The 68,840-nt window shown below is 38.9% G+C and overlaps 9 protein-coding genes across 12 annotated transcripts in view; 4 read left to right on the top strand and 5 right to left on the bottom strand.

Moving 5' to 3' along the window:
* Nucleotides 1-14,267: 14,267 nt before the first annotated feature.
* Nucleotides 14,268-23,394, top strand: LOC148905271 (uncharacterized). Of its 3 annotated transcripts, XR_016121849.1 has the most exons (17): nt 14,269-15,438; nt 15,524-15,761; nt 15,983-16,091; nt 16,242-16,345; nt 16,428-16,543; nt 16,727-16,806; nt 17,358-17,638; nt 17,860-18,008; nt 18,374-18,455; nt 18,890-19,077; nt 19,237-19,329; nt 19,604-19,820; nt 19,908-19,994; nt 20,119-20,445; nt 20,692-20,985; nt 21,236-22,632; nt 23,070-23,394. XR_016121849.1 is itself a non-coding variant. In XM_089040876.1 (16 exons), the coding sequence occupies exons 1-16, from the start codon at nt 14,497-14,499 to the stop codon at nt 22,054-22,056; spliced, it is 4,125 nt and encodes a 1,374-aa protein (XP_088897002.1). In that variant the 5' UTR covers nt 14,268-14,496; the 3' UTR covers nt 22,057-23,394. The 3 variants fall into 3 exon arrangements, 2 of the variants coding, with proteins under 2 accessions (XP_088897002.1, XP_088897000.1); XM_089040876.1 differs by having other exon boundaries at nt 14,268-15,438; nt 20,119-20,442; nt 21,236-23,394; XM_089040874.1 differs by having other exon boundaries at nt 21,236-23,394.
* Nucleotides 22,544-23,975, bottom strand: LOC148905270 (uncharacterized). The gene is made up of 2 exons (XM_089040877.1): nt 23,723-23,975; nt 22,544-23,399 (listed from the first exon to the last, which is right to left on the bottom strand). The coding sequence occupies exons 1-2, from the start codon at nt 23,973-23,975 to the stop codon at nt 22,918-22,920; spliced, it is 735 nt and encodes a 244-aa protein (XP_088897003.1). The 3' UTR covers nt 22,544-22,917.
* A 2,537-nt stretch (nt 23,976-26,512) lies between these two features.
* LOC116301126 (uncharacterized) lies at nt 26,513-31,221 on the top strand. 2 transcript variants are annotated; one of them, XM_089024222.1, is made up of 6 exons: nt 26,513-27,926; nt 28,060-28,146; nt 28,955-29,049; nt 29,971-30,034; nt 30,275-30,334; nt 30,665-31,221. In XM_089024222.1, the coding sequence occupies exons 2-6, from the start codon at nt 28,071-28,073 to the stop codon at nt 30,712-30,714; spliced, it is 345 nt and encodes a 114-aa protein (XP_088880348.1). In that variant the 5' UTR covers nt 26,513-27,926; nt 28,060-28,070; the 3' UTR covers nt 30,715-31,221. The 2 variants fall into 2 exon arrangements, with proteins under 2 accessions (XP_088880348.1, XP_088880347.1); XM_089024221.1 differs by having other exon boundaries at nt 26,513-28,146.
* Nucleotides 31,060-33,710, bottom strand: LOC116301125 (radial spoke head protein 9 homolog). Its single transcript, XM_031710136.2, has 6 exons — nt 33,417-33,710; nt 33,118-33,295; nt 32,818-32,947; nt 32,381-32,469; nt 32,134-32,194; nt 31,060-31,485 (listed from the first exon to the last, which is right to left on the bottom strand). Exons 1-6 carry the CDS (start codon nt 33,641-33,643, stop codon nt 31,325-31,327), a joined length of 846 nt encoding a protein of 281 aa, XP_031565996.1. The 5' UTR covers nt 33,644-33,710; the 3' UTR covers nt 31,060-31,324.
* A 176-nt stretch (nt 33,711-33,886) lies between these two features.
* Nucleotides 33,887-38,572, top strand: LOC116301119 (uridine diphosphate glucose pyrophosphatase NUDT22). The gene is made up of 5 exons (XM_031710128.2): nt 33,887-34,459; nt 35,383-35,487; nt 35,797-35,894; nt 36,343-36,436; nt 36,792-38,572. The coding sequence occupies exons 1-5, from the start codon at nt 33,950-33,952 to the stop codon at nt 37,029-37,031; spliced, it is 1,047 nt and encodes a 348-aa protein (XP_031565988.1). The 5' UTR covers nt 33,887-33,949; the 3' UTR covers nt 37,032-38,572.
* Nucleotides 35,714-42,838, bottom strand: LOC116301118 (cation channel sperm-associated auxiliary subunit epsilon). Its single transcript, XM_031710127.2, has 14 exons — nt 42,720-42,838; nt 42,317-42,379; nt 42,188-42,235; nt 41,801-41,890; nt 41,451-41,500; nt 40,950-41,025; nt 40,794-40,846; nt 40,319-40,372; nt 40,193-40,220; nt 40,006-40,085; nt 39,432-39,531; nt 39,043-39,129; nt 38,408-38,568; nt 35,714-37,702 (listed from the first exon to the last, which is right to left on the bottom strand). The coding sequence occupies exons 1-14, from the start codon at nt 42,807-42,809 to the stop codon at nt 37,546-37,548; spliced, it is 1,137 nt and encodes a 378-aa protein (XP_031565987.2). The 5' UTR covers nt 42,810-42,838; the 3' UTR covers nt 35,714-37,545.
* A 165-nt stretch (nt 42,839-43,003) lies between these two features.
* On the bottom strand, nt 43,004-46,937 carry LOC116301113 (uncharacterized). The gene is made up of 4 exons (XM_089024219.1): nt 46,681-46,937; nt 45,855-46,198; nt 44,777-45,270; nt 43,004-44,034 (listed from the first exon to the last, which is right to left on the bottom strand). The coding sequence occupies exons 1-4, from the start codon at nt 46,796-46,798 to the stop codon at nt 43,722-43,724; spliced, it is 1,269 nt and encodes a 422-aa protein (XP_088880345.1). The 5' UTR covers nt 46,799-46,937; the 3' UTR covers nt 43,004-43,721.
* A 1,217-nt stretch (nt 46,938-48,154) lies between these two features.
* On the bottom strand, nt 48,155-57,899 carry LOC116301112 (uncharacterized). The gene is made up of 8 exons (XM_031710118.2): nt 55,053-57,899; nt 53,935-54,092; nt 53,345-53,462; nt 52,769-52,828; nt 52,498-52,611; nt 52,237-52,279; nt 51,670-51,768; nt 48,155-50,832 (listed from the first exon to the last, which is right to left on the bottom strand). The coding sequence occupies exons 1-8, from the start codon at nt 57,498-57,500 to the stop codon at nt 50,597-50,599; spliced, it is 3,276 nt and encodes a 1,091-aa protein (XP_031565978.1). The 5' UTR covers nt 57,501-57,899; the 3' UTR covers nt 48,155-50,596.
* A 7,766-nt stretch (nt 57,900-65,665) lies between these two features.
* The window catches only part of LOC116301122 (alpha-1B adrenergic receptor-like), a 3,711-nt gene continuing 536 nt past the window's right edge, over nt 65,666-68,840 (top strand). Inside the window, exon 1 of the mRNA XM_089040980.1 lies at nt 65,666-68,840. This exon is cut by the window's right edge and continues 536 nt beyond it. Within this exon, the coding sequence (XP_088897106.1) occupies nt 65,666-66,832 (1,167 nt within the window). The 3' untranslated portion in view covers nt 66,833-68,840.

Here is a 68,840-nt window from a genome sequence, read left to right as displayed (position 1 = left end):
GATCACTGCCACATCACGGGTAAATACAGAGGAGCGGCTCATTGGAAATGCAATATAAACTTCAAAGTAGATCCAGAAATGGAAATACCCGTATTCTTTCACAATTTAAGGGGTTACGACTCCCATTTGCTACTACAAGGAACAGACGGCTCCGAAGTAAAGTGCATACCCAACAACAAAGAGCGCTACATGTCCGTAACTGTGGGTAAGCTAAAGTTCTTAGATTCGCAGCAGTTTATGGCGGACTCCTTAGCAAACCTCGTAAAGTATAACACCAACTTTCCCATTTCCAGTCAATACGGCGCGGAAAGGAAAGGAGTCTACCCATACGAATACATGGACTCCTGGGATCGATTCAAAGAACCCCTACCACCCAAAGAGAGATTCTACAGCACCCTAAACGAGTCTGGTATAAAGGATGAGGAGTACCAGCATGCGTTAGACGTGTGGGAAAAGTACTCCTGTGAGAACATGGGTGACTACCACGACATCTACCTAAGGTCTGACGTAGTGCTGCTTGCAGATGTTTTCCAAAGCTTCAGAAAGATGGCTATGGAATATTACGGATTGGATCCCGCTAATTTCTACACGGCTCCTGGGCTCAGCTGGAGTGCTTTGTTAAAGAAGACAAATGCGCAGTTGGATCTCCTAACGGAGTACGACATGTACCGCTTTATGGAAGACGGTATCCGCGGCGGCGTATGCGGGCCCAGCCGACGTTACGCCCGCGCAAACAACCCCTTAGTAGAGCACGACCCAGAGAAACCAACCACATACATTTACTACCTGGATGCGAATAACCTTTATGGTTGGGCAATGTCACAGTACCTACCTGTGAGAGACTTCGAATGGGATCCAGTGAAGCCGATAGACTTCTACATGCAGGTAGGAAAGGAGGAAGACAAGGGTTACGTCTTAGAAGTGGATCTGGAGTACCCAGAGCACCTGCACGACGAACACAATGAGTTCCCCTTAGCACCAGAAGCGATAGAGATACCATTTAAGCAGCTAAGTCCGCTGCAAAAGCAAATGTGTCCTGGTTACAAACCGTACAGGAAACTAACTATGAACCTGATGGATAAGAAGAAGTATGTGGTACATTACCGCAACCTGCAGTTCTACGTGCGACACGGAATGCGCGTAGAGAAGATCCACAGAGTCCTAAAATTCACGCAGGAACCCTGGATGCGCCCCTACATTGACTTTAACACGCAAAAGCGTACCGCAGCGAAAAATGACTTCGAGAAAAACCTCTTCAAACTGATGAACAACAGCGTGTTCGGAAAGACAATGGAGAACATCCGCAAGCGCGTAAGCGTAAAAATAGTCAGCACCAAAGAGGAAGCAGAAGCATACGTGTCACAGCCAGGCTTCGTTAGATACGTAGAAATGCTGAACTTCTACGTGATTCACATGAAAAAGGCAAACCTCTTACTAAACAAGCCCGTTTACACAGGCTTTACGGTGCTGGATCTATCGAAGCTGCTTATGTACGAGTTCTACTACGATAAGCTTAAGCCAAAGTACGGAGACCGCTGTCGCCTTCTGTACACAGACACCGACTCCCTAATTCTAGAAGTGCAAACGGAAGACGTTTACAAAGACTGCCTCCCCGACATAGACGAGTACGACACCAGCGGTTACCCGAAGGAGCACTTCCTTTACTCTGCGAAGAATAAGAAGGTAATTGGGAAGATGAAAGACGAAATGTTAGGAAAACCCATAGTAGAGTACGTGGGTCTGAAACCAAAGATGTACAGCGTGCTAAAGTTAGACGGCGTAGAAAAGAAAGCTAAAGGCGTAAAAAAGTATGTGGTTAAGAAGGACATTACGCACGAGTCCTACCTCAACGTATTACGAACACGCAAGGAACGACGGCATAAGATGAACAGCCTGCGCAGCTATGGTCATCAGATACACAACGTCACGCAGGAGAAGGTGTCACTGTCTGCATTTGACGGTAAGCGATGGATGTGTGATGACGGAGTGCATACGATAGCATTCGGACATCACACGATAAGCAGTTCTTCTTTGACGAACCCACGCGTGGGACCATCATGAAGATAATACAAGATGGGCTGACCCTTCTTAGCTATCGCACTTCGGATCTGGTAAGTTTCCAAAGACCAATTAGGATCCGTAGCTCTTTTGGATCCTCCTTCTAATTCACCCGGTCCGTAGAGATATCGGACTGTGACATTACCTAATTTTTTTTTCATGGGGGAAGACCGCCCTCGAACTTCTGACGTAGGACTTATGTTCCACGTGTTTCTTTTTTATGGCATCCTTGGGTTTCATCCCCGTAGCCCTGGCCGCCTCGTTGTTCAAAGCCGCGACGACCTGGGGGAGCCTCTGAGTCCATTCCCTATTGCGTTTGGAGGGATCTTCCAGCTCTTTCCAATACTGGTACCCAAAGAGACGCTCGGCCAGGGTTTTATTGAATCTTTCGACGATGCTCTGACCCCTGTGGTACTCAGCTTCGGCTCTTCTAATCTTGGTGTCGTGGTCTTTCAGGGTCTTGGTAACCACGCCCATGAACTCTGTCCCCGCATCCACTTGCAGCAGCTTAGGCCATTTCAAGACGCGCTTATAAATCCTACCTAGGGCTTCTGCGACTTCCCCAGAATCCTTACTGGTTATGGGTTCGGCGTCCTTGTATCTGCTTGCGATATCGACTACGGTCAAAGCGTATCTATAGGTCTTCTTTCTCACCTTGTCGTGCGGTAAGAAAAGCAAATCCGCCTGATGAACTTCATTGGGGGTATTTACGGTGAAGCTGGGCCTGGGAATGTACTTAGGCACGGGAAGATAAACCTGCCAGAGGGTTTGTTTTTTCAACCAGTTCTTAGCCGTTTCGTCTGATACCCTGGCCGCGGTCGCGAGTTTCTTGATAGCTGACGCTCCTTTCCAATAGCCTTCAGGCCCATAGTAAATCCTTTTGAGTTTGTCCTCTACGCGGCCCATTATATGAATTCCAAAACAAGATTGATCTTACGTCCGTTGAAATCCACTGTCTTTCCGTCCACCTTAATGGTGATGTTTATGCTTTCTACCAAATGAGACAAGTCATAGCTCAAAGAAATGGGAGTGTATTCTACTGGGTCAAATGGATTACCTTTGGGCAGAAACTTGGACATAAGAGAAGACTTTTCTCCATTGTTGTAACTATGAACTAAATCGCAATAGACTTCGTAAGAGGATGCGACTTTCCATTTCACATCATATGTACTGCCGCTATTTATCGTGGTACTAGTAAGGCCCAGGAGTTCTACCAATGAACTGTCCTTTAAATTAGCGCTCCCATTATTTTTCTTGAATGTCATTTCATGGGGTAATCCTGTGGTAAGAGTATATCCATGCTTTGCTAGCTCCTTAGCCAGTGTTATGGGGGTGTAATGGGAATCTGGTATTTTTGGTTTGGTGCCGGAAGTTCCGATGACAAAGCCATTAATTAAATTATACCAAGAATTGTACAAAGAGCAACTAACCAACCGAACCTTACAGGCTTTGATGGGAGGATTCAAATACGTGGTAAAGTCATTCTTGTCGCTTTCCAAAAAGACGATCATTATATTAGATACGCCAAAGCCACGCCTCCGGCCAGCCCTGCGACTCCTACAAAGACCAATTCATTGTCTTTTTGTTTCTTAGAAGGCTGGTAGTAATTCTTGAACTGAGGCTTTTTCATTCTAAAGTCGGGGTGTGCTTGCGCATAAAGTTTGAAGGCGTAGTCTGTGTTTTCGAAGTTCTTATCCGCCTGCATTTTGTCTTGGTAATTCTTATCCAACCAATCCCTGTAGGCTTGTCTTTTTTTATTCCAAGCCGCCACGTCCCGCTGATATTTCTCCAGCGCTAAGTCGTGTCTCTTTCTTTCGGCGGCACCGCTTTTGTCGCCTCTAACTAATCTATCCAAATATTGACCACCATAATTAGCCCCTGTAAATGCTAAAGCTGCAATGACTCCACCTGCGACTAAGCTAACCATTATACATTAGGTAGGTACTTTTCCTTCCGTAGGTAATCCTTTACCATGATAGCCCCGCCAACGGCAGCGGTCATCTTAGCAAAGTTAGCGAAGCTCTTGCTTGGGTCTTCAGTAAAGTCTTCTTTGAGCACTTTCTTACCTACCCAACCAATACCCGCAACAATAGAAGTAATAATAGCTGCTTCTTCAACAGTTTTCAACAACGCGGTCGACATTATATTACAAAGCGAGAAGGAAAATCTAGGTCGCCACGGGCGATAAATCTACTCCATTTCAGGGATCTTACTCTTTTTCGTCTCTACAGGTGCGTGATATGTTGGCGGCACATGCACGGCCTCCCACTTTACTTCTGGTTTCATATTCCACCATTGTAAGTAAAGGCTGCCCGCTGCTATAGCAATTCCTAACGCACCAATGACGTACCCAGGATTAATGGAGGATTCCTTTTCGTCCTCCACCTTTTCCACCTTCTTTGCTTTGTTCTTCTTATTCATCTCCGCGAGCTTCTTTCCCGCGGCAACTCTGCCTGCAGATTTAGGCTTGGTAATCTTCTGCTCCTCCTGAGGTTGTTCTTCGGTACCACTCATCTTATACTAAGGGACTTGAAGGACTTGACAAGTAACTTGATGACGACTTGACTAAGTACTTGAGGCGACTTGACAACGACTTGACTAAGTACTTGAGGCGACTTGATTAAGTACTTGAGAATGACTTAAGGACGACTTGACTAAGTACTTGAGGCGACTTGACAACGACTTGACTAAGTACTTGAGGCGACTTGATTAAGTACTTGAGAATGACTTAAGGACGACTTGACTAAGTACTTGAGGCGACTTGACAACGACTTGACTAAGTACTTGAGGCGACTTGACAACGACTTGACTAAGTACTTGAGGCGACTTGATCATCAGCAAGTGCTACCTGAAAGACCTTTTCAACTTCTCTGTCCTTCTTGAAGTCCTTCCAAGATGTTCCAAAGGAACCTAGTACCTCCTTCAAGTCGACGTGCTGAGCTACGTGAAGTGCCGCAGAGGCGACTGCCATTAACTTACCGCACTTCAAAGACAACCACCCGCAGGTTATCTTAAGTTCTTGGGATATGACATAGTCATCTCTTATGTCCTTCTGTAGTCGCTCCACGTCGTCTATGGGCAGCGCAAGTCCGAGGAGCTTGGTGGCTAGCTTAATGGCCGAGTCTGCTACGGCGTCCGTGGTCTTACTTGCAAGGGCGGCCTCGTACCTCTTATGGAACTTCTTAACCTCCTCTTCTGACAGCTTATTAACCTGCTCATGGGTAAGTTCCTTACCTATCATTTCTTTACACTTCCCAGATGACACCAGGATGTTAAGTTGTTCCTTAAGGCTGCTTTCATCTAGCTGCGTGGGGGCTTCATCTATGAGCTGCTCAATGTCCATATACATTAGGAATCATAGATTCCAACCTCGTACGGAAACCTCAAAGAGAAGATCATTTTGGAATGTTGGTGCGCCTTTAAATGCCGCATGTATTCGTGCAGCTGTTCCTTGCTTATCTCGCCGCCGTAGTCGCTTAAGATGGTTTCCAGGTCAGACTTACTTGGAGTATAAAATACTACGAGAGAGCCTATGTTTTCCCTAAAGGGCTTAGAGACACTGGTAAGCTGCTGGGAAAGCAACCAAACGCTGATATTGTCATGCCTACCGCTAAAGGCGAGTTTAACGAGCTCGGAGGTGCGCTTTTTTACGTCGTCCCCGCAGGCAATGTCATCCAATATGAGGAGCGTCTGTGTATCTTTAGGGAATTGCTTGTGCCAGAACTTCAAATGGCCGGATAACTCGTTAGGATCTAAGATATCTACGAAGAAGTCGTCATCATTCCTGCCTATGCCTTCCCAGGTGCGGTTATTCACGTAGGTGGGGCATAATAGTACTATGTAGTCGAAGCGGTATCTAAAGGGTCCTAATAGCTGCTCCACGATGAACTGGGTCTTTCCGCAGCCGGTGGGTCCTACTATCAGAGCGTTACAAGGAATATGGTTCGGATCCATTATATATACGATGGAGCCAGTGGAAGCAGTAAGAAGGATTGCCACCGACGCAAAGGATAAAAGAGACACCATAGAAATGCAAAGGGAAGAGATAGACCGGTTAAAAGAGCGCGTGCAGGAATTGTACGATGAAATGTGCGGTCTGAAGCGTGCAGAACGGTTTGGCGCGCTTTTGACAATGGCGGGCTGGGCTAAGGAGTCCATTAAGGACTTCATTCGATATCCCCCATAGATATATGGACTGCATTACGTGCGAACTACCTGCTGACTGCATAATCCCCCCCAAAACACCGATACCCAAACCGTGTAAAAAATACACCTGCCGTCACTGTAATAAGGTATTCTCTGAAGAAGACTTCGTTGGACATTGGTGTCCCGCGGATACTAAAGCACAAAGGACTTTAGACGACGCTCGAGAAGAGTAAGAGGTCGCAAAGAAGACCTTACTAAGCCCCAGCAAGAGGAATTAGCATAGGTCTTTCTTTTTTATTGTTATTTTGTTAAATGCTGCAAAGAGGTCTCAAGCAAGGGTCTATTTTTTATTGTTATTTTGTTAAGCTCCCATTTAAAGACGAGGTATCATTCTTTCTCATTGTTGAAACCAGCAAAGAGATAATCATATTAACCATTCTTCGATTTAACAATTTAACAATAAAAAATAGACCTATCCTAAAACCCTCTTACAGGGTTTAACAAAATAACAATAAAAAATAAGGTATATATAATGAAGTGCGTGCAATGTGATAGAGCTTTTAGTAGCAAGCAGCGGCTGCAATACCATCTTTCCAAGAAAGTCTGCCAAAAGACCATCAGCACTGTTTGCGGTGACTGCGGTAAGGAACTGTCCACTGTACAGGCCCTACGATATCACCGCGAGAACAGAGTCTGCCTTAAAGGCCATTGCCACCGATGCGATGAACCCCTCTTCGAAGAAAACTGGCATAAGTACCGCTGCCGACGTTACCACCTCGAAGAAGTCGTCTGTGAAACCCACGGCGATTTAGCAGAGCGATGTTGCCCCCTTGAAACCAGCCGGGCTTTAGTGCTGCGTAAAAAAGAAATAGACCAAGATTTCGTATGCTTTGACGACTACGAAGGAGTAAGATGGGAGAATAGGGAACACTGGGACGGCATCTGCGATAAATGTGGTTGTCAACGCAGCGGTCAACATATTTGGTGTTGCCTGTACGAAGGTCCCAAGCCTTTAGACCATTACCTTGCAATACGAAAAGAATGGTCTAATATATGATGTTACCTTACATCGCAGCGTTCGCAGGAGGAGCCTTGATTACGATATCGATTGATTTCATGTCGGAAAAAATGAGGTCCGACGTAGCAGACCAATACCTAGAAGCCCATGAGGACGACTAATCACACAATGGATTAGCCTCCGCCTTTCTTTCAACGTCGAACTTCCATCGGCCGTTGACTTTACCATAGCTACGTATGTGAGTGTACTCTTCGCCTTGCAGTACGTACCGTACGCAGTCAGGAGCCCATAAACTGTACTCTTGGCTGCCGTCTAAGAGGACTAACCTTAAACGGTTAATGTCCTCGAAGACGACGTAATTTTTTATTTTGTATGAAATGCCTTGTATTAATTCGCGCCAGTAAGTTTGTTCAACTATCATTATATTTATGAAATATCTTTCGGTGCGTTTGTAGCGTCTCCTGCGACTTGAAAGCCTTAACGCAGCCAGGACAAGGTATGCGAATGCCGTCGACGTAACGGTCGATTTCCCTGCAGATCAGATCGTAATCGTTGCAAACCATCGTTAAGTATCCATTCATTTCATATTGCGTCAATACCGCTTTTTGTTTGTCGGACAATACGCCGTTACCCTTTGGCGTCTTCAGTTCCAGACAGAACCCCTCGTATTTCTTATGGGAGTTAAGAATTAGGATGTCGGGTTGACCTGCCTGGTAGCCCTTTTGCCAGCACGTTATCCTTTTACTGGTGGTATCTTGCAATTCCCCGAGTCCAGGTGCTAATAACAGCGTAGGGTGAAACCGACGCATGTAATCTACGACTTTCTTGTGCAGGTCGAACTCGTTCTCGATCTTGAAGACTAACTTGTTTGGACCATCCAGAGAGTACTTTCCTGTCTTCCTTAACGTTGGTAGGACATCCTCGAAGACCCAATCTTGAAATGCCTCTGCTGTCGGTAGCTTGGAGCTAAATATTAACTGATACAAACCAGATTCCGTCACGTACAGGGATTGTGGGTGTGAACCAGAAGGGAGGCGATTCACCTCTATTCTAAATTCGCTAAGCCTCTTCTTATGCTTATCCCGCACGTGGACTTTAATAGCATCTTTGGTGTCTGCGTAACCTAATGCCTTTGCTACCTCTTTCGCCTTAAAGTACAGCTTGTCGCTTTGCACTAGGCATTGCAGTTTAGTTTCGTTGTTTTCGAATACGCGGAGCATATTATACGTAAGGGATATTTTTATCCTCAGTCATCCTAGTACGCGACGCTTTTTAGCTGATTCATTTCCACGCTTAGCTGCGCGTCTGAGACTACGAAGATATATGCGTTGATCTTAGTAGTGTCGCTGGCATGTTTGGTGCGCTTGATCTCCAACGTAATGCCGTCCTGGGTATTTACCAGCCGCAATCCCTGTCCATGTAGGTCTTCGTCGTTCGTCGTGCGCATGTCGATCCACAGCGCATACTTATCCTTAAAGAATTCCTTTGGGCTAATTTGGTCGCCAAACTTACGTGCGACTTCCCGGTACATATCCGCGGGCTTTATCCCTTGTGAGTAAACCTTATTAGGCACTCCGTTGATGCTAACACCTACGTTGGTAATGTTAGGATTAAAGAACACCTCAGAGTCACGCACTCCTGCCGTGTATGTCTTTGCGAACAGCAACATTATCCCTGTAAGGCTGCGCCTGGGAAGGTTAATGCTTTGGTTGATGACCTCTTCGACGTTATTTGTAAAGCTGAACGTCTTGTACATCACGACGTGATCGTAAAGGAAAGCCTTCCCGGAGCTGTATTCCATACCGGCGCTACGTGCTAAGTCTTCGCTGTATACCGTTTCATACTGCAGCTCTAAGTTAGTAACGGAGTATGGGTGGACGGCTGAGGAACTTACGTCCTTTCCCTGTAGGATGTTCGTAGTGTCTGCTAGGGTTACTTCGAACTGTAGTTCGCTTAGCTGCCTTGGGTAGTATGCACCGTGGTTCGTGATAACTTCGAAATCTAATGGAACGACATATTTAGTGCCATAAGCCGTCTTTATTTCGTCTTCTCCTGAGGCGCCAGAGGTTGCGCTTCTTACCTTGCGTATGGCATCACTGGCGATTCCCTGCTCTATCCTTTGCGCGCGGTCAAATGCAGTCAACCATAAGTCTTTGTACGTGGTATACAGATCGTACCTATTTAAGTCCAAGAGGGATTCCCCTGCGAACTTCACCCGCATCTTTGAGACAATGTTGCGGCCAAGGTCGTTGACAACGTGACGCGCGTCCGCAGTGCTTGGTTGTATTGCTAGGTCAAACCTTAGCGCCAGGGTTCCAGGAACTAAGACTAGGTTATCCGTTAGGCGGGGCACGCCTACGTACAGGGTTTCCCCTGGCTTAGCGCTGCTGGGGGTAAAGGTGACACGGTGAAAGGTGCGTTCTGCTTTCAGTCCGCCAACCTGCTTAGGTAATACGTTGGGGTTTAACTTTGAGCTTATCATATATAATGGAAGTAGAAGGAACGGATTTTGACCCCACCACCGAAGAAGGTCAAGTAGACATTAACGACGAAGAATACGACGCATGGACTAAAGGCGCGGAAACCGACCCCCTAATCTACGATATGGCTCTAGAAAACAAGTATGGTAATAGATGGAAAAGCTTCAAGGCCGCCTTGAATCGCATGTGGCAATCAAAAAACCACGGCAGCCCCGTCCCTGAGTACTTGGAGCTTCAAAACATAGAGCAGCCTGAGGCAGCCGCGCGGGAAACTGTAGAGTGGGCAACGCAAGAGCTAACGCAGCGCTATTCCCACTTCGATGCTGACGACGTAAGGCTCACAGAACGCGGAAACAAAGTCCTCATAAGCGTTCAAGACCTGAGATTTCCTGATAAAGACCGCTGGACAAAACCGCAGCCCCTCTTTGACGAAAATGGCGAAGTTAGGGGTGACGTAGCAAGATTAAAAGGCTTCCAGCGTGCCACTAGAAGCATGTTAGAAAGATTGGAAAACATAAATGAAAGGGTTGCGTTAGAAAAACGCGTCGAGGAACTGCAAGAAACGTTGGAAGAAAGGGAGGCAGAATACATGAGGCAAAACCGACTACTTCTCGATGCTCAAAAGAGAGAAGTTGATGACAAAGCCCAAAGAATAATAGAAATTAGAGGACAAAGAGACAATGCCCTACGCGATAGAGACCAAACCCAAAGGGCTTTCGACCTCGCCTTACAGGAGCTAGACCTGACAAAAGAGGAAGCTAAAAACTTGCATATCACCATATCCGGCTCTTTGGAGGAACGGCGGCAGTTGGTTGCCGAAATTAACACTAAAGAGGAGCAAATCCGGCAAAGAGATCAGGCCATCGAAGACCTGGAGAGGCAAATAGAGCGGCAGCAAGAAGTAATCGAGGACCAAACTCGTACCGAGGAAGAAAGGGAAGCAGCTCAAAGGGAATCAGAAGCCCTTCAGGTACACCTTGCGGAATTGCGGGCGCAAAAGGAAAACCTGGAAAAGGAGCTGGGGCTTACCACCAAGGAAAAGGTAAAAAGAGCCCTTTTGAAGTATGGTCTTCCGCTGGCGTTTGCGGTCGCTATTTCAAGCGTAGTAGGAGTTATCCTATCCGCGCTTAAGGCTACGGGCGCGGGCGTAAAGAAATTAGGCAATGGGCTGACGGACTTGGGAAAAAAGATGGCAGCCGGTCTTCCTGGGCTGCTGGGTTCGGTTGTTTCCTTGGCACTTAGGGCCGGCGGCGAACTGTTGAAGTTCGTGGGCAATAACATTTGGATCTTGGTTGTCGCTATTGGAGTGGTACTCCTGAAGAAGATGAAGGGTTAATCTTATCCTTGTGTATTACTGGGGGCTTATCGTCGTCGGGTATCCGAGGCGTCCTCGACTGGGGATAAGTAAAGATAGTATTCGCACCGCCTTGATAATTTGGTATTAGCGGTAGCACGCTTATAGTAGAAATAGGCTTATGACTCCAAGCTGCGTCGGTAATAAAGCTACCCACACCAATGCTATTTATCCTTGCGTTGCTAAGTATCGACCCATCGTTGGAAGCATCATCGGGAAATATTTGTAACTTAGCATACTCACAATTAACCATCATATGAAACGTGACCGGCGTTAAGTCTTCTAAGCTTTTTTTGTTTGGCTCCATCGAAAAGTGAACAGCTCTTCTGTTGTTCGAAGAAGTCCGATAGGGGAGCAAAGGCTCATCATTTTCATCAACGAGTCTAAACCCTACGTTCGCGGTAAGTCCCGTGTTAATGCAAATGGTGCAAATAACTAACGCAGGTCCTCCAACTTTAACCCATATTCCCGTGTCGAACCACTCATGTCCTACGTATTCCTTCACATCTAAGTAGTGAACATAGCGCATTTCACTTAAATGTGGATTCATATATTACAGGAAAACAGGCTCCCTTCGTTTTAGGGGTAGGCAACAAGGTTATCTTCTAAAGACTTATTACCGTCAGGGTGCTTATGGTCTCGTGATTATAAGTCGTATCTCTTTGATCTTCTATGCTATTCACACAAACACTCCCGGTGTCATCTACGCGCATTTGCAGCTTTACCTTCCCATGGCAGTTAGCAACCATATGAAGAGTCCAAACCGATAGATTTTCGACGCTATTCGTTGGCGGCTCTACGGAAAAATGCGTGGGCTCTCTGTTGTTCGTCTTCGCACGCATGGGCTGTAATACTCCATCGTCGTCGCAGAAACGAAATCCTACGTTTGCATGACTACTCACACCAATGCAAATACTGCATATTATCAACTTCTTTCCTGAGTAGTTCAAATTCATGGACATCCCCGTGACATCAACCCAAGATGCTTGGGTGTATTTTTTCTCGCCTGTGTAAGTCGTATAGACACAATCTACTCCAGCTACGTAGGGGTTATTCATCGCCATATATAATAGCTCAGACCAACACCCGCGGCTGCTAAGCCGGCTTTTAGTAAGTTATGGTCGTATTCCTCGGGTATCGTAGGCATAACATGGACCTTCTTCGATGGTTTCTTAACTACGGGTAGCTTCGCTTCGTGTGACTTCTTTGGCTTCTCTACGAAGTGAGGAATGTTCCTAAGAGTGTCAGAGTTCACGTCATTCACCCCAAACTTCATATCCTTAGTAGCTCGCTGCAGCTTGTTGTTATAACCCACAACGGAATTGGCGTTAATAACCAAATTACTTGGCATTAACCAACAACCAGGCGACAAAGCGTAATCCAGTCGCACTTTAGACTGCTGCACCGCTAATTGATATCTCTGCACCGATTTAGATATGTCATTTTCTATTATTGCAGACTCAAATAAAGTTAGGAATTCTTGTTGCGTTTCCTGTGAAGCGCCTTGGGATCCAACAATGGGGTTGCGGGTATTTACCTGCGCTCCCAGGATGCAGTACACGAATGCTTCAATGCTACGGTTAATCCTGGCTAGGTTCCTTAAACCTTTTCCTTTCATTAACACGAACGGATCCCAAGTGCCGGGGTAGTTTGTTTGAATTCTGGTAATTAATGAATTATTACCCTTATCGCCGCCCATATCACCGAACTCTAACTCATTACTTGGGTATTCCTGATGTCCGTAGTCAGCCGGCTTCTCACCATTGGCACCCCAAACGTAAACTATACCCAGCCCATGCGTCTTACCCTCTTTGTAACGAAAGTCTCTTTGCTGTGGTTTGAACTCATTAATTAACCTTTCTAGGGCTGCGGCGTTATACCGATTATTCATTGGATTAAATGCCTTATCTCCCGGTAGGGGTACGTTAAGCTCCTTCAACAACCTCCTTACCGTAAAGGCAACGTGAAACCGCATGATCGGAACGTAAAACATATCCGCGGCAACGCCACAACCTTTAGTGGCGGCCCAGACAGCAAAGTTTAACTGCTGCGGCCAATATCGCATATTGGGTCCTGCTAACCATTCCCTGACCTCTTTACCCGACGTATGCTTTAACATCGTATCCCCATAGATATTCCTTACTACCACATCAAATGATTGCCTACCCACTGAAATCTTCAGGAACGTTACCATCGTTTCAAAGTCGTTTACACCACCTTCAGCATCGTAAAATGGGTAATCTTCCGTGGTTAACAATAAGTTTCTAGGAAAACTGGGCGCTTTATGTACGGGCGCCTCCTTCGTTATTGGCAAATGCTGTGCCTTTTTCCTCTCCTCATGCGGCTCCAAGTCCGTATTGCTGTACATTCTTTCGCCGTTATAGTAAATCCCATCAGGCCTTCTTTCGAACTTACTAGGGTCTGCATGCGGAAACATCTTCCTAAAGGCTCTCCAGTTAGCATAGTTACGTTTGTCGCCATGAGGCCACTCCTCAATATCATTCCCAAAAGCGTCGTACATTAGTATATATAATGGATGTTATACCTTCAGCACCTCCACTTTATCCTGATTTACCTAGGGAGGGACCTAACGAATTAAACGCTGAAAACTTTAGGCTCAACAAAGCAAACTTAATCCTGGCCTACTTGGAAGGGCAAGCGAAACACTACGAAGAGGTCAGGAAAAAGTACGCCAGAGCCCGAAGCATACTACATAAAATCGCGATAACTTCCGGGTCCATGTCCGTGGCGTTAACAGGCACTGGCGTTGCTACCTCGCTCACCGGACCTGGAATAGTCGTCGGTGTTCCTTTGGCTAGCGTCGGCGCCGTCTGCGGTATTATTTCGGCTGTTACAACGGGCGTCATGAAACATTTGTCAGGCAAAATATCCAAGCATGACACGACAATAGCTCTGTCAAGGGCTAAAGTAAATACGATCATTGACCTTGTCTCAAAGGCTTTGCGTGACAGAAAGATAGACGACGTAGAATTCTCGCTTATCTTAGCCGAAGAGGAAAAGTACGAGAAATTAAAGTCGGGCATAAGGAATAAAAAAACAGTCGTAAAAGATCTTTCCGAGGAATCTCGCAAAAAGATCTACCAAGAAGCGAAAGAAGAGCTTCAAAGAAAGCTTGCTCAGTAAACATCTGCTTTGAAAAGAGCGTGACAGGATTTCGTTTACATATCGAACGACAGTCTGGACATAACGAGCTGCAAGCCCCTGGGATTTGTACGCATTCCAATGTCTCGAGCTGAGAGAAGACAATAGGCTGCGGTTTCGAAAGGTCTAGAGATTTGACCCGCTTAATGACAGTAAAACGTCAACACAAAATAGATAATCCGTAATTTGAGTCATTCCATATTTGGAATGGATGCTCTTTTGGCGGCAAATTTGTACAATGCTTCGCGCTCGTTCCAAAGGGCTTCATTCAGGCGAGCATGATGATCGGCGCCAGATCATCAACAAAGTCGCCAGCAGTTTTTCGGGTTTTCAGTGAAAAATTAGACAATTCAAAAGACTGGTATTTGTTAACGGAGGATATATGTTGTAAAACTCCTTCAAAGTTCAGTGAGAATTCGATTTTTTCAGAGTTTGCTGCTGAAATCAAGGCGATCGACCTCAATGAATTGTACGACAGCAGCGGAAGCGCACTACCTCCTTCCATCTTCTATTACAAATCAAAAACACAGCCCAAAAAAGTATTTGTCGCTTCTGCATTTGGGCTGGTGTCAGGTCTCTTGAGACAAAACCATTTGTCCGTGGTTAAGGACTTGCCAGTAATTAGAAAGGCTTTGGAAGAAATTAATAAAATAGACCTTTGCCAGGCGCCATTACAAAATGGCGGCTCTTCATCTCCCGGCAAAACACGTCTTCCTCTCTCTCCGATTTCTCCCCACGTAACCAGTGGTCAACCTCATGACTTCATGCCACATTTAACTTCTACTCCAAAGAATTCGAGGACAGGACCACGACCGAAATTAACAAACATTTCTTCAATCGAAAACGGAGAGGACCTGCTTCCCGCCACGAAGAAGAGAAGGATAAGGGAACGAGCCAGAAATGTAATGGCTAAGGTGGAAAACGTTTGTGAAGAGAATAACGAGAGCCTTGGAGATATTCTTGCTGAATGCTGTGCAAGTGATCCTGCAACCCAACACTCAGATGCCCGAGAATATGTTCAGCGAGCGTTTGATAAAGTTTGCTCTAAAAAGGGTATACGAAAGGCATTTGAGCTTCTAACTTCTGACGAAGCTTGGAATGAATTGATCCAAACAATGAGAGTCGCAGATTGGAAGCTGTTGCTACTGAAACTCGAAGCAAGAATCTCTGACAATGGCTGGCAGACCTTAACCAATTTAACTCAGCTTGGACGATCTGGGGTAAGGTATCTTAAGCTTATAAGGCTTTAATATAAACTTACATAAAAAACCTTACATTTTTTTTTACTTTTCCCTCTATGCCTAGAATTCTTTAGACATACCAATCCTTCTGAACAAAAATCAGATAAAAGCTTATCGCTCGATGATATTCCAACGCATAAAGGATTTATTTGGTTTAAAGGAGATCCCTGCCAATGTCAGTGGTTACCAAGTTGATCTTCGATCAGTACTTATTTGGTGTGCCAGAGAAATGAGACTACATGGATGCCCCTCAAAAGACAAACTTATATTCAGTTTGAAACTAGATGGACGTCCTTTTTATGGTATGCCTTATTCAAGATGTATCTAATAACACAAGGGTGGTAAAACCCTATTGCAAAATACTCAATGTACATCTACTGAATGTTAATATGATGTTTGTTAGGTTTTTTAAAAATCTGCCAAGCTCTAAATGCACTTTGCTATTGGTGATTAATAATACAGCGTATAGGAGTTTAATTCAATTATTCCTATTTCTTCTAATAATATTTTTCTAATATTTCAGGTCGAAGGCAGGTTTTGGTTGCCTTATCACCCCTACAATCTCCACTTCTTCCTGTTCAGAGTTCCAAAGCCATATACCCATTAGCAATATCTAATTGTGAAGAAGACAGGTAAAAGTTTTGTGTTTCTGATGTTTTTGAGTCACTATTAGTCAGCCCTTGAAAATTTGTTCATAAATTATGATCAGCACATCTATACAGAAAGTTATGGACCTTAATAATACAAATAGTAATAGTAAATAAATTCCTTGTTTATACTAGAAATGATCTCAAGGAACTTCTTCAAGACCTCAACCATCAAAAAAGAGCTTTGAAGAAAGATGGTCTTCATGTTGATGGGAAACATTGGCAGGTTGAATTCAAAGGTATAGATATATTTTTCAAAAAGTTGTAATTATGACATTATGATAGTATGTATGAAAATAAACATTATTTTTTCATTTTTAGTCACACTGGATTTAAAGGCTCTTTATGTGCTACTTCAGAAAGAAGATGATGATGACTTTGAGTTGGGTGGTAGAGGTCTTGATGTAGAGTGCTGCTTTCTATGTCCAGCTGTTAGGGTGGGCAAAAACCATTTTTATCAACTCAAATTTTTTGCATAAAAGAGCAATATTTCTAATATTTAAAGTAAATTAATGGCTAATTTACGAGTCAAAACTGAAATATACCTTTTTCTATTGATGACTATTTACATGTACCATTTAGGTGAGTGTGCTTCTCTATTTATATATTTTGATCTAAAGGGATGTCCATCAGATTGTAAGATGAAAAATAGCAAATGCTGCCCAGACCATTTTGAGGGATCAAAAGCAAACATTGGAGGGTATGTATGCTATATCTAATATCAGTAAACTTCATAAGCATATATATGAGGTTATATGCCTTGTATTGTTTTGAATTAGTACAAACAAAGTATAACATTGGATAAAACACAAATATCTATAATAAATTATCTGATTTCATCATTTATTGGTGGAAGTCGAAATCCCCACTCAATCGGGATCAGGATGAAATAATAATGATTTTGTTTGGTTTATGTCAGGAAATTTATTTTCTAGGAGGTCCAGAATAGGGTCCAGATTGGGGTCCAGAAAGGGGGGGTCCATTTCAGGTGTCCAGGTTTTGCCCATTTATTGATAGCTTATATACAATACAGAGTTCCCACTAGATTTTGAGACAAGGGGTCCTTGGGACTCTCTGACATGTCCCAATGACGCACAGAGTTCCCAGAGCCTGCGTTCTTTTCAATATTTGTGCGTTTATATGGAAACTCTGCAATAGGTCATTTGCATTATGGCATCCTTTACTACAACTATCAGTATCCCTTGCCTGTATTACTCTATACATTACACTACAAATGTCATTCAAATATAGGTTCAAAGGTATTCGAGAAGATCTGGTGTTTCTTTTGGATGAAGAACTGACATCAATAACCATTTGTACTTTGCACTGTGAGCTAAGAAACACAGAACAGCTGTTGAAGTCATTTGGTTTAGTGTCATATAGAATTGGAGCCCTGGATGAGTACAACCAAGAGCTGAAAAAATATAGTTCCGAAACCTTTACTGGTAACAGAATTTCGATAAAGGCTAAACGTGGTCAAGATGCTTTAATGGCTGAAGACAGAAACTCAATTAAAGTTGTATCATTTTCAGGTTTGCTCAATTAATGCTATTGCTTTTATATAGCTTTGGGATATATCTGCATGACTTGAGTAATAAAAGATTTTCCTAGCATGCAGATGCTATATATATTTATATATATATTATCATATATATTATGATAATACATATATATTATTTATATATATGTATTATCATTCTCACTATCATTCTCACTATCATTCTCATTCGCTTCTTTATCTGTTTTTAACTAGGTGGCATAGGAAGAAAAATTCTTCAGAACTTCGAGTCTATTGTTGTTGCTGGGCTGCCTAAGGAAAAGCTGCGACAATCATTTCAAGACCAAGAAGTTGCAAAGGATACCATACTTGACAGCATAACTTTTTTTCAAAAAAGATTGGCTGTAAGTCTTTTTTCAATATCCATTTGGTAAATCTTATTAGAAAAGGTATCATAAAAAGTAGACAGTGGAATTGCAAAATGGTTTCAATACTGCAAACTAAATTATCCCAAGACAAAAGTGCATGTGGTTTGCTGTAAAATTGTATCAAGTAAAATAGATTATTGTTTGATTTTTTAGTTATATATAGTTTCTAAGGAATCCCATATAAGTAACTGTTAAATTAGTTTCTTAATTGGACAGGCCTTCTTGATATGGGTTTAATTCATTACTCAATTCAGTCTTAATTGGACAGCATGGAGTCCTATAACAATTTATACTTATATAAAACAATACTGCTAAAACTGCTGTGACCTTATGACTTTCAGTACATGCAGGGCTTAAAGACGAAAGGAATTTTTGTACGTGACTATGGCACACATGAGGAAGAAATTACCATAGAGGGTTCTGGTGAGCATAATAATCAAACATTTAATTAGGCAACATAAAGCAATGATTGTCTAATATTAACATTACTCAGTGGCGGATTTAGGGGGCTTTCATTGGGTGCAAATGAACCCCCCCCCCCCCCAACCAGCTGGTACCCCTAGGCCAGTGTGTCGAGATTTGCAAAAATGAACCCCTCTCTTAAAATTCTGAATCTGCCACTGTTGCTTTAGTGAGATAGCTAGGTAATCTAGCTTGTTAATGACAAGGAAGTCCACTGATTGGTGCATCCAATTTTAACTCAGCAAGCATGCATGCATAGAATGACGTTTCATTCCATGGTCCAAAAAATAAAAGCTTGTTTAAGTTCTTCATGAATTTTTTCTAGGGTACTGGTATGGATCTTTAGTTAATAAATATTTTACTTCTCTTACTTTAATTGTCTTGCTGAATTTCAGCTGTTGGAAAAAGGATAGATGAGCTGATTGAGTATTACGATGACAAAAAGGCAGACATAGAAGAGAGATTCATACAAATTCATGACAGCCATAAAAACAAGAAAAACAAAAGGACAGAGCTGGAGGCCAGCTATTGTTATGAACTAAGCAGCTTTGCAGCTGAAATTCAACTTTATCTTTATACCAAGGTATTATTAATTTATCAGAAAAATATAAAAATAATCTTTTTGCACTTGACTTGTGCTGTTGTTGAATAGGTCAGTTATGACTTTCTTTCATAATCAACTACAATTGGTTTTATTTTGCTTGACCTTTTCATTAATTAATTGATTGTTTGTGTGTTGTAGGTAGCAAACAGCTTTAAAGAGATTGCCTTAACAATGCGAAGTAAATCATTTGATAGTAATGAGGAACACCTAATTGATATTTTTGATCTACAGGTATATCCAGTCAATAATATTTGCAACTGAATATTTTTAAAGATTTTTAAACAAAATTGATTGGAAGATCAGTTATTCAACATAAAGGAAAACCATTTGATTCTAAAAAATGTATTCCAAAAATAATAATTCTGAAAATGGGAAAAACAAATTGAATAGGAAATTTAGTAATGAAAAGGTACATAGTGTACCTCATTTCATAAATCAGATTTTTTTGCTAAGCTTAATTTGCTTAGCAAAAATAATTTGATATATTTCCTTTTTTTGTTTTCAGTGTAAAGAATGGGGCTTTCTGTTGCACTTTCTCTTTAACAGTGGGCTTGGCTGTGGTGATTATGGTCATATTGTCATAGAGCATGCTCCCATGCTTTTAAGAGTTTTTCGTTCCCTGAAAAACTATTCAAACCAAGGTCTAGAAGCAGCTCATCTTCTTGAAAAAGTCATCTACTCAAAGGCTACTTCCCATGATGGTCCAGGCTATGCTACTTCAAGTACGTTTATCTTAAATTTCTTTGAAGAATTTTCAAAACTTATTCGTTTTCTTAAGCAGAGTTTGATATTTTTGTTCTTTGTTGCAGTTTTCCAGGTATTGGTGCACACTTACGCAGCAAAGTTGCTTTTTATTCGGCTTTGTTTTCGTCAAGCAAAACTTAGTATTGAAAAAGGTAACTGAATTCTGATTATATGAATACTTGCTATTGAGATTCTGCTCATTACTACTTGCAGGTGGGTATTTATTAAGTGGTGTATTAAACTACTTTAATGGGAGTTATCACAACTTCTTTGTAGGCAAGCCATTTCATTTCAGAGGATGTGGTTGGCAGGTACCAAAACAAGATTTCTGGGATGTAGATGACAAAAAAATTATTTTTGCAATCGATATGCTGCTCAATGACATTCTGGGGGAAGACTACACAAATTACATCTATGAAAACAAGTGCTGCAAAGTAGATGAGCCCAATGGAAATTACAATCACCAAGCATGGGAAAAAAATCTACCACATGTAATTAGTCAATTGCCAAACAGTTTTGCCTTCTCCGGTGACAGTGAATGCAGTGACAGCATGGATCAGCAGGATGGACCATGTACTCCTGAAAGCATGAGCTTCACAGGTGGTATGCAGCATTATGTAATTATAACCAAAACAGACATGTGTTAAAGAACCCAGTAGTGTGTTGGGAGGGGGAGTGGGAGGGGGGGGGGGGGGGGGGGGGGGGGGGGGAGGAGATTTTTGCTAGCAGCCCTCAGATTACCCTACTGATTCTGAAAGCAGAATCCTTCCACTTCACACTTCCAACATTTAATGTACTGTAACTAGAACCTTTGTGCATGCCAATACAATTATTTTTTTCAATTTTAAGATACCAGTACCCCTACAGATATAAATAGTAGTTGCTTCCCAGATCTGGAACAGCTATGGACTCAAAACAACATGACTCGTGTGGAACTGGCTACACTGACTTTACCTCCCATCAAAGCCATAGATTTGAACTCAGTCACAGAAGTTGTTGACCCGCAGAACCTTACATGTCCATGGGATCTTGACTTTCGCCCACCAAAAACTGTGGTTACAGCTCTCACTCACATGATTTCTGACTTAGAAAGTGTCATTGATGATGATTCCTGTGTCTGTGCTGTCAACCTTGGCTCTCATGGTGGGTTCAGAATATTATTTGTTAGGACTTTCTCAAATTAACATTTGAATTATCATCTATTACAGTGAAAAATGAAATCAGAAAAAAATTGTAAATTATTAAAGATATTGTCTTTGGCTCAAACTAGTTAGAAAGCAGAAATATCAAAAAATATTTCTCTTCAATCTTTAGTCATTCTGGCCTCAATGAAATAATTACACTCTTTCTAAGGAAAGTAACATGATAGTTTTGACATTTCTTATATCTCTAGGGTCATTTGCAAGAGCAAGCATTGATTTGTGGGACAAAACTTTTAAGGTTGATGAAATTTCCCGTGAGGTTAATTATGAACATCAGTGGCTTAGTGCTTCAACTCATAAAACACTAGCTATAAAAAATGTCCTTGGAAATTTACGCCCAGAACAGACTGTTTTGAAACATGATCATTTAAATCTCGATGCCACAGATGTGTCTTCACTTGTTGGGGAGAGGTATGTCTCTGGATTTTGCTTAAGTGTCGTGTGCCTTAAGTTTCTCGAAGAGGTAAAATTGCATGGAAATACTGGTGTGGTGTTTTTACCCACATTGACACAAATGTGGATATTGTCACTTGCAACCTCCAAGGAACTACGAGAGAAGCTGATAAACTACATAGCCATTGAGGATTTAAGGAATCTGTCTCTAGTTCTACTGCCACTACACGTGAAGCAATGCCACTGGGGCTTACTGTGTCTTGATGTGGGTTCCAAGAAGCTCTTCTATGACGATGGTCTTCATTGGGCACCACCGAATCAGGCTGTCGAGCTAACCAAGAAACTTCTGGATGCACTAAAGGAGATGTCCCTTGAGTTTCAGACAGGATTCACACAGGATTTCGAAAAAGATAAGTGGGATCTTTCTTTTACTCGATTTGCGATGCCAGACCAACCAAAAACTGGTGTTGGTTCTGGGAGTTGTGGTGTTGGAGTAATTTTGGCAGCTAAAGATATGTTCATTCAAAGAACATCATTGCCAACATTTTTCTGGACATTTGATGAAATGGAAAAACACCGAAAGGAGATACTGTTTAAAATTATCCAGTGGATGAAGTAGACAAATGTAACAACTCGGACTTTCAAAGTAACAGTTTTTAATTATCAATTTTTCCCCCGTGCCTTCCAGGTGTCTCGCCCGAAGGCAGCAGGATTACTAGGTGACTCGCCCGTAGTTCTGTGAAAAATTGTTAATTATGTTTCAAAAGAGACTTCCTTTGCTTTCTAGGTGTTTCGCCCGAAAGCAGAAGAAATACTAGGTGATTCGCCCGTATTTCTTTGAGAAGATTCTCTCATGTGAAACATTCCCTCGTGCCTTCCAGGTGTCTCGCCCGAAGGCAGCAGGATTACTAGGTGACTCGCCCGTAGTTCTGTGGAATGTTTCATAACTACCCAAAATGGCCCAAATATGCGTCTCAAATAAAAGCCTCTTATTGGGCAAAGTCAGACCTGGTTCCTTCACGTGGTGGGTGGTGTTATGATCTCTGTTTGGAGTCAACAAATGCAGGCTGGCGGTCACATATGTTTAGACTTAACAGCTACAACAGTGAGATCATCAATAACCTTTTTTTTTTTCTATTTCTTTCTTTTTAAAATAGGAATTACTAAAGTGACATCTTAGCTGATACAAAGTACAGTAAGTATCGTTACACACATAATGAACATATGAACGTCAACCACGTTAGGACATATCGCGCACATGAAAGACATGCACTCGCGCCTTCGTGTTTGAGGCTCGCGTTATCGATGCTAAATCACTATTGAAAGAGCCTTACAACCAAGTAAAATTCCACAAATCAAAGGAACGAATAATACTAATTATACTCGTGAATATCAAGATAAGCTTCTTTCCCAACTATCACTTAAATGGAAAGAAGTTTGAGCATAAGCATTCAGATAAAACAAAGGTCTTTTCCTCAATTCAATACACTTTCTTTTGTACAAAAAAACGAAAAGTCAGCTTCCCGAAATTGGTCTTATAAAGGTTTGGCCACCACTGTAGTTCAAGTTCTCTCGTAGCGCGTCCTTCACCTTCACTCACAACAATTTTACTTCTAGCTGTTGGTCTTTTAGGATTAGGAAGGTACGCTCGTCTTTTGGCAGCTTCTACAGCTGCTCTTGCGTCAAATTCACCCACGTTCTCGACAGGAAAGTCATTAGTTTCCTCATCATCTACGAAGGTAGCCGTTTCCTTGAAAGGTACGTATGTTTGGGCGCTGAGGAGATCGGCTAAAGATTGAACGTCATATAGTTTATAGGAATACCTTAAAGACTCTCTACATAAAATTGGTGGTCTTTTGTGGCTTGCTTTACGAACGCTATTTAGTTGTACATCTAGTAATTTGATGACATGTCTGAAATAAACTTCTGGCGTTTGATTGACGTCAACTCTAAACCATCTTCCTGTGAACAACAATATCAGTACGGTCATGGTCACTATAATTCAAGAGAGTGGATAATACTGACTACCGAATAAACTCTTTAACTTAGAGTCACCTACAGGTATGCATATCGATAAAAGATGGAATAAAACGTGCATAGCAACAAGCATGTAAATACAATCCCATACATATCTTTGAAGCGCCGAGGGCGGCCAATCGCTGCGAGAATTCCTTTGTTTTTAAAATTCCTTAGCAAGTCTTACTTTCATGTCCCTCCCCTACGTACATACTAGATTTAGTTAGTGACAAATAAGAGTGAGATGCCTGCGAAAAAAATAGACTCACCTTTGAATCCTGGGTTATGTGCCCCATTTATCCTTTCTGTGACGCAAGCAAGCCATTGATGATAATGTTCCTCTGCAGCGTAGTCCTTCGCCATTAACTCAGCTGTAGGTATAGCAGCGGTCAATCCACTGGCATCCAGAAATTTTGGAATGAAAGCATTGATAACACCATGTCTTTCTAATCGATGCTTTTTAAGGCTCTTAGTATTCAAAAACTTTCGTTCACAAACATCACAAGCAACTGATAAGGACATCTTGTAGCGTGAAAAAGTTAGAAAGTCAAGCGTTAAGCGCTGGGAAAACTGCCGCGTTTGTTAAAGCTCAAAGCCAGGGCGCTCATAGGCCAGTGATTGCGGCCAGAGGCGGGTGGTCTGTAATTAGTTTTAACGCCTTTATCTGTTTTCACAGCCATTCTCAAATTAGGCCGGTAGTTAACGTGTTTAATTATCTCGATAACAGTGTATCAGTTAATTAGTGTAAACTAACCCCACTTGGTGAATTAGAGCCTTGACAAATAGATAAAAACTTTGTTCAAATCAAAATCCAAGTTCTCTATATGCTAGATCTCTCGTTCGATTCCACTCTGTTTAAGTAGTTATGGATATTGTGCAAAGCGATAAAGCCGTTAAGCGATTCAGGAGACACACTAAAGAAGAAAGAAAACAAGAGAAAGTCCGGCATAAGGCGAAAAAAAGAGAAGAAGAAAGGAGAGAACGTCTTCAGCTTAAGTCAAAACTAGTGAGTAGCATTGGCATTCAAACTGATCAGGTAGCGTCAAGTCAAATTAAGTCGAGGGGTGCACAAATGGTTATTGCGAGCCGTGAAAGAAATCCCAACGTCGTAGGAAAAGTAAATACTCAAACAGCAAAGCCTGTCGTCGTTTCAAAGCCGGCGTATAAAAGTGCACCACTAATAAGGAACCAAGACTTGACCAAGCCCGCGGAGGGATATCCAGTGTCGGTAGGCGAGGGGAGCTTCGGTACATGCGAGTTCATGTTTTATCGAGGAAATATTCCAGTGGTTGTTAAATCGTACAAGTCTCACGTTTCCCGGGATGAAGTAAATGCAGAGGCTTCATCACTCATGGAATTGCAAAAGCCAAGCCCTCATCCATGCTTGCCCTTACTCCTGGGAATCCATGTAGCTGATAAGCCATACCTCCTTGTGACTCAGTTTCACGGAAATGGGCAAACAAGCCACACTGTATCAAGTGCAATCCGGGCCTCCCTACTGGAATCGGGCAGGGAGTGGTATCTTTTCCTTGAAAAGCTCGTGAAGGCAGTTTCTTTTATGCACTCTAAACAATGGCTACATAATGATATTAAGCACAATAATGTAGTTTGTCACTTATCCCAGAAAATTTGGCAGCCGGTTCTGATTGACTTTGGAAAGAGCTTGAAATTTGTAGATGCAAGGAAAACCTCAATGAAAAGGTGTCCCAAAGATTATCCTTGGATTGCGCCCGAAATCGTAAAGGGGGAAGCAAGAAAGAGCATCGAGGGAGATGTTTTCTCTCTTGGATATCTTATGAAATACGTAGCCCACAGGGTCGCTGAGTGCCGCAGTGCACATTTCTCAGATTTGTACAACAAATGTATGAGCATCATTCCTTCTCACAGGCCTTCACTACAATTTGTCGCTAGAGAACTTCACGAATTCACGAAGTTACCACAGTAACAATTAGGATGTACATAAGTACAATTGAATATGTGGACCGTGTGGCACTATGAAATACATGGACTAGAAATAATGATAAGTCATAGTGTTTAGAAAGGAGGTTATTCCGGGCGAAAGACCCTTGGAAATAAATTCGGAAAAATCAATTTCCGACCACCTCGCTGGGATTCGAACCCACGAAGTACAATTGAATTCGATGGGCCAAGGAATATGGAGTTGTGAAGAAGTTCATAGCAAAGCACAGACTGAACTACGAGTAGTTATCTCTGTTGTTTAATTGAGGCAAAAATTAAGGTGAAAAATGTCCTCGATTTAGTTTTCAAGTAATGCAGCTTTTCATTTTTATGGGAGCCAGTCTCTGAATGACTGTTTGAATCATTATACTTTAATTGTTATAATACTTAAATTATCTCATTAAGCCTGCATATCCAACAACCTAACAGTATTAATGAATGGTTAAGTAATGCTTTCTCCAGCCGAAATTGCGCTAATACATGAAAATAATTGTTCCGCATCAAAATTAATACAGCTTTAAAAGAATGAATATACCATAATGCATACTGAAGAATGTATTCAAAGATTAAGGGCATTATAGGTCTTTTCATTCGAATATACAGATCTAAAGATGTCGCTAGTATATATCTTGTTTCAGATGTGAGCACTAAAAGTATAACCCAAGTAAATATTAACTCATTCACTTTAGACATTTTTACGTTTATTGTTATTTGAAAGAGCTGTATACAGATAGCTTATCTTTTTTTCTTTTCTTTTCAAATATATCTCGGATATCACTTGTGGATTGTTGCTGTTTTTGTTGTTACGTAATTTTTTGCGGGAATTTACTGAGGGTTTAGGGTATCTAATTAGACAGCGCTGGACCCCGTTAGTACACATATCAATCAAACCCTACTCAAGGTTATTTGCTTAGAAATGCCGTCGTCTATTGTTTAGTTCGGCTAAGGAATTCAAAGAAGCCACCAAATATTGGAAACGCGTACAAATCCGAGGGCCTTGCAGCTCGTTATGATTACGCGTAATCTTATGACATAAGATTAGAAATTACGCGTAATATAAATTATTTAGCGAATTATTACGCGTAATATAAATTATTTACATGACCTTATTTGGCGAATTATTACGCGTAATTTCTCATCTTATGCCATAAGATTCACTATCTTCTTGGAATCCATCCTAAGAGGGGGTGGTTGGGGTCGATTTCGTGAAATATTTCGTAGATTACGTCAGGGTAATAAGGAATATCCTTATCCAGCCGACAAAACATCCACTCGGCTTTTGTCATATCAGAAACCTCAGGAATAGACTTACCGGTAATTTCAGACAAAAGATAGGGGATAGCTTTGTAATATTTCCCTAGCTTTAATTTTTTCAGCGTTTTCCGTAGGCTTTGTGGCGTTGGCTCTTCTAAGTGGTTTATAATTCTTTCCATTACTTCGTCGTCTAAATATACCGGCCGTTGACCTTGAATGTGACTCATCCAGTCTCTGAAGTATTTTATTCTTTTGTATGGCGTCTTCTTACGGCCTCCGTTGGAATAATATTGTTCCCTGGTAGCACAAGGCACGGCATTACGAATATTTTTACCGCACTCGTAACACTGTGCTGACGTGTCGTCTTCTATTTGCATTTTCTTACCACAACAAATATACTTATTTGGTTTAGTAGGTACAAACTTGGGTTTCAAGCACTTTACACAGAAATCATAAACAAACTCTTTACATTCTTCGCACTCCATATATAGACTAACATATTTGCGCTGTTGCCCCCAACCACACTTGGAGTGGGGGTCGTCCGTAGGTGGATTTTTGACACGGGTCTTGCCCGTGTTGAGATTGCGCTGGAACCCCCATTCCCTATACGGGTAATCCTGGCGTAAAGTAACATATTTCGAGTGCGCTGTTGCCCTCACGGGTAATCCTGGCGTAAACTAACATATTTCGAGTGCGCTGTTACCCCCACGGGTAATCCTGGGGGTCTCATAGGGAATGAGGGCTACGCAAACACGGGTTAGTGACTTTAAACGGGAAATCCTCGTGTGGTCACTGCGCTAGAACCCCCATTCCCTATACTACTGTTCCATTTCAGGCATCGTCAGTAATTTCCGATTCCGACTACCAGCGAACCTCACGGAAGCTAAGAGCTCCGTACGGGGAGTGATGGTCGTAATAGTTTTTCCATATAGTTTTTCCATACGTTTTTCCATTTTTCAGTGAGTAGATAATTTTCTTTTCCGGTATTAAACGCCCAAGACCTCATTTGGCGTGACGCCCACTTGCGTATAAATGTTTTTTTTTGTTCGTTGGTGAGGGTCGAGAAAATGATTGAATGTGGATTTATACCAAAGTATGTTATTCCCAAGATAAATAAAATGGGGAATCATTACGAGTACAACATGGAAAAAAGTGTCGAAAAAAGTACAATACAACAAACTCCCAGAGGAGGAACAGAGGAGGTCTAAGTATGACTCGTCTCAATCTCTCTCGGATGGCAAATTCAAAATGGCGGCTCAGGTCAGAAGTTTTCGTCTCTTAGTAAAACAACTAAAATCACCGTTTTCGAGATCGTTCGCTTCAAAATTCAACCATAATTTATCAGCCAGAGACATAAATGGAGTCGCTATTCAACATAAGAATTTATTTTCAGCATTAACGTGGATGAAATTAAGATTTTTTTCAAGTATTTTCCAATGGCCTTCAAGGAGCAGAAGTTATCATGTTGGAAGAACACTGAGTAAGTATCTGTATTGAAGTAAAATTTGTCTTTGAGAAATACAGCTATTGTAAAGGCTAAAATAGTACATGTAAGGAAGTCAGGGATACCAAGAACAGACACCCTGTGGTATTTTCCCGGGGGGGGGGGGGGGGGGGGGGGGGTACTCCCCTATATTTGCTATTCGGGTATGTGCCGCCCTATAGGGTATGGTTTTTCGGCTTTTGGGTCTGGGGTAGGGTATCATTTTTTGACATTTTGTCTGGGATATGGTATCATTTTAGTCTGGGATAGGGTTATGATTTGGTCATTTTTGTCTGGCGAATAGGCTACGCTTTCTGCCTTCACAAAAACAATAAAAACATTAGTAAATATTGATTGCAATCTGTTGAAAAACCATCTTTTGCGTCTTTTAGTCTGGGATAGGGTGTACAATTCTTAGTTTTAGTCTGGGGTAGGGTATGTAAAATCAAAATTTTAGGTCTGGGATAGGGTCAGGGTTTTGAGGTCCTGGCGGCACACCCCTACCCAAGTTGGGGTGGTAGTACCCCCCCCCCCCCCCGGGGGTATTTTGGAGATTCTAGGTCCCCCTCCCCACCCCCACCCCAAAGACAAACAAACAATCTGATAATATTTTTCTTAAAAATGTATAATTATTGAGTTCTGATTGGTTGATGACCAAGTAGTTTGCTTAAGTATAGTCATAACTGTTGTCATTATTGAGCTTACTCAGTGCAGCTCAATGTTAAGAAGGCGAAACAACAGAGTTTTACTCTCTTGAGCTTCATGGAGTTGCTGCAAGGTTTCTATAATCATTTACATTTTTCAGGTATAAAGGCTTCAAAGCTGTCAAAGGATATGCCATTACAGAAGGCTGACGTCGGCTGCCCAATCTGTAGTGCAAATATTTTATTTACATACAAGGTATTACCATCATCATTGTACTGACTGCAGTTGTATACTGTAAATCCTCTATTTAGCCCCCGAGGGGCTTATTTATTTCAGGCACGTTTGAGGGGGGGCTTATTGGAGAGAGGGGGCTTAATTGAGAGGGGGGGCTTATTGGAGAGAGGGGGCTTAATTGAGAGGGGGGGCTTATTGGAGAGAGGGGGCTTAATTGAGAGGGGGGGCTTATTGATTCAGTCGAAAAGCCGCTACACTGCAATTTCAACTAACAAGATGACTTAAATAATTCTTAAAAACTGAGGAACAAACTGTTGTTATTATGTTAGTGAACTACCGTATCAAGACTTAAATAAATCACCTTTAATCAGTACACGTGATTCTTTAGTTGTGGAGGGGGAGGGGAGGGGGACTAAAAAGAGAGGGGGGCTTAACAAATTTCTTCCTTTAAAAAGGGGGGCTTATTAGAGAGGGGGAGCTTATTTGAGAGGGGGGGCTAAATAGAGGATTTACGGTATATTAGACTCTCCAATTTTAAACTACTATACAATACGATAATTTTTTATTTGGCACCTTATACTATAAAAAGTACATAGGTGATGATCCAAATAAATTAAATAAACTAATCTTCATTCATAAGTTTGATTTTAGTTTTCTCTTGTCATCATGATTTGATAAATGTTTTTATTATTTTTGTGCTGGTAGGAAGCGTAGCCTATTCGCCAACAGACAAAAACGACCAAATATTAACCCTATCCCAGACAAAAATGATACCCTATCCCGGAAAAAATGTCAAAAAATGATACCCTACCCCAGACCCAGAAGCTGAAAAACCATACCCTATAGGGCAGCACATACCCATATAGCAAATATAGGGGAGTGCTCCCCCAGGCACAGAACATATAGTTGTTATAGAAACAGTATCTTTCATCTTGTTTGCAGGATGTACTTTTTCTATCTCAGTTTCTGTCTCCAGAAGGAAATTTACTAAGTAGAAGAGTTACAGGTAATACATCAAGAGTGAGATCAAAAAATAATGTTCTGAATATTCTTGTTTCACAAAATCCTGGACATGTAAAGGTTGTCATTATAACAGAAATATTAAAACATACTACTCTACTCATTCAGTAGCTTATTGCCAGGACAACCAAATGCTGTCTTTAAAAACCAGAACTTGAATCAGTGTAGCCTTAAATGTTATACACAGGGAATTTTTTAAATTGTCTTTAATAATATTTCCATACAGGTGTCTGTGGAAAACAGCAAATCAAACTTGAAAAGGCTATTAAAATATCTAGAAGACTGGGTAAGTTGGTATTTCTTGACTGGCATTCTATCAATGATCATTATTTTCTAAAGAAACAGAATCAATCTTTTTCCTTTATTCTTACCCTGTATTGACGACTCCTAAAGTCTAGTGTATATGGGCTTTGCCTCACTTCTGAGGTCAGTAAGCAAAAGCAGAAATTAGAATAACAAAACAAGCAACTCCTGGATTGAAAGCTAAACCATGCACTGGAGTAGTCAGTGGTATCAAAGTGGGAGAACAATGAGGCTAGGAAGGAGGGGAGATCGTAGAGGGGAAACTATGGTGGTGATTGGTTCGAGTGATTTATTCTTTCTTTTTCGTTAAAAGGTCTTCTTCCAAAGTGTGGTCCAGTTACCCAAGAACCAATCAATGGCTAAAACCCAGGAAACTTGAATTCTTCTTAAGAGTGCTATTTACTTTTTCTTTGTTTCTTTGGCATCTGAGCTTTTGGCTTCCATTAATCAAAATATCCAGGAACTTGGACTGTTGTAATTTAAGATGACAAGCCTGGAGTCCTCTATCCATTAACCAAAAAAATGCTACATGATTGTACTACATAGAGTGCATATTGACGCAAAGAGGTGGGGGTTTGGATGAGGGAGGCTGTGATGAGGGAGGATAGGGTAGGGGGTTGAGTCACCTCTTTTAGTTTGTATGCACCTTCTCATGCATTTTTTTTTTTTTTTTTTAAAGAGAGCAAAATAACATCAAAAAATGCTACATAATAACATCAGATACTTCGATCTGATATCTTCACCATTTTATTGCTATAATTTACTTTTCATTCAAAGCATAACAAGACTTATACATACGTACAGAAGTGTTGAAGAAAGTATTATAATCACAATCTTGATGTTAAAATAAATTAACCACATTTTTGCTAATTTAGACTATGGCAAATTTTGTTCTGGTGGTGTGATTTATCTTCAGTTTGGATTGATAGGGGTATAAAACTGACTTAAGACATTTAAAAAGATAAAGTATATTTTACAACATAAAAGGCAAATCCAGGTTCTTGTTGCCAGTCCCAACGTATACAGAGCCATATTTTCTAGTTCCTGGTACATGGTAAAATGAGAAGCCAAGCCAATGGAGGCTCCGTAATGTGACCAGACCACTGCCTCTCTCAAACTGGATGCTCCACGAGCCTGTAAGAAAGTATGATATAGTTAAGAATATGAGTCTTCAAATCCCAACCTGGTTCCTGATTTACATGGAAATGACTTAAGACTGGGTTTTTTATGGCAACTTTGTTTTAAAGCAAAACCATGAAAATTTTCTCCTTTGGGAAATGAAATATTTTTTCATTCCATTGTTTCCTCCCCTAGAGAAAGTTTGAACTATGAAAACTACTCATCTCTGGACAAGATAGGGTTGTTTAAAAGAAGCACTGGTGGTGTAGCAATGAGAGGGCTCATCTCTTGTAAACTATCATGTGAGTAGAATTATTTGATGGTTCTCTCACATCAAGGTTTTTTCTCCTCCTCCAGTTTTTCCCATTCCACAAAAATCAACATCTAAATTCTAATACAATATGTCAAAGCCTTAACATGTGGCTAACAAAACCTGTTAGTCTTTCTGTCCACCATGGAGTGGTAAATCTGATAACCAATACATTTTTTTCATAAAAAAATTATGGTTAATGCATTGATGATATACCTTACTCCCTCCCCTAGGGAATCCCATTAGAAAATAATGGATATGGATATGAATGCATATCATAAATATGATATTAATAAAACTAAGGACATGAGGAACTGGAGACAAAGAAAGAAAGATGACATAGTGTAACAAACCTCCTTTAGGAACGTCAGTGTCAATAGGGTCCACAAAGTCAATTGCTTTGTCAAGCTCTGCCTGTAACAAGAAACAAAAAAAATTAACTTGAAGCAAGTGTGTGAGGACTCCTTCAGCTGGGAAGTTCTCAGTATTAAGACAATGTCACTTGTTTTCTCCATGTGATTGGAGATTTCAGCACTTTTAAGGGATATGGAAAGGAAGGGATATATATTTTCAGAACTATATAAGACTAAGGATACTTACCTTTTGAAGTAAACTTTTCTTCATGAAAATTACTGGATCTCGAAAATGAAAGTAAGATGATAACTTGCCACCATCAGCAACTGAGAGTCCTAAGTTCAAAAGAAATCCTTATTAAAACCTTTATCCTCAAGAGAACCATCATCATAAATTATGAATCCTTACATTTATGTATTGATTATTATGCACAATTATGTCCCCAAATCCTTTATAGAGAAAGTTTTTAGGGGTGGGGACAGTTGGGTCAATGGATTCATTGAACCTTTGCCCATGGGGGATATGAAATGAATGAGCTCCTCTGAAATGCTACCCTTTCATCCATCCTCACTGGAGGGTATGAACATATTCTGGACTGAAGTGGTGGGGGGGGGGGGGGGGGAGAACGTGAAACCATATTGGTTACTAGTAAACATGATGACTGTGATTCATGACCAACTTACCCTCAAAACAACGGTTCTGCAGTACTGATCCTGTTGCTGTCCTGATGTAAGCTCCCCTTGGTACAATCCTGACATCATAGTCAATTGCTTCTATTACTGTAGCTAGTCTGTCTTCCTCTTTTATCAATATCTGCAATCACAAAACATCTACATACATTTAACTTGGGCTAGAATATTTTACTAGAAAAAACAAAACTTGAAATGTTAATATTTTAAAAATAGATATGATTGACAAAAATATTTTTTCTTCTATTAAAGCTTTCATATTTAAATGCTTTTTTTCTCAAATGTATTACTTACAGTATTTTCTTCTTCGCCTCCTTCAGCTTTCTCTGCATCTTGATTGCTCATTTTAACTGCTTCAGTGTGTTCATACTCATAGGAAGGATCCCCTGTGAATCGACCCTTAACAAACGAACACTCATTTCTCATTCTTGCTGTTACTACTGGAAGCATACCCCAGTGTATACAATCTTGACTACAATAACAACAACAAAAACAAATCAAATTACACTCTTGCATCGCAAATTTGTACGCCAAAAATTAACCTTTTATCAAATTAGCACTCTTAAACCTTTCTTAAAACCCAGTTAACCTACCTGTATAGGGATTTCTTTTCTTTTAAATCGTCTTTTCCAATTCCTTGAACGATAAAGTAATCATTTTTCACTCCAAGAATCTTCCCCCAAAATAGGACCCGAGCAAACTTGTAGTTATTTTTCAAAATAACCAACGAAGACTGCAAAGCTGCCTTCTGTTCTGTACTGAGAACAACTCCACTACTTCCAACGTAGTCAATATTCACGTGAAGGCCTTCTGATTCCATAATTTTTGAGGATAAATTTGAAGAATTTCAAAACGCTTCTTCTTCTGATGTCCTTCTCTTTCGACTGTTGCTCAAGTTGTCATGGCGATTACTTTTCTTCCGCTGATCAAGTGCACTGCATACACAAGATAGTCGAGATAGCGAATCAAAGTTGACTTTAGATACTAAAAACTATGTCGTCATAGCTCTAAATGAACCAATAACTATCTTCGGTATGGTCATAACGGACCCTAAACGCGGGACAAACTTCAAAAGTTTTCTAATTTCTTTCTCAATTTTAATTTTTTTTCTCATTCTTATATTTATATGGCTTTTGCTCACGATGGTTTTGTATTCAAACCCTCTTCACTGTTTTACGAGGAGCTTTATAACTGGTGCTGCATGCCTGTGCAAGAAAACCAAGTTATCGTAAATCTTTCTAGTGATTTTGACCGTAAGCCACTGGAGGACGAGTTGGAAAGTCAAATTGAAAAACTTTGGGAGAAAAGAGTTAAGGATTTACCTTTATTGTACAATGCATCAAAGTTTAGGCTCCAAAGCGTGGAACTCACTAAAAACAGGCTTATATTGAACGTAGGAATGACCTGCTATCGAGATTTTATTTGCACAAATATGCGGAATGATATTATGAGAGAACGCATACGACAACACAGTTTGGACAAATATGGTGACCCTCATTCTTGCTTTGCTGATCCGGTTGGGGTCGATGGACTTGTCATATCAAGCGACGATAAAGTTATTCTTTTGAGGAGAAGCCAGCAGGTTTATGAGGCACCTGGAATGTTCCATATCCCAGGTGGACACCCAGAACCAAGCGTAAGTAGATTTTGGGGTGCAAGGGAGGGGTATATACCCAGCGTCAGACTCTTACCCAGTCGCTTTTCTTGTCTTATTGATCTCACGCTGTGGTTGATGGGAAGGATTTAGTGAGTTCCAGTGCATTCCCAAAAGCCACCGCGTGCAAAAAAGCCTGAAACAAATGACGACTGGGTAAGAGTCTGACCCAGCGTGGAGAATCAATGAAATCGATGATCTATAATCCAATCAATATAATTAGTTAATTGATATCGATTGTTATTGGTCAATCGATGACCAATCGATTGTCACAAAACTGGCCTGTTATCAATTGTTATCCATTGATATATACTATTATATTGATTGATATGGATTGTTCAGTCACTGAAGCTAGTATAACAATGATAAAAAATGAAAGGTCCCTTTGGTGGCTCCTCATGATCAAGGGTTGACTCTATTTGGACAATACTCCATTTTACAGTTCCGCTCAGTGACCATGAATAATACTTCCAAGCCGAGGATGGAGTTGCCGCTCATGATAAAAAGTATGTTTTGCTATGAACGGAAACTGCATCCTTGACTTGGAACTATTATTCTTGATTACTGAATGGAACCAAGGGCGGATTTTTTCAAGGGGGGGGGGGGGGGTTGTAGCATTGATTAAGGTACTTGTTTGGCAGGAAAGTAGCACAGGGTTCCCAAACAGAAGTAGGTCTTATGATGATTATTTGCTGCAGGCGAGCATGGTTATTTTAGGTCCCACACACAGCTTATAGAAAAAAAGTAAGTAATACACATAAGTAATGGCCCGGCCCTTTTAGCTGTCTGCTGAACTACTGGCATTTTATTTCTTACTATCTCCCAATCAGTCCCAGGGGAGAAGAAAAGAGAGTTTTAGTCCTATTGTTATACTAAGGATTGACATTTTACCATTTATTTCACAGGAGGTTAAAGGCAATAATGAAGGAAAGTTAAAGCTAGAAGACATGGATCCAAAAGATGTTGTCCATGAAATGTTCTACTCAATAGTCAAAGAGGTTAGAGATGAGGTAAAAACAGGTTTATTACTGTTTTGAAAAACATCCTCTTAATTTCCAGAAATTAAACTAGCTTCAGGATTGAATTTTCTCGAACCTCTCTTCTCCATCACCCTCTCCCCATACTAGAGACTTTTCATGTTCACCCAATAATAAGGTTTCTCCTCCTCCTAAGCCTGTATACTCCTCGCGGGGTATAGGCCATCAACAACATCTGAATGCCAAATAATAACATTAATAGTCAGAAAATTCAAAATTTATTTGATAAATAACTTATTAACCTGCAAAGAAGTTTTAAAAAATATATTCATATGAATGTAGGTCAATGTACCCATCGGATCATTAAGTTGGCCTGTTCTGATTGGAATCCAAAGGAACCAAGAATCTAGTGGAAGACCAGAGGCATGCTTTCTTATAAGGTGACAAAATATCAACTATTTCTACATTACATCATCTCACATTCTGGGCTACCTGTGTCGAGGGTGGAAAGTGACCTTGACATTAAAAAAACTCTGACCAACACAGCATTAAACCCATCCAGCAGACAATACTAAACTTTAAAAAAACACAAAAACAAAGAGTACTATGCAGCTTGTGGTTGGACTGGACATTTTTCCATATCTCTATATCTCTAACAAAATAATTCAGAAGCTCCTTACTATCTATTTCAATTGACTTTTTTAGATTCCTTGTTTGTTGTGCACATTTTAGACCATGTGATGCCGCTCTTGGGAGTTGATTCTTTCATAATAATGTAAAATTATTTTCACATGTTCTTCATAAAAGAACAATTCTCAAGGGAATGTCATGTGATCTGAAATGGGTAATTAATTGCACATGTGGCTAAGTAGTTTTATTCATTTTTAGGTGTTCTTTATCCAGTGAAGAAATCAAGAAATGTTACGCCAAAGGTGGACCAGAAGCCTATGAATCTACAGAAATTCTCACCATTGGCATGTCTGTAAGTACTATATATATCCTCAATAGTCCCCTTCACGGTTCACTGCACCATCTTGAAAGGTAGCCGGGCCTTTGCATCAAAGCGAGATGAACGGTGAGCTTGCAATGATAAGATACCTTTTTTAACACCTTTGACAATTATTCACAGGTCCCTATCATTGCAAGCTCACAGTTTGTCTCGCTTCGATGTAAAGGCCCGGCTACCTTTCAGGATGGCGCAGGGAACTGTGAAGGGGTCTATTTTACCTTCTTCTGGAAGGGTTATCAAACTTATTTCAAAAGATTGCCATGACCAAGTATTAAGATGTCAATGTTGTATTTGCAACTAAAACCTAAAAATATGTTATCCAAACTAGGAATTCAGAGAATGGAATCCGACCAATCAGATGACAAAATTGTTAGAGGAAATCACTCCAAGTACAAAAGCAACACTTCATTTTTACCTCCAGAAAAATAACTGCAGCCATGAAACAAAACATCAAGCTACAAATAGTACAGGAGGGTTTGAGGAGAGCATTAATTGTGTAGCCACACTTAATATCAAAGGGGGATTGGGATTTTCAAGGGGTGGGGAGTGCCAGGGTATCAGGCCTTAAAATAATGGCCAATCAGTTGCCAGTCATGATCATCACAGGCCAAATTACTTTTAGTCATACCTTATATGTGACTAAACGTTACTGGTCAAAATGACCTGCAAAACAAAGATTTGACCAGACAAGTCCCAGTTCTGGCCCAACATTGTATAATGTACAGCTGTCATTTTAATCCCTTGGCATAATGTGTATTTCAGGATAATATCCAAACCTCCCCCATGGAGGGAGATTGGAATTGCCAAGGCCATTTACAAGGGGAGAGTCTGAGGGCAGTTTATTGTGTATTTGCAGATAATCATACCTTCTCCATGGAGGGTGATTTGAATTTCCCTGGTAGGGAAGGGAGGATGTGAGTGAGGATGTAACTAGTGCTTTTGGGAAAGGAGACCAAAGTTTCATAATCTTTTATAACAATGGCAGGGATATCTTCTGAAGCTTAAAGGAGCTACACAATTATTGTTATTGATACTAATTGTGTTCCCCTATGCAATATTTTTGTCAGTTCTGACTGCATTACCTAGCATAAACAATATGCATCTATAAGATATGCAACAACTGTTCCCAGTAAAATACCAAGGCATGATGCTCCCAGCACCACAAATGTTGGGACATGTTCTGGAGTTGTGTCAGTGAAGCCAACATTGACAGCGAACTCAGCAGTTAGGTCACAGAAGCTATAATGTAGCACAAAACAGCAGTCAGTTCAGTAACTTAGTAAGTAATAAGGACAGCACTACTACAGGGAATGACAACAGACAAGAGGATACTAAGGGGGGTAGGCTGAGGCAGAAGCCGAATCAATTTGAAGGAAAGAATTAACACTATACGATGGATGAATTATATCCAATGATAAATTTATTGGATAACAGCATTAATTTATCCGCTGGATAAGGATTTATCCATTGGATAGCGCTGTCCACCCTTCGTACAACTAAAGGTCCAGTTCCAAGTTCTCAGCTGCTCAGGGTAGCCTTGATTTTGGGTAGAATATTCACATTCCAGTCAAAGTCTGTGGAATTTCAAAATGTTTGTAGTAGTGCAATCTTTACTTTATCATTGGTATTTGTGAATATTTAGACACTGATACGAGGCCAGCCCCAAGTAAATGAGTTCAATATTGAGGAACGCAGTGGTAATTTGGAACTCAAATATGGCCTATTGATATCGATAGCCCAGATAACTAGACTTGCATCCTTGTAGTAGAATGCAAACAATATAACCGTGAAACTTTAGTAATACTAAATAGCACAATTTCATGCAAATTCCATTGTTTTCTATTGTTTAATTAGCACTATTTTGTACAATTTAGTAATTAGTGTTTCACGGATTAATTGCTTGCAATAACTAGTATGTTCTAAGTCTAGGCAGTATATACCAACCTTGTGTGAGGGTCAATAATTCTCAGTTTAAATACATATAATCCTCCATCGTTCCATATCACTGCAGATCCTCCCATACTGTTCGTTATTTCATATGGCATGTCCATGTTAGAGTCATCCTTAAAGTTGCTTCCATTGAGATTAAAACAACTGTGGTGGACCTAGTATATTTGTATATTTTATTTAGTATATTTCCAGGGCTATTATTGGTAGCAGATGTATTTGTCCTCTGAATTCTAGCAAAATAAAGGTTTCTATCCTTATTATAAAAATGAGAAATGAAATATCCACCTTTATTGTATTCATTTATTCAATTATAAGATTATTTATTTCTAACTATTTATTTATTTCTATTTTTAACCCACTAAACCATCCATCCTACCATTCATTCTCCCATCCATCCAAGCATTCATCCAACTATTCACTCTCCCATTCATCCACTCATCCATCCACCAAACCATCCATCCATCCATCCATCTACCAATCCATCCATCCATCCATCCATCCATCCATCCATCCATCCATCCATCCATCCACCCACTCACCCATCCATCCATCCACACGTCCATCCTTGACTTCTTACTTCCCTACCCATCCTGCAGTCCATTAATTCACCCAGTCATGCACACTACTACCTGTTGTTTCCATTCTCGATCAACTTCAATGGCTTTTAAGCCATCAATCATTTCACTCCATTCCTGAGGAGCTCTGACACAACCAGCCTTATTAAAGAAATGACATGTATTGAACATTGTATTAAGCATGTTTTCAGGCTTGTTACTCACAAAAAAAATGGAATACACCAAATAGAAATATGGCAACCAATTTGAATAACTATTGTTCTAGACTGACTAGCTTCCCTCTCATTCAAAATGCAAACAAATGCATTTTCACATGTAAGAGAGACTACTCAGCCCTGAGCAATAGTTATTCAAATTGGTCTGGTGTAATTGTGGCCTTTCCATGTCTCAACCGTACTGTCCTATAACTGCTCTATACTGCTACTACATGGAATCAAACAAACCTGTCTCATGGTCCTACTATAGTGATATGAGTTTCGGCCATGCTTCTCCCACAATAGGAAGTCACCAGTGACTTCAGTTACAAACTTATCATTGTCATATCTCAACAAAAAAAGGTTTTGTTCATGTTAAGGAAACCCCATTATCTCTTTGTGGCTTCTTTAATTTTGGGGAGGGGTAAGGCTGCTGTAAATCGCAAATCCACAGAAATAAAGAGACCAAAATCAAAGAATCCACAAAGGAAATTAAAAATCAAAATGTTAAAAATCTGCACTTTTTGAAGAAACTTTTAAAAAAAATTATCTAAAAAAAATTGTAATATTGTCCTAATCGAAAAATTTTCACATCCCCCATCCAATTTTACTGAAGTAGCAATACTTTGATTGATGGATGCCAATCTCGTAACCATAGCACACGTTCTTCTTGGTCAGTCTCCTTTCTCAGTACTGACCAAGAGGAACGTGGGCTCTGGGTATGAAGTTTTGGGTGGATGCGATAATCTTAGACTCGTGGAAAAATTAATAAGATAATATTTGTTATATAATAATATTTGTATGGAGACTTCATAGTACTTACCTATGCACTGTTGGTTTGAACTGGCTGTTTATAATGGATGTAATGGGACATCCGAGGTTTTTAAAATCATAATGAACTACCTAGAGATCAAAGAGATGTTTGAAAAACATTTAAGACAAGTCGGTGTACATTATTCTTTCTTTAGTAATAATTGTATGTAATCATTATACCAACTGATTTTACCCACCTTTGAAGTATTTCCATTGAACTGTTCCCTAAAAAAAAACGAAGAAAAAAATGAATTTATGCGCAAAAAAAACAAACATGAGAAGATAAAAGTTACTTAAAAAAAGGCCTTTGAAGTTTCTAGCACCTTTGAATTGTGTAGTTGTAGACCTTATATTCATCACATCCTTCAAATGTCCGGCTGAAATGAAATATTGAATGAAAATATTGGAATTTAGCATTCTTTTCAAAGTCCATCAATACTAAACTTTTCTGTGGGATTTTTTGCTTTTCAAAGGGTGGGATTGCATGAATGAGATTTCCCATTACAACTAGAAATTCCTTACCACCCCTCTTCAAAAGAGGTGAGAATGTTTTACTCAATGCCAAATCTTTCTATCCTTTGGAAACTGCCAAATTCTCTCTGGATAAGATATTTTTTGGAGCTTTATGACATCGTTTGACCCTCCCCACCCCTTGTAAATTCCATTACTCTTCCATAAGGGTGGTATGGATATTTTCTGAAACTACACAACTTACCCTACTTGAAATTCCATTATACCCCTCCATATGGAAGAGGCATTGTATATAACTGGAAGGATTTATCTGTTTGAAAAACGTACCCATGAATTTGAAGTCTTCTGGTCGTAGGGCAGCCAACAATGATTTTGGTAGACTATTGCACAAATAACATTTTTTTTAAAATATCAAAATTCTTCTTTTATTCTCGAAAGAATAAAAGTACTTTGTGCATAATTACTTTTAATGAATTTTCTTACCACTTTAGCAGTGTTACAATCATCCTGAGAAAATGCCTTGATGTAAAATTCAAATTCTCCAGACGAGTTCTTTGTTCTATGTTTCAAAATATTATTTTTAGATGTCCTGTTAATTATTTTTCATTATTACCGTCTTTCAAGCATAATGTATCATCATCCGTCATTACCATCATCATGAATAGTCATCGTCAAGAATCATCATCATTCTTAATCATAACCGTCATCAAATCCCCGCCCTTATCAACATCATATTATATATTACGTTCATTTTAAAATTAACACATATCTATACTTGTAAATGAAAAAGTTAACTAACAAATTAGTACAAAGTTATGTAGGTTTACGGTTCACTGAGGTCTACTGAACTTACTAATAGTGCAAATTTGTGCAATTTCTTACGAGTTTTTTAAGGGCATATGGTATGCACTCTACTATATTCCTCTAAAGTAGATAGCATAAAGCTCCCAGGTCTAATATCAAACCAACAACAGATGCGCATACCTATTTGATATGTAAGTAGGCTTTGGATCACTTTCATATATAACTGCTGTCTAGAAATTACACAATAGAATAATAAATCAGTCAATACTCCGTCCAGAGTGGAGAGGAAAGAATCGGATCAGCGGAAAAAGGGAAAAATGGCTAAAACAACACACGAAGGAAGGAGAAAAAAACCCAATAATTTTGGGGAAGAAAGAGGCAGCATAAAATTGGTGAAATTTCTTGATATTGATGGCGTGTCGTGGTTTTTCTTAAATAATTTCCCTTTGTTTGTGACGGGAGAAAGAGCTAAATAATAAAATATATAGGGTAGAGGCGTAGGCTGGAAAGTTATGACGATATTTTCATACCATGTTTCTGGTAACTACTCCTTTGAACTCTGTTGCTTGTTGAACACAAGACAGGTTGAATGAGAGAGAAGAAGGATCGCTTACACCAGCCTAGAAGAAGGAAACTACGATAAGTAAATTCATCTATCGTTTCAAACAATGTATTCATTAATTCCCTTAGGTATCACTTTTTTGTGCATGAGAATTCACACGAATATGAATGCAACTCAAAGATATTCTTATTCTCAAGAGAATCACACATGGTCTGAAATGGGAAAACACTGCACCCAAGTTATGATAAAAAGCCTTAAAACATGTGTACTCAACACACTTACAATAAATGGTGTACTTCAAAAGACACTTCGACAATTATTACACTATATTATCTGTAAGTACGAACCCACTTACGATCAATCTGTTGTCCTTCCATAGATCATGAACGATTTTTGCCCAAATCTGAAGAATAAATATAACAAGATGCATGGGCTTCTATTTTGAAACTCTGATGTCTTTACAGTTGTTTTTATCAGCACAAACCTCAATAGTTTCTCCTCTATCCATAAAATATTTTTCTTTGATGTCGTGGATTAGGACCTGGTGCTTGAAAAGCAAAATATTATCACGGGTAAAGCGGTTTTAAAGACTCTTACAAGTTCTAAAAGAACCTAGAACTAAGAGCGACGGAAAAAGACAAAGACGGAATGTCTAGGGAGGCGTTTAATACGGTGGATGAACTATCGAATAAGTATATGTGATTAGCTATTTCGAGTCCTCAGCAGCGTCCAAGACACAAGAAAACTTACAGTTTCCTTGGAAAACAATAAATTTCGAGTTTTCTGTGGTTGAAAAGCAGTGCTTCCTAATTCAAAAACGTCATATTTTCTCAGAGCACTGACAAAATAGTGGTTCGACTACAGATAATTTTTGAGGTTTTTTTTACCTTTAGACAATGTTTGGAACCTGAATCATCTTGAAAGGCTAATCCTCCAACGAAAATAGCAAAACTAAGGACAAGAAGAAGCAAAATCATCTTAGACTTCTCCACTCTACCCCGTGTGCGTCTCTTGAAGAACTGTCAGGTGAATACACAGGAAGCCCACTCAATAGAGCAATTGTAGGCAATCTTCACGTCAGTCTCATCCATTCATTCCTTTACAAATCCTTCCCATTTCCTTCTTGGACCAGGCAAAGAAGGGATTTTTTTTAAAAACAAATATCAGAGAATTCTCCAAGATTCTTTCTTTTTACTTTTCATCATCTTACAAAAATATTCCCTACCTAACTACATAATATCCTTTACTATCAGCTAGATACAAAAGCAAGCTTTATATCCATTATAAAGTTTAGGTTTCTGTCCCATATATGAATCACAATTTCATTGTTTTCCCTATTTTTATAATGATCATTTTTCTATGTACTGAATGAAATCAAAGTTCAATGGAGACGTTAGGGAGCTTATGTAATTTATGGGGGGGGGGGGGGGGGGAGTAGATCTAAGGGGATTTGGAAGAAGGCAGCCATTTTCTCTGGTAATAATAATTAGGAAGAGCTATTGAAAATATTTTTGATATTTATATATATTTATTGTCCACTAGTAGTCTGTAGTTTGTTTTTTTTGGGGGGGGGGGGGGGGCACTGGTGTGCTTTGCAGACTCTGAGCATAAACGAAATTGAGTCTGCGGGCTAGGGGGCACCGAAAATATGTTATGTTTGAGTGGGGGGTAGCACCAAAGCAAAAATAGTATTCTAGAATGTAAAATTCCCATAGCCCCTTTACCCCTAGAATTACTAACACTCCCTTGTATATGAAGATGCACATTTCTAGTCTTCTATTTCATATTTCTACAATTTCGACATTTGGTTTTAGAAATTACTGCTATTCATTTGGCTTTTGAGTAGGCTCTGTTGTATTATATTTTGATTGAAATCCAAGACTAAATGTTTAGGATTCTAAGGGGGTAGGTATGTTCATGTCTTCCAAAACTTTACCAATACATTCCAGTAAGTGCTCCATGTCTTTAGGGAAAAGATAGCCAATGTTGCCAATTCTGAAGCATTCAGCTTTTGAGACTTTTCCAGGATAAATGACTTGGTCCTTGTCACTAAGGCGCTTGTAGAAATCCATGAAGTCAAAGTTAGGATGCTTGGGGAAGTAGAAGGATGTGATGATGTAGCCTTCATGGGTGTCATCAAGGAATTCTTTGAAACCAAGTTTCTTCATTCCATCTTGGAGAATGTGTCTGTTTTCCATGTATCTGTGGGAAATGAAAGGAAAATTGATAAAATAATACTGAAAGAAAATCTATAAGATGAAGAAAAGAGGAAACAGATATTTAAGAATGGCAAAGAAATGAATGAAGGAAAGGAAGGAAGGAAGGAAGGAAGGAAGGAAGGAAGGAAGCAAGCAAGCAAGCAAGCAAGCAAGCAAGCAAGCAAGCAAGCAAGCAAGCAAGCAAGCAAGCAAGCAAGCAAGCAAGCAAGCAAGCAAGCAAGCAAGCAAGCAAGCAAGCAAGCAAGGAAGGAAGGAAGGAAGGAAGGAAGGAAGGAAGGAAGGAAGAAAATAGGGCCTAAAATAATGGCAAGACCAAGCCAAGACATGCCAGAGACAAAGCTCAAACTAATTTGGCCAGTCATAATTTACTGGCTGCTATTTTGTGCTCCGTTAAAGAAAAAAGAAATAAGAGAAAATGCATAGAAATTATAATTATTAAAAGGTCTTTTTGGTCAGCATTCATTGTCATTGCACATTATTATGAATTAATTTATGTTTATTGAGTAGGATTCTTGAAAAACATGCTCATACGACATGCTATGACAGTAGAGGCTGGAGCTGTTCCAACAACCTATTCCCTCACTTTTCTTGCTAAATTGTGAAGAAACACACCATTTTTGGGATATTTATTCGAATTCATTCAAACCATTCTTCTTTGCAACAATTAAGCAACAAGAATTAATGAATGAAATTAAGCATAGAGAATTCAAGAGAACAAAAATTACCTCTCAGCTCTCCCAACAACTCCTCCTTCCTCTTCAAGCTGCTGTAAAGCCTTCCTGAATGCCAGCATCGTATGTGTTGCTGGGGTGAACCGGAACTGGCCAGTCTTCTCCAGGTTCTCATACTGATCCACAATATCTAGTGACAAGGTTCTGGACTGACCCTTGCACTTTAAGAGATGACTGATGTTTGCAATCACATATGAAAATCCAGGGACACCCTCAATACACTTATTGGCAGAACTCACTAGATAGGTTATGTTAGATGATTCCAAGTTTAATGGAATTGCACCAAAGCTACTCATGGCATCCACAAAGAAAAAAGCATTGGGCGCATGCTTTTGAATTAGTTTTCCAACAGATTCCACTGGATGAATGACTCCAGTTGAAGTCTCACAGTGAACAATGCATACTCCAGTAAGGTCTGGGTTTTCTTGGAGGATTTTTTCAACAGCTTTCAAATCTGCCTTGCTGTTTTCTTCTCCTTCCAAAGCAATCTAAGAAGTGAAAAATTATGACAGAGATCTTGGTCAATATTGACAGTAGTACTATAACTTGGTCTATAGTAGGAAACAAGTTGGTTTTGCCTCTTAAAATAGATAGGGGCTGCAACATAAGTGTTGGGTAGTGGACTTTCCTTAGTTTATGGTTCATAAACTTGATGTCCTGAAAGTGGCACCAGGGAGGGGTCCTAGCTAGAGTGGCTGTGATCATCCTTCTCAATTTATTTGTAAAACGGCAACCCTGGAAGTGTTGAAAAACAACAGGGTTGTTTTATTTTTTGGATTTGAATTTGTTCACACCATAAAAATGATATCATTTTCCCACCAAAAATGGCAAAATCCAGAAAAATGAAAAGAACAAATTTTGTGATACGACTAACTCTGTAAAGTTGCCAAGTTTCATGGAATTTCAATGAAACATCAAAAACACCCTGAAGTTTTTAAACAGTTCCAGTCTGGGCGTGTAATGTTTATTTATTTCGGGGGAGGCGGAAGGTAAGGAATGATTTATTGAGGAAATAGGAAGTAACCCCCCTCTCCTTCCATTCAATGTGCATATTTCAAAAAAAAATTCTTACGGTTTCAATGTGTGCAACTTCACAAATCTTTTGCATGCGCTTTCCATATGCACCATTAACAATCAGCAAAAGCTTGCCTCCAGTTTTTGGTGTTGCTGTGGTGATCACCGACTCAACCGAGTAGGTTCCACTTCCCTGTAGCGGTATCGTGGTGTATTCATTCGGCGAGACACCAGCAATTTCTAGAAGTTTGCTTCGGATGTAATTAACACTTTTTACGAAGTCTTTATCTCTCGAACCAACATCGCGCATCATGGCCTTTTTGGTTTCAAAACTTGTACACAGGGGACCAGGGGTAAAGAGCTTTTTGTCTTTAAAAGGCAGATGAAGGATTTCATCATCATCTTTAAAAAAGAAATAAAGATTCATCAGAAATTTCATTATTACCTTTAAATTCAAGATGTGCTATCAAACCCTGTCTAAGAAAACGACCTTTGATGGCGAGACTACAAGAAGAACACTATAGGGATTGGGCTGCCTGTGCTAGTCGAAAGTCTAAGATTCCCCCCAAAATATTTAAGCTTAAATGATATGCATCTTAAAACTTTAACAATATAAGATAAAACGTTTTAACATTCATTTAAGCATACGAAGAAATAGTTCAAAGTATTTGGAAGGTGAAATAAAGGTTTCAAGATGGGAAGTAAGCTTTATATGTTTATCGTAGTGGCTATTCCTACGTCACCCGTACGGCGACTTGTATTTGCTAATTCGTACGGGAGTTCAAATTTTTAATTAAATAGCGATAAAAAACCTACATAAAGTTGTTAATAAACATAACTAATGTCCTGGATTGATGGCATTAGCGTTAACTGGATATTCTTACCTGAGTATGTATCGGAAGAGCATCCAGCAACACGAATCAAAGACAACCTCGGAACTCTCCTAAAAGCTTGTCCACGAGCGATGCGCCAGCAGTTTGATATCCCAAGACGTAAAGCCATGATTGAGGCTACTTATTGAACTGTGAGTACCAAATTTTTGTCGTTCAATAGAGTCTAGGAACAAAATTAGAGAGGTTGCCTTCTCTCACCTGATGATGGAAGGAGGAGACACGTTGAGAAGAACGGCTTGGAGGAGGGTTGGGAGGGGTGGGGGTGTTGTTAACACAGGAATCCCAACCCAAGTATTCACCCACCTTGCCGGTGTAATGTTTTCCCATTTTAGACCACGTCATTGTGTGAAAACATTAAGCCCATGTCAAACTGGTATGGGGAATAGCAAACATTAGCCTCCTACGCAAACGTCCTTATGATTAATTTATATTTGGTGAAACTAGAGGTTTATTGGTCAAGCTCTTTTATTGAACACACAGGTATCCCAAAACAAAATATATATAGAATGCTATAATTTTAAAGTTTCTTCGACCAATTCTTTTCGTCATCCACTGATTATTCCATTCCAGTGGGATTGAAAACACATCTCTAGAAGTATCTTAGCTTTGCAACGAGAGAAAATCCACTTTGGGACTCTTTAGTGGAGCTCTGCTCTGTGGGGTTTCCCTACCCATAAGGCAAAGTTAATAAAACAAAACGAAATAGAATAGAATAGAATAGAATAGAATAGAATAGAATAGAATGGAATGGAATGGAATAGAATGGAATAGAATAGGATTTTAAAAATGAAACGAAACAAAATGAAATGAAGTGAAATGAAAGAAAAGATTTACAGGAAGAACAATTGTGATCACGCAGAGAACAAACTTTTACTCAAAATTAATATATTTTTAATAACTCTTTGATATCATTTTTATTTAATTTAAGCTAAGTTAATACCAACCCAACCCATTATGATAAACTAAGTGTAGAACCAGGAAACATTCTTCTAAATTTCAAATTCATTAATAATTGACGAGGACAAAACAAAGGAAATCACTAGCGCGAAGGTCTGAAAATGTGATCTTTAGAATAGAGATCATTAGGGATCTTTAAGATCATACGCATAAAATTTGGGCAATCACAAGCTTTGAATTTCTCCAAGAATTATAACGAGTATAAGAAGCCATGTCGAGCACTTGAAAGTGTTTCATCTTCCATCCATACACCTTGAAGTTGGTTAAAAAACCACCTCATTCTTTCACCTCACTACAGTGTGCTTGGAAATTGAATGAAACACTCGATTTCATGTGCAACTCTTCTCTAATTCAAAAGCCCTATCCATGACCCAATATAGTGGCAAATCCTACTAGCCATTTTGGTTTGTGGTGAGGAATTTTCTATAAATATTATCTGGAGCTACACTTCGTTACTATGTTACAAAGTTGAAAATAGGTATATTTTGGAGTAATTGATCCTTTAGACTATAAACAAACTGTTTTTTAATGCTAAAAATCATTGCAAAAGTAAATATGATTACTTCAGCAGGGATAGAGTGATTTTACTTCCACTGGGAAAGAATAGTCAATGTAATACATTGTAGTAGACACATTGTCTTCTTTTGCTTTACTTGGACTTTTAGTCACTAATGATAGAGTGTTTTCACTTACGTGACAATTTAGCCATATTGGTGTACCAAACAATACAAACTTTTGCACAATTTTAGCATAAAATAGAGTTTAATTCCTGGAGGATAGGACTTGTATTTGTTTTGGCATTAAGCCAACATGGCCACTTTGACATCACGTGAAAACGCTCTATACAACTTCACGGGCCAAGTAAAATTACTCTATGAATAACACTGAGCCAGTAAATGGATAGTCTCCCTTGCAGCTGCTATCAATGTTGTTGCGTAACTCTCGTTGCGAGTCAATGGCCAATATCTGGGCAACACGTACTTGACCATTTTCTTGAACTGTCATGTGGTCACATATTGATCCATCTAATCATGACTGGCTAGTCATCATGTCCGTTAAGTGAGCAGTTATTATTTTTAGTCAAGCATAGGTTACTTTAAAAATCTATTTTGTCTTCAGTGAGGCCATTCTCGACTTTCACATCCCCATAATCCTTTGCGTCTTTGGGGGGTAACCAGAGGGTAAAAACCCACTTATTTTGCTGAAGGCTGATCAGACAATGTTAAAAATACCTTGCTTGGTATCCAAAGATAAAATGAAGAAGTAAAAAACAGAAAAAGATAGAAGCTTGAAGACGTTTAAGGTAAATTTTAAACATTTTTTCGTAAGTCAATACATTTTCTGTAAGACCAAAACTCTTCATGATCTGTACACGGGAAAATAGCTTGGAATAAACTGATAATCAGTATCGTACAGATAAAAGCAGGTATAGTATAAATTCAATTAAGAAACCTTTCAATTTGGGACAGTTTTTTGATTGGTTACCCCCCAAAACGCAAGGCATTATGGAGATGTGAAAGTAGAGAATACGAAATTCAGCATAATTATATATTGAATATTTATGATGCCATTGTTTAATTATACTATTTATTATTGTTGATGATATATTAATGAAGCAGCTTTATTCATACCACTCTCTTATGCTCAATTATGTGACTGTTGCTAAAAATATTTTTCTGCGTATTTCAGTCGTTCTTTTGTTTTCTGCTAAACTGTACATGTACTGTAGTACATGCCAACAATCTTTTGCTCTTGGGAAGAATTATCCTTCTTGGAGGACGAGATTAGTGGCCAATTTCATGGTTCTGATAACAATGAACCATGCAGCAGTTTTCTAGCTCAATTCAAATTTTGGCCCACGAACTAAAAAATATAGTTTTTAGGGTACTACAAGGATTTTTTCTCATAATTCATAGGATAGTAAAGCTTAAAATAATTTTATGATCATACTCTTGTATTCAGAGTTTTAGGTTTGTAAAAAAAGTTGCCTTGGGTGGCTTAGAACCAAAGATTTCAAGGTTTGCTAAAGCCAGAGTCATATAGGAAAATTATAAACTTATCTAAATACAGATAAAAATAAATGCCATTTTCAATGCTAGAGAAAACTTCAGCTGAGTTCAACTGTTAGGGGTCTACTACAAAACCCAAACAGTATTAGTAATGCAATGCATTCATAAAACACCAAGAAAGACCAAAAATAAAGCACCTGACCTAAGTTTGGATAGGCACTTTGCATTATAGCCTTATATATACTACCACTTCCAGAATCCTTGAGCATTATATTAATCTATTATTAATTCATTAATCAGCACCAATATTACTTTTATCATTCCCATGAAAGAATAGAGTAGGTGCATGTTACATCATAGCCGCCATCTTGGTTGACGATAACGAAGCATTCCTCATTAGCTTCTCTTGTTAGATCAACCAAGATGGTGGCTGTTCCATTGTTATTTATATCTTAAGGGATTTTGTCACATGGTTGCACAAACTCTATAACCGAAATAACAAAGAAAATTCACAAACATACAGCAGGGTTTGTGAAACAAAATTTCAGAGGAAATGTAAGGAGCTTTTAAATGCAAAAAAATCTAATTTTGAAGAAGTATTACAAATATTTCAATCAGTGATATTTTGCCACATTATTGTTACTTCTTGGGCATCTCATGACCAAACAAGTTTTTAATTTTTCTCTGCAACAACTTAAATTTCAAGGAGTAATCAAGGATTTTTCCAAGAAATATGTTTTTCAAGGGTTTCTAAGTGGATTCGAGTTCATGACTTTTTCCAAGGCATTTGAGAAGTAGCCACAGTTGCACAACAATGCAATGTTATCTTACAAAATAATGGCCTATTGTGACTTGCCACATAACGGTATAAAGTATATATATATATGTACACTCTGTACATATATGAATATAATTTTGTTGATTTTAAAACTATATTGATTTCATTCTTTTGATTTTAAAGGAAACATTAAAACTTTTGACAACATAAAAGTAAGATCTTCAAAATCCTTAACTACAGTTTTTGCCTGCTCACTCAGATTTCCTTCATTTGTAGCCAGTGGTATTGTGATGTTGTTAAATTTGAAGACATTCTTTCCATTGGTGATTTTTGGACTTGGTGATGGCTCATTGAACATTCCTAGACCTAAAAGGTCATCTTCAAATAGTCCTCTGCTTTCTGTCAGTTGACAAAAAAGTCAAAGAAAGTGATATGATGATATGGAGTTAATGCCAAGTCAATATGAGAAGTTTGATGCTCTTGATAGAAAGTAAAAACCTACATAATGTACCCTCCTCAAACTGGCTCTTCACTTCTTAAAAATGCCACTCCCCCTCCATGAGGAATGTATGGTTATTTTATAGAACTACACAATATATGCTCCTCAGACATTCTTATGCACCAACTGAAAATTCAAATCCCTCCATAGGTAGAAATATGAATATTTTCTAGAAGTATAAATATACCCTCCTCAGACCCTCCCCACCCCATGGAAACTCCAATCCCCCTCCATGGGTGAGGTATGGATATTTTCTGAAACTATAAGATATACCCTCCTCAGACCCTCCCCACCCCATGGAAACTCCAATCCCCCTCCATGGGTGAGGTATGGATATTTTCTGAAACTACAAGATATACCCTCCTCAGACCCTCCCCACCCCTTGGAAACTCCAATCCCCCTCCATGGGTGAGGTATGGATATTTTCTGAAACTATAAAATATACCCTCCTCAGACCCTCCCCATGGAAACTCCAATCTCCCTCCATGGGGGAGATATGGATATTTTCTAGTACTATACAATATACCCTCCTGTGACCCTCCCCAGAACCCCCTCCCCACCCCTTGGAAACTCCAATCGCAATATACCCTCCTCAGACCCTTTCAACCACTTTGAAAACTCCAATCCCCCTCCATGGAGAATGTATCAATATCTCCTGGAGATACAGCATATCCTTCTCAGACCTTCTTCAATCTTTTAAATAGAATCCAACAATATATTTTGTATTGTCTCCTTACCTGTCTTTGTGGAATCACCATTAGTACTTGAAGGAGCAAGAAAGTCCAGGTCAAGGGATGATGAAACAGATATTGTATCTGAGGCATTGTCTTTAGATTCTGGAAGTCAAGGCAAAGATATATGTTTCTCCTTAACACCACTATTGTCATCATTCATCAATAATAGCATCACCACCATCATGGTTCATCATCCCACCACCATCAACATCACAATCCTCAACATTCATTATCATCATCATCATCTCTATTCATCATCACCACCACATCATCATTCACCACCACCACCATCGTTATCCACCCCACCACCATGAAGTCAGCACCATCATCATTCATCTACTGCATCATCATCATCATCATCTCAATTCACTACCATCATTATCATTATTCATTGCCACCACCACCAACAACAACATAATCAACATTACAATCCTCTTTTATTTATTAACAACACCATCATTATCTCCATTCACCACGATCATCATCTTTCATCAGCACCATCAACATCACAATCCTCATCATTCATAAGCAGCACCAAAATCTTTAACGTTCTTTTTCAATATCCCTTACCTGTATGCAATGTGGAATGTTCTTTCTTACTTCCTTTACCAAACTAAAATTATTATTCAAAATACTTGTTAGTTCTGATCTGGTTTCTTTCTGGTTCATTATGGTTACAAACAAACAAATTGCATATAAAGGGAATTGATTTGGGTAAGAATCTCCGATGTTTTCATATCATAAATCTATTTCTCTTTCATTTCAGACTAAAAGCATAAATTTTTTGAAAAGAAAATTAGAAATACAATCGAAAAAGGAATGGGCACTTACACCAAGGTCTTGCACACCAACTTCTGGTGGAGCACCAAAAGGATCCTGGGAAGGATTGATTTCCTCTACATGATGAAATGGAGTGATGACCCCCTTGACTGGTTCAAGGAGCCCCTACAGAGAGTAGCGACACTACTGTTAATATCTATTTAACGAAACAAATGACAATAGCAAGCCCTCCCCTTTTACTATTTAAGAAGTGCCTATGAAGAATAGAAACACTACCCATTAATATCAATGAAATATAACACTTAAAACTATTAAACTCTACCATGCTTGATGCAAATAAAGGTGTTGGCACTTGTCCTTTAGGGTTAAAACTGACACTTGTCTGGGAAAAAAGAAAGGAAATGCAAAATTATGGAGCAATGAAACCAGTGGTAACCAATGGAAGTGTACATTATAACATTAAATATATAGAGGATATTACATGGGCACACTCGAAGATAAATTTCGTATCTCCAAGCGCCCATGTAATATTCTGTTTATTATATAATTACCCATAAAATCAACTTAATAAGCTTTTCATTATTATAACTAACTAAATAATAGCTTAAATACACATGGTTACAATATTTTTATATGCGAAAATAACATGTTATTTTCACATGTGAAAATATCAGTTTTTTGAAAAGGAGAAATATAGGTATTTTATCGATAATAGACCTATCCCGAATTCGCTTGACTGACCACAAAACAATGGTTTCAAATCGAGGTTGGACTTGATGAATAAAAGAATCAAGTTCAGTCTCGGCTTCAAACTATTGTTCCGTGGTCATCCAAGCGAATTTGGGAAAGGTCTATTATATGATAAATAATACTATTTTCATCTTTGTAGAAAACACACCTGGATTTTTACAGGGAGCATTGACAGACCCTCCAACATTTTCACCTGATGTTCAGACAATACCCAGTCAAACCTTAAGCTACCATCCTTCTCAGATGTCAATAACTGCTGCCAGGCTCTACATCAATCAATATTTATACTTATTAGTATCATACTGGAATGGCTGTATAACTTTTAATAAAGTTAAGTTGATAATAATTGTTGTGTCTTATGGAGTGTAGACACTGAAAGGGAGTGGTATAAATGGTACTATTTAGTGCTAAATAGTAGTGTTTCTATTCTAGTGCTGAATGGTGCATAGTGTTGCACACTTTTGGCGTTTCTGTTCTGATATTATTTGTAAATAGGTTTTAGAGAAAATACTTATATCATTGGGCGAGGGATTCCAAGTTTTTTTTTAAAAAGCATAGCATTGCAGGCTTTTGGTGTTTCTATTCTGATATCATTTGTAAATAGGTTTTAAAAAAATACTTATATATCATTGGGCAAGGGATTCCAAGTTTTTTTTAAAAAAGCACCAGAGGTGTTCAATCAAGTAAATGGTTAAATGTTATTAAAAAATAAACTAGTTATGGTTTCCCTTAACTTACTTGGATCTCTCAGACTGTACTTGATGTTCTATCATTTGTATTATGACATTACTTTGCATAGTGACATCTTTAATAGTGAAGCACTTTTTAATAGGATTTTCCAGTCTGTCAAGGTTTGTATTACATTGTGGCTTTATTACGCTGGTGTTTCCAGACAGCTGAAATACAGAGATTTTATATATAAATGTAGTTTTAGTATTTTTTGGTGAATGTATACTAAATCCAGAGCCCTCATTGGTCACAATTTACGTCTTATGCTGCTATATTCACCTACAGGTGAATATATCATACATGTGCACACTCGTTTGTTGATTTGTACCACTTGCAGAGATAAATAACATTTGAAACATTTTCTCCATTAATTATCATATTCACTTGTGTTAAAAATACTTGGAAGACTTGCATCTTGGTAAATATACCACAATATTCACTTCATCTTTGGTGAATAATTGTTAAATATTGAAGATTGAAATAAAAAAATGTGTGTACATGCTGTGCGTAGCATAAAGAATGCAAAGATACAAGAGGTGTTTGGGGTAGCCAACAAGTAATACAGTAACAGAGTGCTTTTCAACACTTCCCAAGTGTTCTGCCAATCTCTCCCTGCTTTAAGGCAATGTTACATGTACATAAGGCATTTTACAACTTGTTTCAGCATTGTGTGGTTGATTCAACAAAATTACTGAGTCAAAGCAAAAAAATTGAGAAATAAATGTTGTCTGTCATTCAAATTGAACTTCATATGAAAAAATTGGGTCATTTATGAACAATCTCAATTCTTAAATTACTGCAGTTTTTAATATTCTGCAAACTTGGTAGTTGCAAGCTGCACGCCGTAATTTTTTTTTTGCTACCGTCAAACAAAAAATTAATTGGTACCTTCTATGTCCTTGACTGGCGGCAGTAATAAACCAATTTTGCAAGAAGCCACTGGAATGTCTGAGTTCGCAGCATATTGAAAACCTCAGTAAATGTATCTAAACAACTGGTTAACCAGCATGCAGTACAAAAAATAAGTCTTTTATAAAGCACGCACCCCAGCCATTCATAAAGCAAGGTTTAAAACAGTCATCTTATAAAATAAATTTCACAATTGTTTCAAGAGGTTTTAGCCATACCTTAGAGGGTTGTTCTTGTAGGACATCTTTATTTGAAAATGACTGTGAATTATTTGTTGCACTGAAAGGACTTAGTATAGATTTCTGAGGCATGGATGAGTTGTCTGCAAAACCTTTAGAAGTTTTATCAGAAGACTTAAAACCTGCAAAGTCGCTGTCAGATGATTTACTAGGAGCTGCATCAAACTGTCCAAATTCATCATCTTCATCATTAGGAGGATTCACTCTACTTTCAAGAGATGAAGGTTCAGAGGTTGATTTGGATTTGCTGTCCTTGGAATTTGGTTGCTTGACTTCAGGAAAGTTTCCAAAATCATCATTTTTGTTTTGTTGACTCGTCGGAGAGGCTACACCAAAATCACCAAAGTCATCATCATCATTATTGCCATGGAGATCAGGGTTGTTTGTCGTGGGAATGGAACCAAAATCACCAAAGTCATCAGCATCATCATTGCCATGGAGATCTGGCTTGTTTGTTGCAGGAGCCGAACCAAAAGCGCCAAAGTCATCATCATCAGCAGCAGCAGCAGCAGCAGCAGCATCTGCACTGCTATGGAGATTAGACTTGCTTGTTACAGGAGCAGCATCAAAATCACCCAATTCATCAACATCATTACTTTTTGTTTTTTCTTCTGTTGCTGTCAATTTAGCGACTCCAGTCTCTTTGGATGGAAAAGTGGCACCAAAATCTCCAAATTCATCATCATCATCATCATTATCAGTTTTTGGTTTTTCTTCAGCTGATGTGGATGTTGGCAATACTCCAAAATTTCCAAATTCCTCACCATCACAGTCATTGCTTTGTGAACTAGGCTTATTTATTCCTGAACCAAAATCTCCAAATTCATCCTCATTATCACTGTTACCATGGAGACTGGGTAGACCTGGTGGTGATGCTGCCCCAAAATCACCAAAATCATCATCATCATTTTTGTCATTGTCTTTACTGGGTGCTGCAACAGCCCCAAATTCACCAAAATCATCATCATCATTTTTGTTGTTGTCTTTACTGGGTGCTGCAACAGCCCCAAATTCACCAAAATCATCATCATCACCTTGAAGATTTGACAAACTTGGTGGTGACCCAAATTTCCCAAAATCTTCATCATCATCATCTTGAACAATAGAATTAGACGGCATTTCTTTTGTTTTGGTTTCTTCAGTTTTAGTCACACTAGAAATAGATGCTGAAAAGTCCCCAAACTCATCATCATCATCTTTATCATCCAGAGTGATGTTTTCCTTTGATTGATCTGTATTTATAAAATCCTTATCTCTATCAGACATACTAATATCCTCATTTTTCTTTAGATCTGTTTCAGATCCATTATGTTGAGGTATTGAAACTGGTTCATTGTTGTCTTTAGAATCTGTGGGATTATGTTCACTTTCTATACTTGATCCATTTAGATGAGTATTTTGAAGTTCTTTGTCTTTGGATTGCGAAGAAAAGTTTGTTTCAGACTTAATGATCAATTCTGGAGTTTTGGCAGTTCCTCCACTATCGTCGTCAAAACTAGATGAACTAAAATCTCCAAAATCATCATCATCGTCACTAAAACATGTTGGTTTCATGGCTGAATGAGTACCACTGGTTATATTTTGTGCATGAGAATTGCTTGAATCATTTATAGGAGGCACAGATCGTTGATTTAAAGTTGAACCTCCTTCAGAGGAGCCAAATTCGTCAAAGTCATCAACTGAATCAAAGTTTGATGTCTTTGCATTTTGTTCTAATGAATAATGGAATTTATCACTGCTACCATGTATGGTTTTAACTTTTTTGATTAAATCATCTGAGTTTGTAGTCTTTTTGCTTTCAGAATCCTTTCTCGTTTGAGAATCTTTTGAGCTGCTCTCTTCACTTTTCCCTGTATTGATATGTTGACTGTTGCTTGTAAAACTACAAAAGTCGTCAAAATCACTATCATCTCCTCCAGAAAAGCAACCAAAATCATCATTTTTGCTCGTTCTTTCTTCAGCTTTCTTAACGTTTTTACGAGATGAAGCTGAAATCTCTGCTTCGTGGTTTTCAAAATCATGATTGAATTTGGTCACAGATGATTGATCGTTATCGCCATTTTTAAACCACGAAGAATCGTTTTGTGAGTTTGAATCACCTCCACCAAACGCCGATGAAAAATCCGCGAAACCTGAGAAATCTCCAAAATCATCAACAGCTTCGTCCTTTGTAGCATCATTTTTAGACCATGGATTGAAATCTGACTCGCCAGACACCGTCCCTTTTTCGTCCTTGACAAGTTTAGGCTCAGGAGATTCTTTTCTCGGACTTTTATCTCGGAAGACGATTTCTCCATCGTCTTCTTCTAAAGTATCGTCCAACGGAGGAGGTCCATCAGCGTAAACCGTACTTAAGTTAGAACCATAGAGATTTGAACTGCAGTACCTCGATGACTTGTCGTTGAACTGTGAAGCATAAAAGCTCATGATTAGCCAAAATATAATCCTCTCGAACTGCAGTCAAACTCCAGTCAAATTATCATTTCTATGCAGAAGAGCTCTCTGATGACTGAAGTCCAAGATATAGTGTTCGGTAGCTTGCTTTAACCATTACATAGATGAATGAAGAAATAACTAGAAAGGCAAAATATTCTCTGAGCTCGGAGTAAGATTCAGACAGATATTATCTCCTTCCTACGAAATTCTCACTTTAAGCTTCACATTCGTCTTGGATTCCGCTAGATCGTCAGCCAAGACACGTAGATTAGTCATTGAGGATTTGTCATGTCGAGAATTTTTTGTATAACGTAGAGTTTTTGAGGTGATATATTTAGGAAATGGAGGAAATAAGATAATGATATGTGGATCATTAGCTAGCGCCCCGCCATTACAATACCACAATGCTGTGCGCGACGACATCTTAACGGAGGAAGGACTGGGGAAGAGGAAGAAGAAGCGTGATGCGTGACATGAGATACCAGGCGTGACATCTCTAAATATGCATTCTGAAAATCTATTGTCTGAACTTCTACTACACTAGAATACAAGCAAGACAAAAAACAAACGAGAAGAACAAAAAATTCATATCAACATATATATGTATACTGTAGACAACGCAAGGGTTAGTTCATTTGGTAATATTTGGGCTACCTGTGGTTAGAAGCCCGTATTAGCGCAGAAATTCCTTTCGAGTTGTTTTTAAGCCTTTTATCGCTATTTGAATTTGAAAAAGTCTTTTTAAGATAATAAAGAAAAAAATATTAACTATTATTAATTATTATTTTCTGTAAAAATCATTACATTTTATGCTATTTCTTGCATAAAATTAAGAAAAAATGAAGTCGAGATGCACTGGACACTAGCGCCCAGTAATTCGAAAGCGCGGGCAAGTTACGTCACAATCGAGTAATCAACTCATCAACTCCAGTTTTCAAAAGTTTTCAAACAAACAAGATGTCCGACCGACAGCTCCTGACAGGGATTTTGTTTTCTCTGCTACCTGGCAATGAAAACCACATGGAATTTGAACATCTTCAGCTTATTTGCAGACAAACTACTTCTGGTAAAGGTTTTTGTTATTTGTTTACTTTGTTTTGCACCTTTTTTGTGGAGTGTGAGACAAGTTGTCAGGCTATGCAAATTCACACGCAGAGAGAAAGAGAGAGAGAGAGAAAGAGGGAAAGAAAGCAAAAAAGAAAAAAGAAAGAGACTAAAAGACAAAGACAAACATTAAAAGCCAGAGTCAGAAAACCAAAGGATTTTTATAATATAGGACGTTTGCATTATGGCGTAAATTGATGAATTTTTTTTCTTTCTTTGTAGCGGTCAATAAGTACATATTTTGTAGGTTATTGTTATTTTTCTCGTTGTACCGTTAGTTGTAATTCCTTCGTAGTCTCTTGTGTATTCGTTATGTTAATTTCTCCTTAAAGTCAGCCTTCGTTCGTAAATTTAATCAGTTACAGTTACAGTTCAGGTCATAGTTATTTTTTGCCAACGTATGTAAGTATTTCTATTAGTTTTCCAGTTAAAGTTTGTTCGTCTTCTTCCGTCTTCTAATTGTATTTTATGTTTAATTTGTTCTAATTGGATCGTTTATAGTGAGACAATTAGTAGTAGAGGTCAATGACGCCATCGTACAAGCTGCCTAATTATTTTCGTTTGCCACTATCCTTTCAAGTCTAAAGTCTAAACAGTTGAGTTCGATCTATAAGACTTACAGTATTATCAAACAGCCACCAGAATATGAAGCATTTATTAGAGAGTCAGCTGTTTCGTAGATAGACAAAAAAAGACACAAAATATTCATGTGACGTCTCTGAGTTCAAGGGCAGTCTCGTACGATACCGAGGAGCTCTAGGTATGAGACTGGTTCAAGGAACACTAGAGAAAAGCTTTTGCGCATGCGTGCTGTTCAACATATTCTCAGTGTTATAGTATAGTTAATGTACATTCATGACATTTCGTCAGAAGTCCAAAACGGGTTATCCAATCAGAATTCTAGTTTTCAATCCATTATTATTTCGAATCCTGAGTCTTCGTATTCTAGGAAAGAATAATAAATTTCAAAATTTCGAATAATAAAATGATTAATGGAACCTAGGGGGGAGGGCTTGAGGCGTTTTGACTGTAACTAAAGCTTTTGCATTATGTAAAGTCCATTTGTCATACAAATTTGAAACACCGATTTGCATGTTTTTGCAATACAACAAAGATATGTTGGACTATGATTTCATCAATCTCGTACCCAGAGCCTGCGTTTCTTCTGGTCTGCGGCGAAGAACGAGGGCTCTGGCGTAATCCATACTTTAACGCATGCGCAATTTTCGGAAAGTGAGATATAAACGATCAAAATAAGCAAAGAAAAGAATTAAATCGAGCTCAAAATCAAAGTAAAAATCATAGTGCGAATTAAAAATCGGAAGGGGGGGGGGGGGATATTTTTCATTTTTGGCAAGTCTTTGAACGCGTGCGCTGTTATACCGGAAGTCCAAGAAATCCTGGTCTCAAAAAAACCCTAGCCCTAGTTCTTCACCGCAGGCCAGAAGAAACGCAGGCTCTGGGTGCGAGATTGTGATTTTATACGTACTTAGAGCATGCGCAGACCTTTTCACTCGCGTCAGTTATAGAACCAGATGCCGGTCTACGCATGCTCTGGAAATCAGCGAGCAATTGGACGTTTCCTTGAATGCGTCATTGACTTCTACTACCTGTCGATGCGGTTTGATGTTATTAAGTTCGGCTCATATGAAGTTCGACGTTTGACCTTAGTATCTTTCAGTCAATTGAACGATCGCTTAGTCGGTCGGTCGATCAACAATGCGATCGATCACACCTTCTAATCGTAAGTCAGTCGGTCGCGGTCGGTCTCGTCAGACTGAAATGGTCGATCGTCAGTAGGTCGATCTTTATCTGTAAGTCAGACATGTCCCTTTTTTCCAGTTTTTGTTATTTCTGTGATTCTTTTTTTTTTTTTTTTTTTTTTTTTTTTTTCTAAAACAAAAATTGTCACTTGAAAAAAAGCTTTTGAAAACGCAAATAAGAAAAATATTTCAACTGGACTTTAAAAACTCTTAGAAATATTATTTGAAATGATTTATTTTGCTTTTTCCATGTTAAGTTTTAACAATTTAAGAGATGAAAACCCACACGTAACAATGATTATTCAAGGTTCAAGACGTGAAAGTGGTCAAGTGTTTGTTGACTTTTTTCGTACGCGTCCCAAGTGCATTTAGCCGGCTGACCACGCAAACCAAAATAGATTACCGGAAGATGTTTTAAAGCATTTCACGAGAGCGTGCCTGAGATATTGAGTTGTTTCCGTAACCTGTTCCACATAAGGTCCATTTGTTTATATTGATATCACTTTATCAGCGGAAGTATTGCATATAAACACCATTGTCGCAGGAAGGATATTAATCAAGATCTCAACATCATAAACCCCTTTAAATCATACGAGCTTTAACCGTCGAGCGTGAAAAATAGCTGGCACATATATATGATAAGGTAATTACATAGTTTTTGTCATTTTTAAAATCTTTTTCCATTTGCGCTCTCCTATCGTAAAAATCACAATGACGAGTGTCACTTGTCAAGTTTTTTTTTAAACGCACGTTTTATGGTTTGAGACCTGTCACTAGAACCAATAGACAGATCTTTACCTTAGTGGGCCTAATGTTTCCCCCATACCAGACCACGCGCCATTCTCTTGAGTATTATTTCTTTGTTTAATGGCTGCGCACGAGAAGACACATGAATATAGATACAACTCAAACAAAAAATCTTGTTCTCAAGATGAAGACACGGGGTCTGAAATAGGAATACAGTACACCCAAGTTGAAGAGGTCTATCTGCAGTCGTAAATTTTGGCAATTTGATGTTCATCAAATCGATGCAAATCCGATGCAAACTCTGGAAAATGAGAAAACTTGCCGATAAACAGTCATTGTGAATTCGTTAAAATGTACGTCGTTCTGATATGGCACAAGTAGATTTGTAGATTTATGACCGTTACTACGCATGACAAGAAGGGCGATTTCTTGTTGTTTTTATCATTTTATTGTTTTTTGTTTTTTACTGTCTTTTACAAAACCTGTTTTCATGCTTTCCTTTACGCATTTTGCTTATTCATTTTTCATTATCTGTTGTTTTATTTATTTTTTTGGCTTTTTTGCTCAAGTTTATTTGCTTTAACAGCCCGGCGGTGCTGTCACGTTTTCGGGTTCAAAGTAGATTAATGTGCTTTTAACTCAACAAAAATAAATAAGGAAAAGAAAAGCACTTTTGTAAATCAAGCGTTAGTCAACGCATGGGTTTGCAAGCTTAAACTCATAAAAGTAAAAACGTAGAATTCTAAAGTTCTTACGACCGACAGCATTTTCCTCCAATTAAAGTTTAATCATCAATTCATAGGTTAAGATCAATTGAAGAATTGAAACTATAGCAGTTTTATTTTCCGCAGATCTCATAAATTTGTTCATCGATTTTTTTCTTGACTACGCTAATATAAAACGGTATTTTGTAAACCATTAAGCACTTTTAAACTGAGCAAGACGAAGAAAAAAAATACTCAATATTGAGCGATGGAGCTTTTCTACACTCAATAGAGATAGATGTTAGCCTGATCTGTAATGAACTCAAGGACAACTAAAAATATCATCACGCGAGACTTAAGTGTAGGGGAAATAGCCAACTAACGTACTTTTAAGTTAAAACACTCATCTTTCTCCCACGCCATGTACAGGAAAAAAGGTGCTTTACTAACATGCTAGAAATTAACTTCTCAACTCTTTCAACTACTTGACAAGTCAGGTGTCTCAGTAGTGTAATTAAAGATGATGGCTAGCTGTGATGCATGATGTATTTTTGAAGTGAAGAAAAAAGTAATTAAACATTAAATGAAGGAAAAAGAGAGAGGGGCTTTGCAGAGGCGTTTGCTTGCTTGTGGATGTAATATGAATGAAATGCTTTACTTTACTTTACTTTACTTTACTTTACTTTACTTTACTTTACTTTACTTTACTTTACTTTACTTTACTTTACTTTACTTTACTTTACTTTACTTTACTTTACTTTACTTTGCTTCTTCTTCTTCTTCTTCTTCTTCTTCTTCTTCTTCTTCTTCTTCTTCTTCTTCGTCTTCTTCTTCCTCCTCCTCCTCCTCTTCCTCTTCCTCTTCTTCTAAAAAACTTTTTGCTTTTTTTTTTTTGTTTGGCTGTTCGTGACATGCATAGCATGTGCATATTCCCAAATCCCTGATATTGACAACAGGATGACAATATTTCCGCCGACATATTGGTCATATCTATCCTCTTCGAAAAGGATTTCCAATCCGCTAACAAGTGTATGGTTCGTATTGGCAGACAAAAAGGAATCCTTGATCAAACACTCGGCGCCAATAATATATACATATATATATAGAGAGTGATAGAGAGAGAGAATTCCTAATTCCTTTTTTATACAGAACTGAGCAAACAGGCAGACAGGGGCGGATCCAGGAATCTGAGGGGGGGTTGCGTAAGGAGTTAGACGAATCTCATGACATGAACTATGCAAACGAAACCACAGTCCGTGGGCATGCTCCCAAGAACATTTTCTTATACCATATGGCTCATTTTCAGAAATACTATTTCATGCTTTTCTTGATTTTTTTAGGGGGTAGGGGGTAGGGGGAGATGAAAAACATGCATCTGAAACTAAAAGGCCCCCCCCCCCCCCACCCCTCTAAAACCGCTTCTGGTGAAGAGACACAAGACATACACAATTACTTAATCGATTTCATTTATTATTTTTGGACTGAAATGACGTACTTTACGATAGTGCAAAACTCCAAATAAAAAAATCTGTCTGGCCGTCTGTCACAAGACGTGCATAACGAATGACTCGAAGTAGTTTAGATTATACTCAAGCGAGCAGGATTAGAACCTTATCAGTCAATTTGCGCTATACCGCTTTTGCTTATTTTAGTTTTTTCACTATCCGTTTTGTTCCGCTTCTTACGTTTGCTTAGGAAAATTTCTTTTTTTCAGTTTCTTTGCTATTGTTTTTCCTTTTCTTTAAATTTCTACTTTGCATTCCTTAATATTCCTAGTTTTTTTTTTCTTATCTTTTAACTCTCTATCTGGACCTCTTTTTTTCTTCTTCCTTCCTTTCTTGTTTCGATTCGTTCCTTATTTTCTTTTTTTCTTTGTTTTTATTTCATCCATCGTTCCATCCTTTCATTCTTCCTTCTTCCTTTTCAATCACTCCCCCCCCCCCCCCCTTTTAGAATTTAATTCTTTTGATAAACCTTCCATTTTCCCCCTGTCTTTATTTTTCCACCTCGTTAGCTATTCCTATTTGACATTTTAAAAGTATATTTGCTTACATTCAAACGTTTTCGTCGTATCTTGTTGGCTCAATAGATAATTTAAGAAAATATTGAAAGAATATTTACTCGCATGATAATTTTCATGGAGTGAGGAGAATCTTCGAGAATCCGTTACCTAATTCCATTGAAAAGCAGATCTTTGGCTTCCTTTATTCCTTTTTTTAAATAAATTCTTATAGTTGCTCTAAACAATGAGTCGGTGCAGTAGTGCATCATAGGTAAGCTGAACACCGTGGAATAAAATGAGAAACAAGCGATCAAACTAGTTTGAGCTGCGTCGGTGTATAATGCATATCATATGATGGGTTATAGGTAAGCTGAACACCGTGAAATAAAAAGAGAACTAGCGAGTAAACTAGTTGGAGCTGCGTCGGTGTATAATGCATATAATATGATGGGTTATAGGTAAGCTGAACACCGTGAAATAAAAAGAGTCAGTAAACTAGTTGGAGCTGCGTCGGTGTATAATGCATATAACATGATGGGTTATAGGTAAGCTGAACACCGTGAAATAAAATGAGATCTTGCGAGTAAACTAGTCTGAGCTGCGTAGGTGTATAATGTATAAGTGTGTCTGACAGCTGACAGAATATTATGTAGGTACTTAAAAAAGGATCTCGTTCTTGTTATAACACTACTAAATCGACCAGAAGTTAATATTCCCACCAGCGGTTATGCAGTGTACAAAAAAAAAAAAAAAACTAGATTCGCTGTCATGGCGGTAATCCGTAGATAATCGCCTGAAACTAAGTATACCTTATAATTTCCAAGGTGGTTTACGAACAAGGGAAAACTAGAATTTAGATTGGGACAAGTTTTATTCGAAATTCGGTTTTGTTTTCGTAGTTTGATTGGCTCGGGTTCTCAAGGTGGTTCCGACTGAAGTCGTTGCGCTGTGAAGAAAATTACTTCGTACTCATTAATTTTATAGTTACAATAATAAAAACATCTTGGCGACTCGGAGTTGGTTTAGCCTTCTTGACTTCTGTAAGACTTAATGTACTTACAGCAGCTGAAGAAGCCGTATTATTCTGTGTATGTCTAATGTCTATTAATTGTGGGGCTTTGACATTGAGCTACTTCAATGAATAAGGATAATGGTACATTTATTTTTTTCCAAGTATTTTAAAGTATTTACTACTTCCTATCTTTTCAATTGTTTCAGAAATCAATAAGCTTGAAAACTACGAAACTCCTTAAAAACTCATAACACAAGGAGGATAGGAAAGCCGATCTTCGTTTAATCCGTTTTGACTTGTATAAGACTCACTGTAAATTACGGCAGCTGTAAAAGCGGTCAGGATGAGTCTGGGTAAGTATGTTTTTTTTCTTTTCTTGCTCTTTTTAGTTAATGTCTTTATTAATTCTGGACCTTGACATTCAGCTTCATCAGATAAATAAGAATAATTGCATACATTTTTTAAATTCATTTTAGGAACCCAATAATCTTGAGGTATGAGCAAATAAATTAACAGCTAAAACCAAGACGCAAGCTTTAATAAGAAGATAAATTGACGGCACACACAAAAAGGTTTGGAAGCAATTTAAATTTTATGACCGAATCTTAAGCACTATCGTCAGATAAAGTAAACATGTTTTGTCAAGATACGTCTTGTCATGGGACTCTCTAGAGTGATGCGCATCCTTCAAGCCTATCAAAGTCTTCCGTTATAACGATTACGTTTCATATATATAAGATCAAACTTTGTAAATCTCTCACAAAGGTATTAGACTAAATATCGAGTGAAACCTTCTTCAAGAGAAAAGCACATTTCAAACGGTCATGGCTGATTCGAGTCTCACAAGAGGAAATCTTAGTGTCAACCAAACGGTCCTAGGAAAAGGAACAAACTCTGTTTTTGGATCAGAAACGAGGGTTTTAGTGGCGGCGATCGTTGAGATTGTTATCTGCGTTCTTGGCTCAGTGGGAAACTTTTTGACCTGCTTTGCAGTGTTTCGAAACAGAAGACTCCAGTTCGCGACCAACTATTTCATCGTTTCGTTAGCCGTAGCTGATGTTCTTGTTTGTACCATATTGGTTCCCATGAGGGCAGCCCAGCACTTCGCCTTTTACGCGGGCAGAGAAATCTCCAAACTGACTGTTGAAGTTGCTGGCTTCATTGGCCGTATCAACATCGTAGCTTCCATCTGTAACCTCGCTGCTCTCAGCATCGACCGTTGTATCGCACTCGAGTACCCAATGAGGTATAGATTTTCCATTCGATTCGCCACACAGCGCGTATGCTACGTCATTTTAGCTTTCTGGATCTTTGCGCTAGTGTTCACCAGTTTGCCAAAGATTCCTGGCCTCTCGGACGATGTGTTTTTAATCGGGTTCATTGTTTTTGTTCTGTTGGTGACTGTTGTCATCGTACTGGCCTATTTCCGTATTTTCCACATCGCCAATCAGGCAAGAAAGCATCGAAAAGTCAGAGTGTTCCAAATCAATTTCCAATCGAAAGTTCACCCGTTAGAAACCCGCAGAACCAGCCTAAAAACAACCGACGCTGTGCCTAATGTTCACGAAGCTTTCCCAGAACGTCCGGAAATCCCTGTCCCTTTTGGCGACCGAAGCATGCGCAAAGAACAACACCAAGATCAGAAAACCGCCAAAACAATCGGGATCGTGATTGGAGCGTTCATAATCCTCGTCTATCCTCGGATTATACTCATTCTGTATCATTTCGGTGCCCCAGCTTCGCCGACAAGCAAACTAGCAAAGTTCTGGGCTCGAATTCTTTTGTACAGCAACTCGGTGGTCAACCCCATGCTATACGCATTGCGCATGCGTGAGTTCAGAAACGAGTTCTCTCGTATTTTAATGAAGTGTTTCAGGATCGGTCGAATGAAAGACCAAATAATGACATCACAAACACAAGGCAACGCTACTAGTATGACATTGTCTTCTACCACCGACAAGGGACTGGCGTGTTTCAGTAATTCTATGTAAAAACGAATACATCCCAGGTTCTTTGGCCACTATAGGCACGGACGCCTGCCAACTACAACATTCTACACGTTTGACTAAATAAATAACCGTCTTTGATTGAAGTGGGCGATCAACTGAGCTATTAAGAAGTCAAAGAGTATCACTTATACTACATTAATCTTTCACAAGAGACACTTGTTTTTCAAGCCTAATTTGCTAATTTATTTCATAATATCGTATTTACTCGTGTAGGTGGAAAAGAGCAAAGATTCCTGTCGGAAAATACATGATTTTTGTCACTGATTGCAATATCTCGGCCATATAACTGCCAAATTACTAAGACGCTCTCTTTAGTTCTTAATTGAACGCGTGTGCCATGAGTTGGGGGAATTTTCCCGTCAAACGATTGACATGTACGAATTAATAGAATCCAAGCTCCGCTTCATAAAAACATAAAAGTCTCAGATTTTCTCTTTGACGGCTGAGGTAAAAATCAAAGAACAAATCTAAAACTGCATTTTTAGTGAGTGACATAGCTCACGTACGAACACTGCATATATTAATTCGTTCTCGCTTCTATTTTGAGCAAGTGACGGCAGCCGATGTAAATACAATTCATAATCTTAAGAGATTCTCGTTTTTTCCCCCACGCAGAACGGCAAACGTGACCACGTTTTCTTCTTTTTTCTGTATTTCACTTAATAGACTTTTTGGAAACGTCATTCTCACCCAAGACAAATATTCTTTTGTGGTTTACGTACTACTTGGAGAATTTCGCGATACCTTTTTACTGACTTAGAAGATATTTTTCTTGGACAATCGACATGTCACGTTCGTCGTAAACGAGTTTCTTAATAAACCTGTTTATATAAAGATGAGTCAACCGGAGGTATACTTCTTTAGCATCTATATTATTTGTTGCTCATTGCTTTTTCGATTAGAAAATACATGATAAGCTTTTTTGATTTAAAATCTATTTTAAGACGTGTATTGTTCTTTCAAATTAATGAACATGTGAATTAATGTCAAACATAAAGGTGACTGCCTACTTTTGAATGTTCGATTTGAGCCCACGATGTGCGCGCGCTCAAAAACCATTGAATAATCTACAAGATTTTATTGAAGAACCATACGCGTTTTGAGCTTCAACAGGGCAAAACCCTCAAATTTTGCACGGGACTCTATATTTTTTGATAGCTCATTCGAAAAAACTCCTAAAAATCAAGGTTATATCAACATTTTAGGAAAAGTTTAAATCAGGAACACGTGAAAAAATAGATTTTTGTAGGGATTTTTGTTCGACTTTATGAGATTTTTTAAGAGCACCGAAACTACAAAATATGACAAAACAATGTATCTCTCTGTCTTTTTGTCGAAAATATCCATGTATTATTGTAGAAGGATTGACTAGCCTTCGTTCGTGCAATCATATAGTCTGCAAATAACTATTATCTTATGAATCTTAATTTTTTTTCTAATCACTTCCGGTGGCGCAATTTTTACTCCAAAAGCTCGTGCGTAGGCTGCCATTAAATGCTGATTATCTCGAAAACGAGCTCGGGACACCCTATTTTTCTTTCCAGATTTGGAATCAGCATTAAATTTCAATTCGGAAAATCGAAGTCTTAAGAAAAGCTTAAATCAATTTCCAAAAGTAGGCAGTCACCTTAAGAGCACCAAAACTACAAAATATGACAAATCAATGGATCTCTTTGTCTTCTTGTCGAATATATCTATGTATTATTGTAGAATGATTGACTAGCCTTCGTTCGTGCAACCATATAGTCTGCAAATAACTATTATCTTATGAATCTTAATTTTTTTCTAACCACTTCCGCTGGCGCAAGTTTTGCTCCAAAAGCTCGCGCGTAGGCTTCCATTAAATGCTGATTATCTCGAAAACAAGCTATGGACACCAATTTTTCTTTCCAGATTTGGAATCAGCATTAAATCTCAATTCGAAAGATCAAAGTTTAAAAAAAGTTTAAATCGTTTTCCAAAAGTAGGCAGTCACCTTAATTGTGAGAAT

Source organism: Actinia tenebrosa, unplaced genomic scaffold (assembly GCF_029948245.1).
Source record: "Actinia tenebrosa isolate PJP-AT-01 unplaced genomic scaffold, QUT_ActTen_1.0 PGA_scaffold8__29_contigs__length_14323225, whole genome shotgun sequence".
Classification (NCBI taxonomy): Eukaryota; Metazoa; Cnidaria; class Anthozoa; order Actiniaria; family Actiniidae; genus Actinia; species Actinia tenebrosa.
The sequence above is the reverse complement of the archived record's forward strand: the minus strand, read 5'-3'. Positions and strand labels throughout refer to the sequence as shown.

Excerpts from the sequence above, each read along its gene's own strand:
- LOC148905271 (XM_089040874.1), top strand. The coding sequence starts at position 14,497 with ATGATGATCGGCGCCAGATCATCAACAAAGTCGCCAGCAGTTTTTCGG. Across the intron at positions 16,544-16,726 it reads TTCTATGTCCAGCTGTTAGG|GGATGTCCATCAGATTGTAA; the intron begins GTGGGCAAAAAC and ends TTTGATCTAAAG. Across the intron at positions 19,330-19,603 it reads TTGATATTTTTGATCTACAG|TGTAAAGAATGGGGCTTTCT; the intron begins GTATATCCAGTC and ends TTTTGTTTTCAG.
- LOC116301113 (XM_089024219.1), bottom strand. The coding sequence starts at position 46,798 with ATGGCTTTACGTCTTGGGATATCAAACTGCTGGCGCATCGCTCGTGGA. Across the intron at positions 45,271-45,854 it reads AAGTTGCACACATTGAAACC|ATTGCTTTGGAAGGAGAAGA; the intron begins GTAAGAATTTTT and ends TTCACTTCTTAG. Across the intron at positions 44,035-44,776 it reads GTTGTTGGGAGAGCTGAGAG|ATACATGGAAAACAGACACA; the intron begins GTAATTTTTGTT and ends CATTTCCCACAG.
- LOC116301126 (XM_089024221.1), top strand. The coding sequence starts at position 27,915 with ATGGCGGCTCAGGTCAGAAGTTTTCGTCTCTTAGTAAAACAACTAAAA. Across the intron at positions 28,147-28,954 it reads TCATGTTGGAAGAACACTGA|GTATAAAGGCTTCAAAGCTG; the intron begins GTAAGTATCTGT and ends TACATTTTTCAG. Across the intron at positions 30,335-30,664 it reads TAAAATATCTAGAAGACTGG|GTCTTCTTCCAAAGTGTGGT; the intron begins GTAAGTTGGTAT and ends TTTCGTTAAAAG.
- LOC116301125 (XM_031710136.2), bottom strand. The coding sequence starts at position 33,643 with ATGGAATCAGAAGGCCTTCACGTGAATATTGACTACGTTGGAAGTAGT. Across the intron at positions 33,296-33,416 it reads GAAAAGAAATCCCTATACAG|TCAAGATTGTATACACTGGG; the intron begins GTAGGTTAACTG and ends TTGTTATTGTAG. Across the intron at positions 31,486-32,133 it reads CACTGACGTTCCTAAAGGAG|GCTCGTGGAGCATCCAGTTT; the intron begins GTTTGTTACACT and ends ACTTTCTTACAG.
- LOC116301118 (XM_031710127.2), bottom strand. The coding sequence starts at position 42,809 with ATGATTTTGCTTCTTCTTGTCCTTAGTTTTGCTATTTTCGTTGGAGGA. Across the intron at positions 39,130-39,431 it reads ATAGTAGGACCATGAGACAG|GCTGGTTGTGTCAGAGCTCC; the intron begins GTTTGTTTGATT and ends TTCTTTAATAAG. Across the intron at positions 37,703-38,407 it reads ATTATTGACCCTCACACAAG|CTTCTGTGACCTAACTGCTG; the intron begins GTTGGTATATAC and ends GCTACATTATAG.
- LOC116301119 (XM_031710128.2), top strand. The coding sequence starts at position 33,950 with ATGGCTTTTGCTCACGATGGTTTTGTATTCAAACCCTCTTCACTGTTT. Across the intron at positions 35,895-36,342 it reads GAGGCATGCTTTCTTATAAG|GTGTTCTTTATCCAGTGAAG; the intron begins GTGACAAAATAT and ends ATTCATTTTTAG. Across the intron at positions 36,437-36,791 it reads TTCTCACCATTGGCATGTCT|GAATTCAGAGAATGGAATCC; the intron begins GTAAGTACTATA and ends TATCCAAACTAG.
- LOC148905270 (XM_089040877.1), bottom strand. The coding sequence starts at position 23,975 with ATGTCCTTATCAGTTGCTTGTGATGTTTGTGAACGAAAGTTTTTGAAT. Across the intron at positions 23,400-23,722 it reads ACATAACCCAGGATTCAAAG|GAAGATGGTTTAGAGTTGAC; the intron begins GTGAGTCTATTT and ends TGTTGTTCACAG.
- LOC116301112 (XM_031710118.2), bottom strand. The coding sequence starts at position 57,500 with ATGAGCTTTTATGCTTCACAGTTCAACGACAAGTCATCGAGGTACTGC. Across the intron at positions 52,612-52,768 it reads CTTTATTTGCATCAAGCATG|GGGCTCCTTGAACCAGTCAA; the intron begins GTAGAGTTTAAT and ends TACTCTCTGTAG. Across the intron at positions 51,769-52,236 it reads ACATTCCACATTGCATACAG|AATCTAAAGACAATGCCTCA; the intron begins GTAAGGGATATT and ends CTTGACTTCCAG.